Source organism: Amblyomma americanum, chromosome 7 (assembly GCF_052857255.1).
Source record: "Amblyomma americanum isolate KBUSLIRL-KWMA chromosome 7, ASM5285725v1, whole genome shotgun sequence".
Lineage (NCBI taxonomy): Eukaryota > Metazoa > Arthropoda > Arachnida > Ixodida > Ixodidae > Amblyomma > Amblyomma americanum.
Window position 1 is genome coordinate 7,868,634 of NC_135503.1, and position 71,547 is coordinate 7,940,180.

Below are 71,547 nucleotides of genomic sequence, written 5' to 3' on the forward strand. Positions count from 1 at the left end.
AGTCAGCATATAACCGCCGCGGTGACTCAGTGGTTATGGCACTCAGCTACTGACCCAAAGAACGCGGGTTCGATCCCGGCCGCAGCAGTCTCATTTCAATGGAGGCGAAATGCTAGAGCCCCGTGTACTGTGTGATGTGAGTGCAAGTTAAAGAACCCCAGGTGGTCGGAATTTCCGGAGCCCTCCACTACGGCGACCTTCATAGCTTGAGTCGCTTTGGGACGTTGAACCACGTAGGCCATAAACCGTCAGTCGGCAAATAAAATACAGTCATGCCTAGAAAGTAACATTAGAAACGGCGTGTACAAGCAGGGACTATGGGTTAAAGAAAAAAAAATCCCCTTTAAGTTTGTTGCTGTACTGCAATCACCTTCACGCAAAGACCCGTTATTGGGCGTGCAGCAGTGAAGAAAACTACATCGCCGTCGCACACATCATTTCCTTTATACCCTACTGGCCGCACTGGAATAGTAAACTTTTCTCAGTCCTCATCCATTGTACGGCTCAAGAGAATGGCTATGCTCCATCTAGACCCCGCCACCTCTCTGGCTCCTGATACGCTCTGTCGACACACACAACTCCCAGAACGATTTCGGCAGCAAACCTCGGGGGCCTACTATCGCCTCGGCGCTTCTTACCCAGCCAGGGTTTGCATTGAGAGGTCACGCACGCAACTGCTATACCTCGCAAGCACGCTCTGACTCAACAGCAAAAAAATAAGTAAATAAACAAAATAAGAGCAAGAAATAAAATATGAAGAGATGAAAGTATGGGCTGAATTGGAAGAACGAAAGAACAAGGTAAAAGCGAAGCAAGAGGCCGAGGAGCACGCGAGAGGAGAGAACGGGGAGAAGGAACGCATGGTCGCTTCTTCTTACAAAGCGGTTGTCGTGGTGATCTCGTTCCACCCGGTTATTTCTTAACCTTTCATCATCTTTCCATTCTTCACCGCTCGACGTTGTGTTCGCGTAAGCTCCCCGCAGCAACAGCTCGTTTTTTTTCTTCTTGCCCCTTGCGGCTTCGGCCACCGTCGTGGCTCGTATATTTAGAAGGCGCCCGATGCGTTCGTCACGACGGCGCATCAGTGCGGCGGCCGAGTGCGCGGGAGCCGCTGCTACCGTGACCTATTCACCGCGTCGTCCGTGCAGCGCAGTTTGCGACCACCGCGCTGCGCTGGCCACAACGGCGGCACGCTTCGCTCTTCCAAACAAAGCAAAAGCAAACAAAAGGAAACGATGCAGCGTGGGTAGACGGGGCGCACGTCGGTCGTGAGGCCTACATCTCGAGATTGATATTGTTCTACAACGTTCCTATGCTCTTTCAGGCACCGTCACACGCGACCCCCCGGTGTTCGCCCCGAGAGGGCTTATTGTCTCGTGGTTTACCTACTGCAAACAGGCTCAAAAACAACAACGGCGGAAGCCATGCATTATGAGGATGTGGACTTTTTGGCTAGCGCTCTCGTTCGGAAATGCCGCACGGTTGTTTTTGGCTCAGAGACGATGACGTCGTCACGTGTAGCTATATTCTTGTTGTCGAATAGCTTATGTAGGATGGTATACATACGGCGCTGAATATTACCAGGCGTGGCAAGACCAACAATAGTGGCTCGCGAAGCGGACAACTCAGATGGGGCATCGCGCTGTGCACGTTTTATGACCCCCGGGTTACCGGAGCGTCCGGAGCCGCCCCGACGTCTCATTGTCTATTCTGCCTCATCGCGCAGCACGCCTTCGCTGGCCTTCGTGAGCGGCTATTTTTACTCCAACCTTTTTGGTCAGGCCGCCCCTCGCAACGCGGCGCGAAAAACGGGCGCTGTACATCGGCGATGACTACCTACGCTGGACACGCGTCTCTGGACACTCTCGCTGGTTCTTGGTTTCTGACAAATACGGTTCGATGTTTTGCTATAAACGCGTGCGCCTAGAATAGGAAATTTGGCCCTGCACGGTAAGGGCCCTGGAGCCGGTGCGTAGTCGATGACTTTGGCTGTCGCAAATGGGTGGTGTAGTAGTAGTAAGTGGTTTTATTAAAATAATAATAAAAAAGGAAGGAAAAGATTTTTGCTTGCCCCGGCATCTGCCATCGATACTGAAGCACCTGAGCTGGAGCAGCGGAAGCAAAGGATAGCAGGCAGAATGGAGAAATGAAATGAAAGAGGTGAGGGGACAGATAGGGAGGATAGGGGGAGAGGTAATATACACAAGCTATTTGCACAATAAGAAATGTGTACAGGTTGAGCGCGTGATTAGTTCATGATGGAGCAATAAAAACACGCGAACAGCACTATGTTGGCTACAGCTGGAGTGGGGCGTCCAGTTATTAATCGTCCAAAGTAGCACTCACGGAATGTTCGGTCACTGCGTGTAACTACCTGGCGGAGAACAGACGGGCGTCAAGCCCGTCTGTTGAGGAATGCAGAGGCTCACCAAGGTTCGCTCACGGGTGCGCGCACTGCACTGCGGCCACAATAGCGTCTTGGGGGAGTCTGGTAGTATATGTCCAGCGCCCTAGAGGCCGCAAGCATATCGCGACGGGCATCGGCGAACACGGCACAGCGAAGGAGCAGGTGCTCCAGTGTTTCCACTGCACAGCATCCGTCACACACATACTCGTCGCGATTCCATGACGCTCCTGTCGTTCCCCGGGCCACACGCAGCCAATGCGCGCGCGGAGGATCACTGCACGTTGCGACGGCGTAAGAGCGCGACAGCCGGTGATGCTGTCGATGCGCTCACCTCCTGCGATGCGTGGGTCGGGGTGCTGCTTTCGGAGATGGTCGTGGATGGCCGCACGCACGTCCTCCAGCGCAAGGGCAGATCGCTGACAGGCAGTTGATGTGCGGCGGTCGCGAGGACGTCAGCTTCTTCGTTGCCGGCGATGCCGCAGTGACTTCAGCCACTCGGCCATTATCTTTAATTCATACGTCAAGGACAACCTTTAGAACTGCACATAGCCTGCACATAGCCTGCTGCACATAGAACTGCACATAGCGCTGCTCTGTGCAGAATAATTGTTAGTATCCGCCATAATTGCACCATTTTAACCCCTTCGCTCCTACACATGCGCACACAGACGCCATTGGACTGGAAAATATTTATTGTCAGCATTGAGCCCTATGTGGGCGCTATACAAGATGGCCTCGAGCCTGTGGTTCTCGGCGATCTTGTGAGCACACACAGTGGCCCGGACTTGTGTCAACGGGTCTGAGCAGGCCAGTATAGCCTCCCACCACTCTATAGAGAAGGGACTGGTAGTAGGTCCGCCGGTGGCGGCGCCTTTTTGCAGCTCCACTGAATGGGGTCGTATCCGGCTATCTCGCCGCATTCTTTGCAAGTTGCATTGTATTGTGTTGGGTACATGTGAGCTAGTTTTGACGGGCTAAAGAAGGCTCGCGTCTGGAGCCGACGCCACGTTACCTCCTGCCTTTTGTCGAGTTTCTTGTCTGGTGGCGGATATATCCTCCTTTCCAGTCTTAAGTGATTATAGTGTAGTCATGAAAGGATATGAATGCATCTCTCGAGAAATTGGGAGACTCAACCTGGCTCACTGCTCGGCTGGCATAACCTCGAGCTACAAACTCGCTTCCCCTGTTCCCCGAGTGTGCCGGCACCCATATTAGTTCCCCCTCTCTTTGGTTCCAGTCTTTATGCCTTAGGATTCGTTCGGTCTCCTTGGAGATCATACCTTTCGCGAAATTGTTTATAGCGACTTTGGAGTCGCTAATTAGGGTGACTGCTTTGGTGTTGACCATTGCCATGGCGATAGCCACCTACTCCGCTGTCCCCGAGTTCTTTGTTTTTGTGGTCGTGAGCGTGAACGACTCGGGTGAAACACAGACGCCAGCATTGCCGGACTCGGTGCTGCGCTCAGTCAGCGTAAATTCTGGTTTGATAACAAATAGAAAGCCGGGTTGTGGGGCACACCAGCAGGATTTTCGCTGAAGGCCGAGACCTCTGTAACAAAAAATTGAGGGCGCTTAAGCCTGCTGATGTGGAGGAATGCGAAAGCATATGTTTTGAGGAAAGGAAATGGCGCAACAGTAGTAGTAGTAGTAGTAGTAGTAGTAGTAGTAGTAGTAGCAGTAGTAGTAGTAGTAGTAGTAGTAGTAGTAGTGGTAGTGGTAGTGGTAGTGGTGGTGGTGGTGGTAGTAGTAGTAGTGGTTTAATAAAATGATAATTAAAAGGTGTCGCAGCGGAAATAACGGATAGCCGGCAGAATGGAGAAATGAAATGAAAGAGATGAAGGGGCAGGCAGAAAGGATACTGGGGAGAGGTACTATACACAAATAATCTATTTACGCAATATCATCAACTGGACGCCCCTCTCCATCTGTAATGTACAGAGATGTGCGCGCGTGTTTTTCTTTATTTTGGACATAACGCAGTAGCTCTCAGATCTCGACATCTCGGTGGACACCTCCACCTCACCTTAAATCATGTAACTGAAGGTAAATATGTCATTGGTCCAAACCCCTGCCGAAAACTAGCCTCCAACTTGACTAAAATATGTAAGCTATATGCAAAGAGAAATGCTTTGACACGGCCCGGGATCTGTACGACGAACGGTTGCTCAAAATTTTGCTGAATATATTCGGGAATACTGCCACCACATCTGCTCCTCGGTTCAAGGTTATATGAAAACCCACAAGCTAAGGACGGGAGTTTTATAGCATTCGCTCTCGAGTACGCTTGATGACGGCATGGAAATGGTTCAACAAGGCTTCAAACGAGCAAAGCTGAGAAGGCAAGCGCTGATTATATGGCAAATTTATTCGCAGTAATTGCGATGAATATGGGAGAAAAAAAATTTATTGAGGATTATCTCAGCTAATCCACGATATACAAAGCGAAAGACGGCGATGGCTTTGAGCAAAGGAAGGGCGCATAACTGGCCCCCTGGATATGCGGAGGCCTCACTCGTGCTTTGATACATGTGGCGGTGGTGAGAGAGAGATGTGGCCTGAATTCATTAGCGCTGACACCGTTGTGGCTGACATGCGGCTCTGCAGCAATAACGAGGCCGCAGCGTTCAGTTGGTGATCAATCTCTCGAGATCAACCATTAACTGCATGCTACCTTCCAGGGTGGCAGGGAGGGCGCAGCGCCTATCCAGTGGGAACAAGCAGATTTTTGCAGTTGGACACCAACGACACGTACATGAAAGCGATGAGGCCTCCACTGACCCACGGAGCTGGTTGTGAGCTTTTCCTTCCGTGAAAATGAACAGCCTTTGCAAAGTTGTCAACGCCAATGAACTCTATAAACGCCGTCGGCTCACTTGTTCGGTTTTTGAGGAAAGGAAATGGCACAGTAACCGCCTCGCATATCTCGGTGGACACCCGAAGCGCGTCGTAAAGGGAGGGATAAAGGAGGGAGGGAAAGAAGAAAGAGAAAACTGAAAATTGAAAGTTGGATTTTGAGGAAAGGTGCGGTGCTGCGCAGCGCCGGGACACCTGTGGCTCGGTGCTACTAGTGGCGCATGCGCAGTATAGTGACTAGGGAGCGAGAGAGAGAGAGAGAGAGAGAAAGAGGCGACGGAGTCAGCGGCGGCCACCTGCGCCGTGCGTGACGTCACTCGTGCTCCGACAAGACATTCCAAAATGTGCTAGGGAAAAGATCAGAGTAGACCCATTGCCCAAAAATATGCACCCAGAATTCAACAAGGAAAGAAGGGAAAAGAGGGCAGAAGCCATGGCCAGAGGACTGGACAGTCTAGATAAGAAAGCAGTGGCATACACAGATGCAGCAAGTGGGAAGCTAGGAGCAGCCGTGGCCTCAGTGGTCAACGGAAAGGGGGAACCTGAGATAGCAGCATCCATTCGAAGCCGCAACCCGGAAACGGCGGAAGAAGCCGCAATAGCGCTCGCATGCGTAGGAACGCAGGCCAAAATTATAGCTAGTGACAGCAAAACTGCAGTCTACAATTATGGCAGAGGGAGGATTGCCTTAGAAGCAGCACAAATTCTAAAAAAGAAGGAAATTGGGAGGGACGTACGCATCGTGTGGGTACCAGCTCACGCATCCATCCCTGGAAACGAGGCGGCAAACACCCTGGCTCGAGACCTCTACTTCCGAGCCAGGGGAGAGCCGCCCGACTGCAAGGACCTGGATGAGAGACTGATCAGCTATGCAGAAATAATAGAGAGCTATAGAAGTCAAAGGAGGATTTTCCCTCCGCCGGACAAAACACTAGGGAATAAAGAAGCTACAACATGGCGTAGACTACAAGCTGGGAACTTCATAAACCCGGTGTGGGCATCACACGTATTTAGGGAAAAGGAAATAGAGGAAAAATGCAAAAAATGTGAGAATAGGGGGACCCTAGATCACATCATTTGGGAATGTACACACTCCCCAGGGATTAAAGAAGGAATAAATAGCAAGGAAGCCTGGGAAACCCTTCTGCAAAGCGCGGACCCCGCCGTGCAGAAAAAAGTCATTCACCTGGCACTGGAGGCCGCAAGAGACCAAGAACTCTATGCCTGCCTTTAGATGCGAGGCTCCCGGCCCCCACCCCTAGGCCTGCGTGCCAGAGATGGGGAGTAGGGGATCCTCTTCTCTGGTGGAAATAAAGGTTTTTGAATGGAATGGACATACGCCGGCTCGCGCGAAGCGCGGTGTTGACTAGCGTAGTGAAGCTTCTCGCTTCAAAACGCCAGGCTAAAAATTGAATGCAGACAGCATATCTCCTTTGAAATCAGCCATACAGCATGCAGCTCATGTACATTTCACTTGTCTCTGGTTTCACGGGTGTGAATTTTCAAGTGAAGTCGCAATGGGTAATTGGGTGTCGTTTTACAGCTTCGCTGTCCAACCACCTTCACAGCGTGATTAGAGCCATAGTTTTTTATGATTCCTTGCTGAGCATTGCGTTCGATGGCATTTCGTGTTTCCACTTATCTGGCGGAACACATTTCAAGGACTACACAGTTTCTAAAAACACTTTCTTGAGAAACATATTTCAGGTGTCAATACCAGGTGCATACGTCGTTTTCTTTTTTTCTCATTTCCTTGAATTTTCCTGTGAACTCACTTTCGAAGACAATGAAGAAGAAGAAGGACGATGAGCATCGCGAGAGTGGCTGAAGCTCGTGCGTCAGAAGAAGAACGTGCGTCGTACGCGCAGCATCGTCGGGCAGTTTCTATCCCTAACGAAATAAGAGCCCCCTCTGCGACCTTCACTGGAACGTGTGGAGCAGCCTAGGACGGCGATGCGCAAGACTCAAAAGGTGCGGCGCAAGGGCTCTAAGCCGGTCCGGAGGAACTCCGGCTTCCAGACCCCGCCATCGGAGGTGCAGCCGTCATCGCTGACGCGGCATGATACGCCATCTGGTAGCAGCTTTACACGCAGGACGCGGTCATTTCATCGCACATCGTCGCTACCATCAGGGACGCAACTAGCCAGGTCGGGGTCGCTGCAGTCACTGCGGGCACCAGCAGCCCTCGGCGCTACCGCACCGTCGTCTACGCAGTTGACGTTTCGTCCCAGGTCGAGGTCGCTGCAGTCGCTGCAGTCACTGCGGGCACCAGCAACCCTCGGCGCTACCGCACCGTTGGCGACGCAGTTGACGTTTCCTCCAACACCAACGTACCCCTCGGCTATCTCGGCTGCACCAGAACAGTCGGTCACTGCGTTGCCAGCGACTCGCACGTCCCGGACTGCGGTGCATCCAAATCCCACCCGTTCATCGGAGTCCCTCCATTCGTCTCCCCAGCTTCCATCGTCTTCGCGTCAATATTCGCTGCCGGCAAACCCCCGCGGCTCCGAGCGCCCACTGAAGCTGGGCGCGTCCTACCCGACAGCAGTGACGAGAAGCACGTCCCTGGGTGAGCTTATGGCTTTGCGGTCCCTGCGCCAGCGCGCATTTTCTGGCCACTGGGGAGGCAAAGGTCAGGGGCTCTTGTCCCCTCTGCTGACCCGTCTGCGCTCGTCCTCGGCCAGTAGCAACACCAACCAGACACAGCAGCCCGTCCAACAGCGACAAGGCAGTGGGGCCCCTACGTCCACAGCGCCGTCAAGCATGGGGTCCGAGGAGCGCACGAGACCATCGGAGAAGAGGCCATCGCCCGAGCAGCATCAGCGAAGCGAGCAGCGCGACTTTCAGGACAGCATGCAGTCGGTTGTTCAGAGCCGACGCTCGCTATCGCGCACCTCGCTGAGCCTGCAGCAGGACCATCCGGCCACCCTACCACCGATAGCCACAGCTAGCACGGTGCGGCGCGAAGACGCGTCACTGTTAATGGGCAGGCATGGCCCTTTCCAGGCAGCCACGTTCCACTTCGGCATGCTGGCCGCCTTAGTGCTGCCTTTCTACACGCTGCCGCTGCAGATCGCCCAGCACGATGTCGACCACTGGTGTGCCAGGCCCAAGAACGTGCGCAACATCTCGGACGTGCAATGGAAGCGCCATATGATACCGCGCACCGAAGATGGCCGCTTCAGTCGATGTCGCATGTACGCGGAATGGAACTCATCGGACTTACCTACGGCGCCCTGCACAAGCTGGGAATACGCGCCCTCCGCCTACGGTAACTCTGTAGTCCAAGAGTTCGGCCTGGTGTGCGAGCGTGCTTGGATCATGCCGCTGAGTTGCTGTGCGTTTTCGGCAGGTGCCATCTGCGCGCTGCTCGTGACGGGTCCTCTGGCAGACCGATGGGGTCGCAAGCCGGTGGTGCAGTTCTCGGTAGTTGTGATTCAGGCTGCAGGCCTGGTAATCCTGCTATCTGCCATCGTAAACAGCTTTCTCGCCATGCGCTTCCTTCTGGGGGCCGCCGCGAGCACGCTCTTCAACACCAGCTTCGTCCTCGTGGTGGAAGTCATTGCGCCTGAACGACGCACGCTGTATTCAATGGTGGTGATGATGGGCAGGGTTTTCGGCGCTGTCATCGCGGCCGCCTTCATGTGGCTGCAGTTCAGCTGGCACGTCTTGCAGCTGGCCAGCATGGTGCCATGCTTCATGATGCTACGCTTCATTGCAAACTTTGTGGAGTCTCCGCGCTGGCTTCTAGCGCGAGCCCACATGGAAGAGGCCGAAGCAGTCATCCTACACGCAGCCACGCTGAACGGCGAGAACCTGTTCGAAGTGCGCCGCCAGTGGGCGCGTGCGCGCCGCGACCTGGAACGCTGCTGCTCCGAGGTTGCTCCCGAGGCTGCCTGCTGCGAGACAGTGTGCGTGCTGGGCCGCTGGAACAGCATCATCCTGTACTACTTCTGGACAGTGACTGCGTTGACCTCGCAACTCGCATCGCTGAAGATCCACTACCTGAACTTCTATCCTGCCGGCCTGCTGGCCTTGTGCTCAGTGCTGTCAGTCCCCACTGGGTTGGCCGCCATCGTGTCCGCTGCGCACCTGGGTCGCAGGCTCTCGCAGGCTGGCGCGCTTTTCTTTGCTGCCGCGTTCAGCTTAATGGCCAGCTCGATCAGCGACGACCACATCGGTCTGAGTGCAGCCCTGCTGCTTTCGGCGAGCATTAGCGTGGACGCGTCGCAGACCATCGGCACGCTGTACGCAGCAGAAGTTTACCCCACGGTGGTGCGCTGCTCGGGACTGGCGCTCTGCACGGCCTTCTCGGCGGCCGCGAGCATCCCGATGCCCCTGGCTGTGTACTGGGATGTCCTCCCGGTGTCCTCAGTGCCGCTGGGCGTTATGTCTCTGCCGTGCGCCGCGGCGGCCTTCTTTGCGATGCGCCTGCCGGACACCAAGGACCGCACCGTCCTACCGGACAAATTATCAGAAGCACTGTTTGAGGCGTCGCCAGTGGGAACCGTGTCAGCGGTGGTGGACACCAGCCCATTCATGCCGTTGCAGGGACGCCACTTCCCAGAGAATTCCCGGCCGCATAGCATTTCCTGACTGTATCCTTCTGACCCGAAGCTTGATGCCACCTTTCCGGTCTGTTATCCTTACTGGCTTTCTTTTCGAAACATTCATCTTGTGACATTTTGGATACCAATTAGGCGACTTCCTTGGAATCAAATTAAGTCGCAGACAACTGAACTGGACTTTGACTACAGATATGAGCGTGTCGCGCTCTTCTTTCGAGGTTATTTTGCCTGTTAAGAAACTTTGCTCAGTGTGGTATCGTGCACATTTGCACATTTTCTCATCGAACAGCACTTTGACTTGTTGAACGGAAACTTGTTTCTGTGAAATATCGCCTCGAACGCAGATAACTGTTATTAGTCGTTTCTTCTGCACTATAGGATTTTATTACTTCCGTCTCAAAGAGCGAATACTATGTAATTACGGCAGTGGAGGAATGGTGTTGGTTCACTGCGCAATGCTTGCTCGCTGCCACTTAGACTCCTTTTAGATATATCTGAAGTCTGCACGCGCTCAAGCTTTATGAAATGTTGATATGAACGTGAATATGAAGATGTTCTTGTCTGAGCATCGCGAGCGTGGGTGTGGCATGGTCGCTACATGCACGTTGTGTACTGCCATTGTGGACGCTTAAGCCCGCTTAAGCTCAATACAGAGGACTGCAGCGCCTGTGCAAAGTTTTTTTGTGACAGCGTGCTGCGTAGTGGCGAGTACTGCCCTACTAAACAGCTGGGCTATTTTGTTACTGGAAATAGTTGTCTCGTGTGTGTAAACTGTCAACTGATTGCATTATTGCTGAAAACTGTGCAGCGAAAGCATGAACGCATCGCAGACGTGACGAAACGCGCAGTGCCTCGTATTTTCTCATTCTTTAAAAATATATTTTAAAAATAACGTTCGGAAATGCTGACGCCAAGCTGCCTTACACCTTTGCACTGTCATTTTTCGAACAGACAACCGGTAGCACACATTAGTCGAATCTGACGGCGCTTTCTTGATCTTGTACTTTGCCTATTCTTGCTTGCCATCCGCGGGATGGCGTCTCGATTTCTGAATGGAAGCTTAGATGCGGCTTTATACAGGTTGGTGTCATCCGCTGTATAGAGTGAGTGGGCATACTGAGTTCACAGTGTTGGTAAACAATCATTCGTTCAGGAAGTTCGTACAAGTGTCCGCGTGGCCACTTGCGCACGTGCCAGAAACAGTGCCATCGGCTAAATGCGTTAACAGCAGCAATATGTCCGCCTGGTTGAGAGAAGTCTCGTCGTTTATATGAACTCCACTCTTCAAGTACCTGCAGTAAAAGCTCGATTAGAGGGCGTCTTGCACATACATCGCAACCAGTGTCGCTGTATCAGTCGAGCCACCCTATGGGGAACTTGCGCTGAAGTTTGCGGTGCCGATTGCAGCGCCATAACACACTGCCTAGCGAGAAGAGCAAGCAGTTTTGGGTAGTACTCTTAGTACTTTTCCGCGCCACCTTCAGGCGCTTATTGGCGTGAGCCTGCGCGCTCTCTCGAAGGCGCACGTGCCGTGCGTCAGCTATCTGGGCTACGCCGAGAGAAGCTGGACAATGAATGCTGTCAGCCAAACGCAGGTATCTAATCGCGCAGAATGTGTTCTCGCATTTTCAGCGACCCGAGCGGCTGACAAAAGCAGTTTTGAGTCACCGAATGGAACAATTGCAGTGCCACCTTGGCAGCGCAGGTTCCTCATAGTACAGACCACGGAGTAAGGTACAGACGCATTCCCCCAGTTCACTCATTAATTCGTTCCTGAAACATTCGCGTTCATTGGTCATGTTTGAACTTGCGTGCGCCTCGTAACGGGCCTGTGAGAATGGAGATGAAGAATGCAAGTAAGCCCGCCGCGGTGGCTCAGTGGTTATGGCGCTCGGCCACTGATCCGGAGTTGCCGTGTTCGAACCCGATCGCAGCGGCCGCGTTTCGATGGAGTCGAAACGCCAAGGCGCCCGTTGCTGTGCGATGTCAGTGCACGTTAAAGGTCCCCAGGTGGTCGAATCCATTCCGGAGCCCTCCACTACGGCACCTCTTTCTTCCTTTATTATTTCACTCCCTCCTTTATCCATTCCCTTACGGCGCGGTTCACGTGTCCGCCGGTATGTGAGACAGATATTGCGCCATTTCCTTTCCCCAAAAACCAATTTTCAAGAATGCATGTAGGGCGCTTGACAACTGATCCGGAGTTTCCGGGTTCGAACCCGACCGCGGCGGCCGCGTTTCCATGGAGCAAAAACGCTAAGGCGCCTGTGCGCTGTGCGATGCCAGTGCACGCCAAAGACCCCCAGGCGGTCGAAAGCATTCCGGAGCCCTCCACCACGGCACCTCTTCCCTCCCCCCCCCATCCCCCCATCCCCCCTACGACGGGCTCAGGTGTCCAACGACATACGAGACAGACACTGCGCCATTTTCTTTCCCCAAAAACTAATTATTATTATTATTATTAAGAATGCTCGTAAACACTTCCTCTATCGCTTCCGAACTGCACTTGCCACATATTTTTCGCTTAGGATCATTGTCATATTGGACGCCATTTTGGGGGCAAGGTGATTATTGCACCGTTGCCTAATGTGCTTATCACTACCTGCTTTGACCTGCACCGTGGAAATAGGCCCAGTGTTCTATTAAGGTGCCTGTGACGCAAAGTAGCCATTTACACAGTTGAAGGTTAAACAGCACAACGGCGCATGGACAAAGATAAGGTACCGTTGGATTTTTAATAACCGTTCGTGTTAATAATCTATACAGTTGTTGAGGTGAATATGTCTTCCAGCGTATCAGAGGTGTAAAGTTAACAATGTGCTAACCGAACGCATAACCTTCGCAGCTGCTGGACTGCCAGTGCCTACTACGTCCGGACGGCAGCAGCTACACGTCTAATGCAAGCTCAGGATTCTGTTTCAACGAGTGCACCATGTTCGTGCCATTCGTGGCCGTGCTTGGCTTGGCCAGGATGGTCTTCGCCACATCCAAGGCCGGCAGCGCCCTCATTGGCATAAGGTCTGGCCAGATTTCTTTGTTCATTTTGTTTGTATCTTTGATGCCTGCTCACCTTAACACCGCTCAACTTCATGCAGCCCTGCGGTTCATTCTATAGTGTCCAACCTACTAAGTGGGTTTAGTGCATTTTCAAGTTTGATGAAAGCTTGTCTTGTGGGGGACAATTATAACTAAACGAGCATAAGCGAGCCGACCAAAAGTAAAGACAAAGTTTAAAACATCGACGTTTCGACTGCTACACGCCAGCGCTAATCAGATGGGAAGCAGATTTAAGCACGGGCACATGCAAGACGGGTTCAGCGCATGGTGTATGGTGCGTTAATGTACAGGGTGAACATTTTCACAATTTTAATTCAAAATTGCGCTGCTATCTCAGTGTGCGAATTTTCGAGATGAATACACAGTATCTGGTTAGTTTCTTGCCCAAGAATGCCCGCACCCTCAGAGCTCATCCGGTGGCCAGTGCCATCTACGTGTTCAAGTAAGGCGCTAAAGCTTGCGTGGAATTTCATGCTGACCTTCTTTTCCCCTTTTGTCGATGTGATTCAGTTTTCTTTTTCATATCAGTGTTCTTAGCTAGCGCTTCGTCGCATGCGTTTGCGACAGTTAGGACGGAAACCAGTCGGCCTTTGACGTTTATCTTCGCCTTGCTTGACGAGCACATGCAATTCGCCACCTTATACACAGCTTCCAGGACAACGAATACTGGACGCAGGGCGCATAGCAAACTGGACCGCACATACTCCAGGTGCAGCTAAACATGAGATCAGTGCTATGAGGAGCGTGTAAGCGAGGATGTGCGAAGGAGGAGTACACTTTTTAGCACCAGTGCTCGAAGTCTGGCTCGATCGAAGGGGGGTCTGTAGTGATTCGAGCACAAGTGGAGAGAGAAATAAAGAGGGAGAGAGAAAAAGCGGTGGCGGCTTGTTTAACGCATCGTATCATACGAAGGTGAGAAATCATTTTTAAAGGTCGTCGTTTGCTCAGTTTATGTCGCGAACCTGAAACAAGCGATCCCCACGCTCTGCCAGTGTGCTCGTTGTTGTTGTGTAGCCTTGAGGCTGAGTGACCAACTCAAGACCTACTCATGGTGTTAGGGAACGAGTTTTCCTTGTTCTTCCAGCCTTTGTGTATATATGGTTGCCAACTTTTTCTAATTTTTCTGTGTCTCAGGTTTCAGAAAATATATTAATAATTCTTACCAAAAATCACAGTGAAATTTTCGAAACGGCAGAGAATAAACGTTCCGACCGCCACTGACAAGAAGAATAAAAAATGGTTACCAGCTTCGTATTCATGACGTCTCTACATTGTGGCGCAGTGAATCTCAGATCCCTTGTCTATACTGGTTGGGGTTCTGAGGCCCTTCGAGACCTCCTTGAATTTAAGCCCTGTCTAACCCTAATGCATTCTGCCGCAGTGGCTCTAGCGAGGAGCTCGCGCCCAAAGATCCACGGGCAGAAACATTGACCTATGTATCTATTATTCTCCTGCTCTAGACCCAGCTGTATGCACCCGAAAGAAGAAAAAATTGCCATCGCGGTTCTTCTCACCCTTTGTTCCATCTTCGGTTCGTCATGATTTTTTTCCTTTTTTTTCTTATGGTAACATTATTGTCTTTACCAAATTTGTTTAATTTTTGATCAAATCAACAAAAAAGATTAGGTGTTTGAAGAATGAAGTTCTAGACCGGTGAATGACTGCCGCATTTTGTCTTGGATAATTGCCTTTTTGAATGGTAATCGTCTTCAAAACAAGGACTTCGACATCGATACCTGTGCGCGAAATCTTGCTTATGTGGGCTCGACGTCAGTGGGATTTTGTAATATACTGTGGGATGTTTGATTCTGCTTTTTTTACTGTCCAGTAGACTTGCCATCAATATAGAGCTATACAGCGACGGGCTATTTCTCAACTACCATGTCCACACTGCCACGATCATGCTTGTCATCGACCTGATGCCGATGTTATTAAAAAGCAGCATTTCAGCCTGCCTTGTTCTTGAGCTCCGACAGGTTTCATCCCGTACCCGGTCATCTACGGGGCCATCATGAACAGGTCGTGTCTGGTCCGGGAGGTGAACTGCGGCGCGCGCGGCAACTGCTGGGTGTACGACGCGGCCACGTTCCGTTACCTGCTGCACGGCGCCTCGATGGGTTTCATAGTACTCGGGCGCTCTTCAGCCTCAAATGGGTGGTGTGCCGAAACCGATTTCACGAAGGCAAGCTCTTTGTGAACCTCGGGTTGCACTCTGTAATTACTACTTCATTGATTCAATCTTCTGCACCTCTGCTATTAAAAGCTACCAACTGGAACGCCAGAGCTAACAGAAAGCAGTGTCCATCATCGCCTTTATTGTTAAGACGCGGGATTGATTGCAGTGGCCACGGTGGTCGATTCGTCTCTGCACGAAATAACTAGCCCATCTATGCGAGACTGCACGGTAGCAGAGACCGAGGAAGTAGCCATTGCTCTAGCGTTGGCGGAGGACTGTAGAACCGGGCGGTCGCTAACACTCAAGGACTCTCAAACAGCCTGCCGAAATTACACGAATGGCAGGATAGGTCGTCAAATGCTCCGTAAACTCCTCGAAGCGAGCGACATAATAAAAAGCCACGAAGAAAACGACAGGACCAGAAACAAAATTGTGTGGGTACCGGGAAACACGGGGCTGGCAGGGAACCAAGAGGCCGCCAGGATAGCTCGAAGATACACTACTTTCCGAGCATCCGACGAAACCGCGGAACTTGTGCCAGCACCCAAGGAATACTCGGCCATACTACAAAACTACAGAGGCAGAAGAGCCCGACATTCCCCGCCACACACATCTGTCAACAGAGAGGAAGCTGTCACTTGGAGACAATTACAGAGAGGTTCTTACCCAAACCTGCGCATACTAAACAAAATGCACCCTACGATATACGCGGACAAATGTCCCTGGTGCGACGAAAAACCCTCATTATATCACATCACATGGGCCTGTCAAAATATACACGTGGTCCTCAAAATACAAAACCTGAGTGCGGAGGAATGGGAGAGACTGCTGTCCAGCGACCGCTGTGAGGACCAACGAGGACTGGGACGGCGAGCTCTACGGGCGGCAGTGGTCAGTGGAGCCCTAGACTGAGGGCAACCGACCATTGATTAAATGTGGACGAGCTCGACAGAGAAGACTGTTGGAGAGAACATCTCTGAAGATGCGCCAAAACCTCAGAGTACAATAAAGTTTTCTCCTCCTCAGTGCGATCCGTTCTGTGCTAGCAGTGGCAAAACTACCATAACGGACTTCCTCATTCCACCTGGCCGCCTGACTCTCTCCTGTCCCCACTGCCTTTTCTTTCTCATGGGGTCCAGTCTGTTACCCTAACCAACAGCTGGCTACTAGCTGTTCGTCCCATTGCATGTCATATAATCAACTTCACTTCATTTTCTGACAATCGCTATGCCGTGCTCTGGATCATCTTGTTCTTCGCTACCTGGCGGTGAGATCCACGCACGTGGCCGCAGCGATCGTCGGCTCTGAAGGTTTGTCATATACACAATTCCGTCGCTCGAGGGCGCTGCAGTCTGCCTCCGCGGTTGGTTTTGACTGTGTGGCTAAGTCCTTACTTCCTTTTTGATATTCTATTTCCACCTCTTGCCCGCCGCGGTGGCTCAGTGGTTAGGGCGCTCGGCTACTGATCCAGAGTTCCCGGGTTCGAACCCGACCGCGGCGGCTGCGTTTTTATGGAGGAAAAACGCTAAGGCGCCCGTGTGCTGTGCGATGTCAGTGCACGTTAAAGATCCTCAGGTGGTCGAAATTATTCCGGAGCCCTCCACTACGGCACCTCTTCTTCCTTTCTTCTGTCACTCCCTCCCTTATCCCTTCCCTTACGGCGCGGTTCAGGTGTCCAACGATATATGAGACAGATACTGCGCCATTTCCTTTCCCATCCCAAAAACCAATTAAAATTAAAAATTCCACCTCAGCTCTCTTTCTCTCTTTCGCCTTTAATCTCCATTCCTTTCCCCCAGTGCAGAGTAGCAGACCAGTATGTTTTCCTGTAGCGGAGGGACGACTGGCGACGACCTAGACTCCACCGTACTGCCACGAATGCGGTAGCCGCTCGCTTTTCAGCATAGGCGAGGTATAACGCAACATGTTTCCTCTTTCCTAGCTGCTGAAGTTATCGACATATTAGAAACCGCAGCCAGCACGCCCCGCTCTAGTGCACAAAACTACGCAGGACGATAAACAAATGCATCCAGCGTCTTCCGTGGCCCAGATCAGATTACGCACTCGCGGCTAGTGCCAAGAAGCGCTCCGCGGAGGGGCATCTCGGAGGCTGGCGTCATTGAGTGCTAATGATCCCCCTGCGTCCGCGCGGCGGCTTTGTTGCCCGCGGAGGTCGTTCCTGTGGTCAGTGCGACAAGTGTCGCTCTTGCTTCGAGCGTCCAACGCTGGTCCGAGTGGAGGCTTCGCTGCGGAGAAGCTGGCCAAGGCCGGCCTTGGCGGTGTCCAGCCAGAGATAGACCGCGCTGATTTACGCGGGCACGTGCTGAGCGTACTGGGACGATGTGCGCGTGTTCTCTGCATCCGGTGCATATTACGCGCTGTTACCGAAGCTAGCACGCGAAATTCGCGACACATTGGCTCGCTATAATTTAAGCTACGAACGCCTTGACTAATAGCTATGCAGAGGGAGCCTTCGCGGCCTAATAAGCGCAGAATTATTTCCGGCCGCCGCTATTAGCTGCTGACGGTATTTATTCGGTAGTTTGTAGCAGAAGGTGCTGCACCTAAATGATTCGTGTGTGAGCAACTTGGTTGATTGGCAACTAACGAAAACCAATCTACAGGGCACCAAGATGCACACAAACACAGCGAGTGTTTATGCACTCGCACCTGTTGTGCTGTTGAACTGCGACTGAAATGATACCTGCGCAGCTCAGTGACAGTTCATAATGCCTGCGTAAGAAGCCTTTGAGAATAAGGCACAGTTCGACATGCTGGAAGATGAGACATTGAGTGAGAGTATGAATGATGGTGAAATGGTCTCTGCCCCATTATTATCAGTAATTAGGCCAGAGTAACCTTACCGCAGGCCGACCTCTCCACCATTTCTTTCATTAAATTACTCTCTCTCTCCCTCTCTCTCGGAACATGAACTTCTATTTTAGTTCCCTTGGTTGCCACCACGCTGTGCATGACATTGAACATTCGGAAATAGCGCGCTCACATCACCCGTGATTTGAGAAAGAAGCAGAATAAGCAAGTGGCTACAGAACAGAGCGTGACAGGCCACTAAGCTTAGCAGGCACTAGTCGGGTGTGGTCCCAAATTCCTCGTAATGCAGCGCAGAGAACACTACAAATAAGCTTGCGTTCGCTCATTCTTGCCATGGCGTTCACCTGGTTGGCGTTAACAAGACACAGCCTTCGCGATCTTATCAACTTGACTATTCCTAGCTTGAATCAAGTTCACGTGCTATGCATGGTTTTTTAAAAGTCAAAATGGGGGAACATCGCGCCCCTCGTTGCTTAGGCCTAAGTGGAAATTTTATCCAGGGCAATCTCGTCGGGGTCTCTGCTGAGCGCCGGCTTCCTCAGACTAGCATTGATTAAGCCGTACTATTCTGGCTCACCGCGGGGTGGCGTCTGCATAATAGACCTCATGCGAAGCCAGACTGCTACACAGTTACAGACCACTTCAACAATCGTGCCTGCTTCCGCAAAGACCGAGACACGTGCAGACAGAAAGACGCACAGACAGTTCGGTGTGTTCCCTATTTCTCGACAAGAAAGGCGAGACAAATTACCTTTCAGCGTGAACTGTAACACACGCCCACTGCACCTACCACGCAGTTGGTGCACGAGGAAAAACATGGGCCAACAGCGTCGAAAAGGAAACGTGTCATCGGAACGCCACACCTAGTCAAGCGAAGTTTCCAATCTCTAGCGAGCCCACACCCCGCCTATTTCTTATTGGCACTGGCGGAGCGAGTAAAGGAGGTGGCCCCTCGAAGGCGCACCATTTTCAACCCGCCGCAAACTTTGTGCGAAACGGCTGACCACAATAACTTCGAGCTGTCGTTATCCTCCTGCACGCTCAGCTTTTTTTTATCGATATTTTTTTAAGGGCAGCCTTAAACGACGGATTGATGTTATCTTTCGCATGCCTTTATAGCAACGACGAAGCTATATCACATGCTACTTGTTCATGCTAAAATGCAAATCGTTTTCTTTTTTCTTTCACTAGATGAGGCTCTCGGATTATGTGTGTTCTGAAGCGCGAGTCTTGCTCAGACCTCTGTGCTACATGCACTCACCATCCTGATTGGTCTTTTTTAACGGTCCTTCGTCAGCTTGTTGTTTGATTGCTTAGCATGTCCTAGCCCATTCTGCTTACTGATTGGACAGTTTGGTCCGCTTTGGCTGCGTGAAGGGCTAAGGAGCCATGGAAATAAAGAATCGAGATTTCTTGAGGTGAGCGAATGTAAAGAAAGTTTGTTTTAGTAATCTTGGCCCTAACCTAATGACATTGAAGTTAACACGAAAGCTGGGGCCCCTGTTCACATCGACGCCTAACCAAGAAATTTTTCAGGGAACATAATTTAGAAGACGCGGGAGGGTGCGGGCCGTGCGAAACTTTCGTACGGCGAACGCTCGCCCGAATTAAACGTCGTAAAGCGCAATAAGCATATTAACGACGAGAAAGTAAGTTCCGTTGAGACTTCCGCTGTTGCAAATTACAAGACTATGGAAAAAAGCTGGTTATGAGAAGAAAGCTAATCTTCTTTTCTACTAGGATACGGACGTTGTAGCTTACCGATCAATCTCCTGTGCAGCCACACGCGCACAAAAAAGGGTCTAGCATTATTTTCACCCGTAATTCACCGTGACACGTAATTAAAAACTTTTTCCGCCTGAGAAAATGCGCATTCAAGCTGCAGTTAAGATACTCGCTTGAAATTGGTGCCCCTTCAGATGTTATCCTCAAGGAGTTTATCATCACTCACCTTAAAACCGGTATTCCTCGTCGAGCGTGTCTACGCAACACTCAACTGAAAGCACGCGCGATGAAATTTTCGCTGGCTGCTTCAAATCAAGAAGAGTTTTTTCTATCCCTGGTACAAGAACCTGCAATAAACATTCACATAGCGGCAAAAGTATACAGCTATCTTATAGCTGCTTCATTTCCCGGTTGTTAGCACCATTATTCATTTATTCAGTACACATAAAACAAAAACGGTTGGTTGGAGAAATTGCAAACCTGGTCGCGATTCTTCTATGCCCATTCTAATCTTTTTCCTTCTCTGATTGTTACGTTTTTCTTCGTTGAACCATTTATTGCGGTCCAGTCTAGCCTTATGGAAACGAAAAGACGAAATTGCAGCAACTAGACATGCAACTTGCCGAACTGTCTGGGCTATGGAATGTGCGCTGCGATGAAATCTAATGCGCCGCTCCGGTGGAAGTTTTCGCTTCATCCTAATGAAGCAGAAGATTGATGTTTTCTGGTATCAACTTTTTGATTGCTTCCACTCTACACGAAGCCAAGGAGAGGCATTTTTCTACAGAAACAATATTACCCTTTGCTCGAAGAAGAATGAAGTATTGATCCGATAGGCACCTTGCTTTTTTCGAAAGCTGAAATCTGAGAGGTAAGACGGGCCACTTTTTGGAAGAGTAATAATCGCTATCTGAAACTCGTTCGCCGGCGTCTTGGGCGAATCTTACTGCGGAGCTTAAATGGTCACTCCAATATAATCCATCATGTTAGGTTAAAGGAAGGTGGCGCAAGTTTGCAATAGGCGGATAATTTGCACTGGCCTTCTCCTGAGCGCTGCCTCACGCGAGGAAAGAAATGTTATACAGTGTTATCTAGCTTAACCAGCTAAGGTATACGTGTAACCCCGGTGAGCATGAAAAAAAAAAGATTTGATTTGATGGGAAGCAGTTGATGGGACGAGGCTGCTATTTTCTTCATTCGCTTAGTATTTAGAAGTGATCTTTCCGGATAGGCTGTAGTCTTAGGTTCGATCTCCAGAATTTTTCGTCAGACACAAACATCATTAGTAGATCGTAAATGTTTATAATGTCGCTGTGCGGTTCCAATTAACAGTATGGTACTGCTAATTACCCGCTATTTGTTGCCGTGATCTAGAGCAATTGCATGCTCGTTCCTCATGACCGACGACGGTCTCTTTGCACAGACTGGTACTCCAAACATGTGCTGCTTGAGCTCTGTGCTTGTCTAAAGCGCGCGGGCGACTGTAGCTGCAGAACACGAGACGAGGCGAGGAGATCAAGCACATCAGGTATTAGTCAAAGGCCGGAAGGCCGCCTTCTCTCTTCCCATCTGGGAGAGCAGCGGAGGTTGAAGAAAGAGAGCAAGAAAGGTAACGGAGTTCTTCAGTCGAAAGCGGCGCCGAAGCTGTGAGGCACGTGTTGCTGATGGCTCTGCCCACATTTCGACCACAATGGTGGTCCCTGCAGGCTCTTGTCCGAACAGGTCCGAACGCTGGCGTGTTGCCGCTTAGTGGATGATTGCGATGGTAGTCGGGGAACCCTTTTTCATGCTCACATTAATGCCACCATCATCACCATTATCATAATCATCATCATCAGCTTGACTACGTCCACTGCAGGACAAAGCCTCTCCCATACCTCTCCAATTTACTTTGCCTGTGCCAGCTATGGCTACCTTATCCCCGCACACCTACTTATCTCATTCGCCCACCTAACTTTCTGCCACCCCCTGCTACGCTTGCCTTTTTTAAACGTAAACACATTAACATCTCTGCGTTTAAAGGTCATTGTTAGGTGGGTATGTCGCTGCTTTTTTTTATGTTCCTTCGTCCTTGCTTATTTCAACGGTCTTATGTGGTTATTTATTGCTACATTTGTTATGTTCTTTACTGTGTGTTGCATTGTATTTGCATATACAGTGATTATTCTCGCTCATTAATGCTATTTATGCGGACACCTGTACTGTGTTTTCTATGTTGCAATATGGTTTGTGGGCCTTTAACGTCCCAAAGCGACTCGTACTATGAGAGACGCCGTAGTGCAGAGCTCCGGAAATTTCGACCACGTGGGGTTCCTTAACGTGCACTGAGATCACACACGGGCCTCTAGAATTTCGCCTCCATCGAAATTCGACCGCCGCGGCTGGGATCGAGCCCGGTCTTTCGGGTCAGCAGCCGAGTGCCATAACCACTGAGCCACCGCGGCGTTCTATGTTGCTTTATGTGCACGTTATAGTTATGCTGTGTTTCGTCGGGCTGTATATCGTCAGTGCAAGCATTTTTTTTTTAATTTGTAAAAAAGGAGCAATGAAGCAGCTACCAGGCACCCATCTATGCTTTTATATTCATGTAAATAAAGAAGAGAAAAAAATCCGGGATGATTAAACCTCTGATGTGCCAATTATGGAAATGAATTTGGATTTACCCTCGATGATTACCTTGATGCTTCGACTTTGATGGATGGTTTTACTCTAAGCTGAGGCGTCACACATTCAACAGAATTTTGCAGGAGAGTTAAGGTGGGTGAAGATTTGGGTGGGTGGTTGTTGAGAGACGCTTTTGAACGGCACAGGTGGTTGGTGGGTGGCGCTTATGGAAAGCAGTTGGCTTCCCCTCTGTGCCTTTGAACTCGATTTCGCCGTTGCTTATAATGTTATAAGCCGGCTCTACATGCAAGTTCCTGATTTCGGCCGGCATGGCGCAAAACCTGAAAAAGCCAGAATGGAGTTAAGTGGTTGGGTGGTGGCTGGCGCTTCTGGGTCAGGGACTCCACTCTCCGAGGCTACAGACAGGCGCCGGAATTTTCGCATTGTGACACCGGTGCTTGTTTTGCAGCAAAACAGCAAAGAGAGGAAGCGGAACATCCTGAGGCGCCCGGATGAGCGAGCTCCGTGCGTACAAAGAGGGCTGTTGGGCGCCTGAAATCGGGACCAAGCGTCAGCAAGTTCATCACTTCTATGCCACGTTTTTACAGCAGGTTTCTGTTGGATGAAGGAAGGGCTGTATTAGGCACACGGAGCGAAGTTCGGAAAGCCTCCGGGAAGTTCGGGTGTTCTTCGCTTCCTATAGCGGAGCGTAGCTCGACGAGCGACTGCGATCAGGGGCGTCGATGACGTGTTTGCACGCACTCGCACCTCTCCTCTGTTCTAACCGCAGCCGACCGTAATGCTCGTTTATCTCTCCAGCCTCTCCCTCATTGCAGAGTAGCCAGCCAGAGAATTATAGCTCTGGCCCACTTCTTTTCGTTGAGGATAAAGCTCTCTCTCCCTCTTGTTACACAGGCCCTCGTTTGAGTAGAATGCCGCGATTAAGTGTCAGAAGACGCTGATCATCCCTTAATAACCGACATCACAGCCAGAAACGGACGCGCAAGATGATGACTGACCCTTCCACCCGTAACAGGCCAAGGAGAACATGGAAATTTTACTACCGACAAAAATACGGTGCAGTATCTCGTGCGGCCGACAGTATTAAGAAGGCGCTTAGCTTTGAGCGCTTGAAGGAGAAGAAAACACACGGGTGTTTTCCACTGTGGTTGAAACAAGCAGCATACTGAGCGCTACAAATCACCAGCGTGATCTCGGGAGCAACGGCGTTTAGCGGGCCTTGACTTCTAGCCAACGAATAAAAACTCCGGAAAGGATAAGAGCGAGAGGGACACCTCGGAGTCGACAAACAAGGACAGAAACAAGATTACACCGTCGACCGCCTCCGCTCAGCGAGGGAAAGTCAGGTAATCATGGCATGCGATCCACGAGGGCTGTGTGTCACGTGCTAAATAAAGCGATGGAATTCTTCTGAAGCCGGTGCGACTGCAGCGCCACTGAGGTCCCAACTGGATTTAACACAGAAGAGCCGGTGTCGGCGTTGCCGTCGGCGCCGGCGTTCCGGTAGTGTCAGAAAAATCCGGATTGGTCGAAAGGGGGGCTGTTACAAGAGGTTCTCATAGATGGCGCCAGCCACACATGCCAGGCATCGGATCTTCAGCGATCGGATCAGCCGAGAGAAACGCGCCAAACGCACGGGCCGTCAGCCATCGTCTTTCTCATCGTCGTATAAACACGGAGCAGACGACAACTCACGTTACAAGCGTCGCTTCTCAAGATGCCACGCAACAGACCCATCACTGTATTCCTCGTAACCACATCTGGCTTGGTCAGGGTAGTGCTATTTATGTACGGGGAGTGGTCTTTCACATAGAGAGTGGGATTATAAAAGAGGCAACAGTATGCGTGCCTGCATGGACAATAGGAACCGCTGTCACGTCGTGCACTTACGTGTCCTCCAAATTTTTTTTTTAGTGCGAGAGCATTTCTAACCGCACTTTCCGTGTTTCAGCGGTGTGTATCTGTGTGAGGCCTCTGAGTAGCAAGTGTAACTGGCTCAGCAGGCATTTCAATCGTGGGACGAGTAGGCGGTGCCGAGAACAGGATAGGGAGTTGCAGTCAACGTGCAACCGAGATGTGCCGGTAATAGAGTTACGGTGTTGAAAATTCGTGCGCAGATGCAACTGCGCCGGTGGCAACCGACTTTCGAGGGCTTCGAAAACAAAGCAGCAGAAAAGGGCAATGCGGGGCGAACCGATGATCCACTAACGCAGAGTGGTGGCAGGCGGGGAGTGTGGTCAGTGCGGTGGGATAGCCAATCTCGAAGGCAAGCGGCTAAACAGCGAGATGATACAGCAACGAGAGGCCGATTGCTGAACGAAGAGCAGCGCGATGTAGGAAAAGCGAGACTACGAGGATTGCAAACAAAGCCACGACTAAGGCTTGGTTTCAGCGAGTCATGGAGTAGCGGGGACCGGACGGCTGCAAACACTGACCACCGATGACACTTTCTTTCCAAAGAGTTTGGCGTGTGAAATTTTCTATGCCGGATAGTTGCTGGCCAATGCACTCGGGGTGTGAGTCTGCAGTCTGTGTGCAGCCTGTCACCGGTATTCACCTGCAATACACACCGAAATAGCATAATCTTTTTTTCTCCCCGGACATGCATGATGATGGCGAGCAGTGTTAACGAGACAGGCGTCACCCCGTTTATAACGAAATGCTCCTCTGCAAGAGGCCACAGGGCGCCAGCAGGCTGACGGTCTCGAAGCACCTGACCTTATCTGCCGGGGTTTTTGGGCTCTCAGGCTTGTTTACCATCTCGCAATTAATCACCCCTTAGTCACTGCCGCGAGAACGGGTAAAAAGAAAATAGACGGGTGCCTGTGCTAGTACACGACGGAGAAACAGAGCATGTTTAGACTTTTTATTATTATTATTATTATTATTATTATTATTATTATTATTATTATTATTATTATTATTATTATTATTATTATTGTTGTTGTTGTTGTTGTTATCGCGTTCTTCGAGTCGTTTCACGACGTCCAGGGGTTTTTAACGGAGAGCACGAACTTGCACAGGCTTCGAGTGAATTTTTCGATGAGCATTATTCTGCCCTGAACTGACATCTACAGCACTACTTACTATACAGCCTCGCAACAAGGACTATGAAACAAGAAAAAAAAAAGCAGCTTTCTCTAACCGCAACACTTTTACTTTTTATGAGTCGCGCATCATTAGTAAGTATCCTCTTCGGTATCAGCTGAATTTCTATACTCTTCTTTGTAATGTTTCTCAGCTTCATGAACCCTGATTTCAAAGCCAAACAGCTTAAAGCGAAGCTGCCGGAATGTCGTAGTGAGAACTGGTCTATTACGGAACCATTGGTAAACCAATAAGATGCTTAGTCCTATATCATTCCAGGACCACTGCTGCACAGAAAAATATTAATGTGGCATAGCTTTTAGCTGCGTTAAATCTTCAGCGCACTGTGTGATGCAACTGGAAAAACGAATAAAAAGGCAAACGATGAATAAACACAGTAAAGATTGGTCATCGTTTCCAGCTATATTAATGGCCATTGGAAATATTCCCGATGACGAGATAAGTTGCAAAATTACTTTCTTCCGGGAACGAGGGAAGCAAAGAGGCGCCAAGTCTTCCCTGATGTCCGGTCGGTGTGATCGATGGCTGCGGCTGTGTAGCAGCGCCGCATTTCTCGGCCTCGAAAGCAGCGTCACGTACGCGCGCACCGCCGAGAGATCTCTTTCTCTGGCCGGCCGCGTACTTTTCCGATGCGTACATCGTTTGTCTTTGGCGGACGGCGCTTGTAAAAGCCGTATTAATGTGGGCTACGCGGGCCGAACGTCTAACTTCGATCTCTTTTTCAGAATATTTCTTTTTTTTTTGAAGAAAATGGAGGACGTGAAAGCAGGCAGCGTTCTCGAAGACTTTTTTTTTCTTATTTTTCCTTTCGCCTGACGTGAACAGCAAACGCAAAAAAAAACGCTAGTCCTGCTTGGTTGGCTCAGATGACTTCATTAAGAGAGAATGCTGTCGTGCCCCTCTATCGTCGTGCTGTACACCGCGGCAGTAAGGCGACGTGAATATACAAGCGTTAAGGCGCCGGCTTTCTTTCTTTCTTTCTTTCTTTCTTTCTTTCTTTCTTTCTTTCTTTCTTTCTTCTTCTTTCTTTCTTTTCTTTCTTTCTTTGTTTCTTTCTTTCTTCGTTTCTTTCTTTCTTTCTTTCTTTCTTTCTTTCTTTCTTTCTTTCTTTCTTTCTTATAACCTTCTTTTTCCTTCTTTAATTGACTATTTCGTCATCTTTGTTTCTTCTTTGGTTCTTTTTGTTTCATCCTTTCTTTCTGTCCTCTTCCTTTTCTTAAATTGCCTTCTTCAATTCCTTCTGTCCTTGTTTCCTTATTTACTGCTTACCTCCATCCCTCCTCTCTTGTTTTCTTCCTGCCTCTTCTTTCCTTCGCTGCCGGACACAGAAGTTTTACATCGTTACATGTAAAGCTATTCCACCAGGCTTACTGCGAGCCGCTTATAATAACACTACACTTGGACGCGACTTCACAATTTTCGTCCTTTCAAAGGATTAACAGATCGCCAACACCTGCAGTCACACCCTCAGCATTTGTACTTAACCACCAGCATAACGCATATTTCACATCTGCCCCTTCTTCGTTTGTGAGGACAGGGTTTATGGGAAAGCGACTGCCACCCTGTACAGACAAAGAGAAAGCATTGTCTGCCGTGACCAAGAAAAGAAACCGCGTCCTTTTGTTACGTCTCACGCATTGCACGACCGGAGCGTTTGTTTATCCCTCCGCGGCGCAGCGGCAAAAGGTCCCAAGGAAGCGCGAAGCCTCTCGCGGCACCTTTGACTCCTCAGACCATAAATTATGCGCCCGTGCCTGGCACGATCCGGCTGTCCACTCTTGGCAACTATATATACTGCACGTATCTGACAGCCGCGCATGCGCCGACGTCAGTGTGTGCGTACGTGGGCAGCGGTATCCCGGAGAGCCCACGGGGGTGGCTTTGTGCCTGATTCGTATCGTGGTTTATGGTCTGTCCTTATTTTCGGTACCTTTTTGTTCCAGTTGAGGAGCCGGTTGGCATGCGTGGGCGCTGTAAACGAACTTATCGAAGGACTCTGAAACGTTTCGTAGCGGCATGGGTATTGAACTAAACGGTGCTTTTATTTAATCCATAACTGAGAACAAAATGGAGTCAGTGCTAACCGACTTCTGCTTCTCACGTCTGTTCCGATAGTATCCTTGAATCGCCATATGCAGTTCACACTATGCCACGTTTCAGTCACAGCTGCAGTCTTAAGTGGGATTCATTATCTTGGCTTCTACCGGTGGATGAACACTCGCGCCATCGTGCTCGCCATATCTTGATGACTACCATCTGACGGTGGGCAATGCAACAAAACTACTAACGAACGCCGGCACTACCCGCTGCGGTGGCTCAGTGGTTAGGGCGCTCGACTACTGATCCGGAGTTCCCGGTTTCGAACCCGACCGCGGCGGCTGCGTTTTTATGGAGGTAAAGCGCTAAGACGCCCGTGTGCTGTGCGATGTCAGTGCACGTTAAAGATCCCCAGGTGGTCGAAATTATTCCGGAGCCCTCCACTACGGCACCTCTCTCTTCCTTTCTTCGTTCACTCCCTCCTTTATCCCTTCCCTTACGGCGCGGTTCAGGTGTCCAACGATATATGAGACAGGTACTGCGCCATTTCCTTTCCCCCAAAACCAATTATTATTATTATTAACGCCGTCACTCGTGATGCATGCGCTGTCAACCACGAGAATCACTAGAGTCAACTTATCCACTGACTCTATCCACCACCGCCCATATACGCCACCTACGTGTCAGACTGTGTTGATGACGTCACCTCGTCGTGTACATTTCCTTGATATACGAAGTTAGGGGCGTATAGCTAAGGTTCCGAACTTTTCAAACTTAATAAAATATAGAAACAAGCAATTTTTTCATTTGAGCTTAAGAAGAAAGTAGATTTTTTTTTTTTGGCCGTGCCTAGACTGCATGGTTAGTAATGGGGTTTAATGGGTTTACGGGGTTAAACGATCCAAAGCGACTCAGGCTATGGGGGACGCCGTAGTGAAGCGCTCTAGGAATTTCAACCACCAGGGGTTCTGGAGTAGTCCAGAGGTAGTGCGCGCAGCTCGTAACGCGTGGATAGTAATCGTTCGATTCATTCGCGTACTGGCATTGAGGTGAATGCAGATAGGTCGCTCTTGAACACGAGTGATGAAGAAAGCGGCTCATGTTCAAAATTAAAAAGCACCCTACCCCTAATCTGGAGAGAATTTATGGACACAAAACGTTTGATGCGCGCGAAATAGCGTTTAGCGGTGATTAAAAGTGGTCCAGAAAATACGAAAACTGTCCTCCACGAAGGCTGGTCCTATAAGGCGGAGTTAAATCGCCCTTAACGTGGACGACTCTTCCCGAAGAGGCTATTGCCACGCCCCTTCCCTCTTCGCCAAAAATATTAAAAAAGGAGAGCGGATGGAGCTTGCTTTGTACTGGCTTATGGCTCCCGATGACTCCTGTGTAATACAAACAAGGCTAGTATTTGGTAGTATTGCCTTCGAGCACAAAACAAAGTGCCAGTTTTTTTTTTTTACTTATCGAGACCGTTCATTCCAGTTTTCTTAAAATCCCGTACCACTCGACGCATTCGAAGCGCTAGGAAACGGGGCCTTTGCTTGCGTGATATTTACAAAGTTCGCGCCGTCAGTGAGAAATGAAGCGTGAGCGGCTGGTGTATGCAGCTTTACGTGCCCCATAACTTGTCGCTTGAGGCTCGGATGTCGACGGGAAATAAATTGCCTAACGGCCGCATAACTGAAGTCACTCGCAAAAGTGAATTTAAAAACGTGGAAGAATGCTTGCATTATGGTTGGACACTGGTGTGCTGTGGTGTTTCATTTAGGCTGGATGACACCGGGTGTTACATAAGCCGCACACACTGCATAATCATACCCAACTATTCTAGGCAAAAGCATTTCTAAGCGGGAAATTGCTTATGAACGCCCTTTTTTCATGTAACGAAATTTTTCACGATAACAATCAATATATCCGCACGTCACCCGACGGCAGTCTTGTATTTTTTTTATATTAAGGTTTTTGCTACCGTCAAAAGCGTACCCTACCTCATTTGTTTTCTATGTTGATCTTAACTAGTTAAGTTCGAAGCGATCGATGGAAACGCCTTAAAAGAAAGGTTTTGCTGCATATCAGAAAAAAGACCATTACCTTGAAGATTTCCATAACCGTGTCTTACAATTTTCTAATTTTCAAAACTTTTTTCCGAGAATGTTGGACATGTGCGGTATGCTTCTGCATGGCGTCGGTTAGCGGCGTTTTGTGGACACCTACGCAGCAGCGCGTCTTCGATAATGAATTACACAATGGCAGAATAACATTTGGATCAGTACCACATCAGAAATTTCTCTTTTTTGGTGTTAGTTCCGACTTCCTCGCTGCAGCCAAAAAAGACTGCTGTTCGGTAGTATCTAGGCCCGAGACATTTTCTTCTGCAGCTGTACTGCAATTCTTTAACTTTAGTAGCACGTAACGCGCGATACAGACGCCAGCTCCTTGAAAAAAGATACCAGGAAACACTGCCTTTAGAGATGCACTTTTGCAGATAAATCATATTCCAGAAGTCGTTTGCAACACCTGTGGAAAGCAACCTGTACAAAATTACGACGCATATTTTTGTGCTGAAACAGGTAAGGCAGCAGGAAACTTTTTTCTCCCCTCTTTCTGGAACGTCGACGCCCGAAACCATATTCTCCCGGCAAAAATGAAGTGTTCTGTACGTCACAGGCGTGTAGCGTGGCTCCTTGCAGCACAGCTGCCCACAAAACCGGCGTGCACGGCCCGTACGCCGCGTATGCGTGGGAGGATACGGCCGCGCGGCTTTCGAGTCGGGACCCGTTTTTTTCACGGAGTTAGCCGATGGGCGGAGCTTGACGTCGTCCGACGTCACAAAACAAAAATCTAAATAATGTTGTCGCGCTTGCCGCGACCTACCGCGGCCGGAGAACGACCGGCCAGATGTGAGATGAGCCGAGTCACCGAGTTGCGGAAACTAGCCACAGCTAGCCGAGCCATGCCGAGAGGCCAGGCAGGGTATGTCTGAGCGCGCTGTCTGGCGCTGTTCAGCCTTAGTAATAAAAATTAAGGGGTGCACATGAGTCTCCTTACGTGCAGAAATTCGAAAGCCCCAGCACATATCTCGAAGATGTGTTGCCAAGAGAACTTGCATTAACTAGGCGCGCCTTTACTCAGCTTCAAACGTCGAAATACATGATGGAACAGTAAGTGATATGACAGTATTTAGTTGCAGAACTCTTTCAGGTTGCGGGACTTGCATTACTGTGCTCCGGGCACTTGCGACGGGCTGTAGACAATTCACTTGTGCAGGCACTCCTTTCAGCTAGTTCCTGGCTGCCAGGAACACCAAAACATTATCAGAAGGAAGAAAGCTTAGTGAACCACGGTTCAAGACAAGACAAAAGGATGTCAAAAAGTGTTCACAGTCATGTAACTACAAAGCAGCAAGTTCAGTGCTTATACAGCTATATTAAATGTAATATGTGCTTGTTCCCTTTGCTGTTTCCCCGAGAAAACACCCGTCAATAAAAACCAGTGAATCTGGCTGTAAATGGATTTGACTGAACGACTTTCACGTGAGGCAGCCCGAGAGCAATAGGTTAAAATAAAGTTTGTATGCCATTCCTTATGAGCCAAAACTCGGCTATACATGCTGCATACACAGAGTAATTGAAGAGGTACTGATATGAGGTTTACACGAGTTCAGTGCCTGTTTGCTGTCTTCAGATCCCTTTACATAGAGTACATTGGACCTGATCCATTGTCAACAAATAAGATTGGAGTTGTGAACGCAGGACCTCTTCTTCCCTGGAGATTTGTCTGAAGACTGCGGAGAATGAATGCCAGTGCACTGAAATCTGCTTTAGCTTTCTTCTCTCCGATAACTGAACAAGCATTCCACTGCATTTCATGACTCATCGGGGAAGCTATACAAAGCTGCATTTATTTTATTCTATTTTTATTTTATTCAGCACTGCCGGCAACCTTTTGGCAGCTAAGACAGGAACAATTACATAGCATTTCAAGTTATATTTTTTACAAATCATTGTCATACTATAACAAGAAAAATACAAAAACAACAAAATTATACAGCGAAAAATCAACATTTATTAGCAAATTTTGGCACTTCTGAAATAACAAGGAATGCAAAGCAATCACAAGTAAAGAACAACGGCTGCTAAAATAGATTCGGACATTGACAGGCACCTTATTTGGCAACCCGTTCCACTTGCAATAGTCCTTGGGGGGGGAAAAAGGAACTGGTGTCCGCATTGGTCCGGTATTGAGGTACCAAAATCGCCTTGTGTTTCATCTGGGTTGGTCATGACGTGTTAAACTGCATGTATGTCTGGAAATCTAGTTTTATCTGGTTGTAAACGATGTTGAATATCATTTTTAGGCATTGCAACTTTCACCGATTCGAGTGCGCAAAGACCGGACGGTTTTTAAACATCTGATACGGAGACCTGCCCAGGTATATTCAAAGCATGCTGTGCAAGGTGTGAATGATATTTTTTTACTGTGTTACCACGGTGACAGCCTGGGACGACTGCAGGGAGTGGCAGAAAAAGGCCATTGTGGGGAATTATCCAAGTAGCAGGTTAGAGTGTGTGATGAATTGAGAAGCACCCTGTGTGCTTCATTAAATGTGTCCATGACACTGCTATATGAATTAGAGGAGCAGCAACCCAAAGTCTGAAGAAGTACATTAATGCACCCACCAACTAACCCTGGATGCTTCCAGCAAAGATGAGCGTGACAACTCAGCCGCAGGCATGTGGCGTCGTCGCTGTACAAGCTTACATGGCATGATAAGGGGAGCACGTGAACAGAGGAAAAGTTGAATTGGTACAGCTGCCACTTCCTGACACACAGTGTGACTAAATAACAATGAAGCCTGAATCGCGTTAGCAGGTGGCTATGCACTACAGCCTTGCCGAGAGGTCCAGGTGCAGTGCTAGAATGGTCTCGTTTAATAGGAGAGGCCCACAAGCCGAGGTGGACAGATGCAGTAGACTGATTTCTTGACGTAGCAAGGCTCAAGCAGGGAGTAAGCCTTAATAGAGATGCAGGCAAAGCTTTCAAGCTTCCTGTAGTTCTATTGCAGAACACTCTGGTGGTTCACCAAAACTGAGGGCATAGTCAAGATGATAGGATTATTACCATGTCAAAAATTGTCCCATCTGTTGACTCTTAAGCATAAGAAGGTTCAGCCTTGAGGGAGAAAGTATCTCATGATGGTGGTTAAACTGGGCCAAGAATGAATAAGAAATCTTGAATTGCATCCTCCTATCCTCCATCTTCACTATATGAATAATGTGTTCTCCTAATAAGCCACACACCTAAGAAATGCGGTACAGCTGGTCCCATAGCAACCACTTTTACTGGTAAATACCTACTGTAGTGGCTCAGGCACTCCACTGTTCAGCATGGCATTGCAGATTAAATCCCAATTGAGGTGACAACATTTCAGCCAGGACAAGATGCGACGATTCTTCTATTTTGTGCAATGACAGCGCATTCTAGACCCTCTAGTCATGAAAATTTATCCTGAGCCCTGTACTATGGCATCTGTCATGGCCAGGTGCTTTAAGCTCCAGATATCATTGCTCCTTGTTTGTGAAATTTTCCTCTTGCATCATGGTGCCCCACTGAGCGATTCCTTATTCTAAGGGGTTAACATTAATGGTCTTGCGCAGCTCATCTGCCTGTTTCCCAACACGGCCTCTAGTACGCCAGTGCTCCTTGTTCGTCCTTTGTTTGCAAAATCTTAGGTGCTGCTCGTACAGCATCCTTCTGTGAAGCGTGGGATGCTTGGCCTGAACAGCCTTTTGTTGGGGAGTTTCTGATGAACAGACCGCTGGTAGACGGAACTGATTGTGCAAGAAGAGAATAGGCTTCCTCCAGTTTTTCCGCTGCTTTGTCTAGAGCTGAAGAATCGCTGCAGTAAAAAAGGAGACTGCCACACTTCTCCATTATGCTTCGAAAGTTGTTTCGCTTCATCTTCAGCTGATTCGAAGAACATAGAGGTATGCTGAGAGCTGTCACTTCATGTGAACTTGCTCCTCCTCCATGCCCTTCCTGGCTGTCTGGTTCGTTTTTTTGGTCATCAGCAGTAGCACAGGCTGTCACAGCAACATGAGGCCGATTCAGGTAGCTTTCAGGAAGGTCAGAAAATGAACTCTCGGTCAGCCTCAACACTGCACAAAAGTGCTTGCACGGAAACTTTGTTGCTGCAAAATCCATGCACGTGCAGTTCGGCCCTGCAAAATCCACCGTGTGCCAGCTGGATGACGACTGCGACTGTACGAGGTACTGCCCTACCGCAGATTTTCTCTTGATGTCTTCATGCGTGTACTCGCATGCAGTGAACATCCTCTGCATTACATGCTTAATAAAAGCTGGTGGCCGGTTGTGCAAATATTCTGGGATGTTGTTTTTGTATGTCCGGTACGATGATGACAGGCTCATTACCTTCCTTTGGTGCTGATGTTGTCTGTCAGGCAGAAATTGCTTGACAAGTGTAGAGATCAGCATTGCCAAAGACTTTCTGCCATGGCTGTTTTTGATGTAATACTGCTTCAAGATTTTGTTTTGTGCTTCAGTGCCATTATTTGTCGTCAGCACTACATCATAGCCTAACCTATATGCACGCACCCACATTTCTTTCACTCTCAGCCAATGTGTGTCAATGTAACATCTGAATTTTTCATTTTCCCAATGCCGAGATGCTTTGAGATCATTAATACATTGATTCATTTCTTCCTCAGAGGTTGCATTGGCTATTCTTCGCAGCAGAAAGAGGACATCTTTTGCAACAGTGCAATTCTCGGACCTGTTTAGCCACCTTCCCCATGCCTGCTCTCTATGAAAATCACAAATTGTGATTTGGCTTTGGGGGAAGCTGCTCTGAAGTGCATTGATTTCTACCTGACTGTAGTCAATCATCAAATACTGCGGATTGAAGTCGGGGCACCACTGCCTGAACACTTCAAAGGCCTCTGCGACGCAGGCACTCGTTTCAAATTGCGTTATGAAAACACCGGCACACATGTAGCCTTGTGCTGTCTTCACGACAATGAAGAAAAGTGGCAGAGCATAGTCTGTCGTTTTGTTCCTTGCATCCAGGCATGAAACTGATTGTCCATATTTTATGAGCATTTCATTCATAAATTTTGACTGGTAACAAAACAGTAGCGTTTCCTCGCATTCCTGCTCCATTTGCTCCAAAACGTCATCACTTGGAAGGCTATTGATTTGTTCAGTTTTCTTCTGATACTGTCTGTAAAAGAATTTGCTATCAGGCTCCTCTCTCTGATATTTATCAATTAACTGCTTAGCATTTTCTTGATCAAAAGAGCTAAACCTATCTCTGCGAAGAGCAGCCTGTATGTGGTTGTGTATGTCTTCTTGTGTTGGGAAGAATGCTCTGCAGCTTCTTGATGGCTTGTTTTTCCCTCCAAACAGAACGTCTTGTACGTAATAGTCAAGACACTTTTTCACTTCCTGTACCGATGTCACGCCCTCACAAACAAGGTCCTGAATTCGTGCCGACACAGCTTTGTTTACAGTCTGGCTGAAGCCTGCCATTTCACCAAATTGGTGAGCATGGTGGAAACTCATGGGCGAGATTGCCACATAGATGCGCTGTTCGGTTCTGCAGTTTACATGGGCCTTTTGCTCCTCAAGTTCTCTTATTTTTGCCGCCTTCATTTGCAGAGATTTTCCTATCCCTGTGTGTTGAGGGATGTCAACCTGAAATGCAAGCAGAACAATGAACACATAAAAATCTTATCACAATAAGAGTTCAACACAATAAAAGAAGCTCACTCTTTTATGTGGAAAAGATCCTTTCTGACAAATTAAACAGCAAAATAATTAATTTATCAGGGGCCAAGTGAAAGAAATGTGGTTTAGCATGAATTTTCTAAATGCCTTTGTTCATGCCTCCAATGACATTAACTAGGCTTGCTTTTTCCACATAGCAATTCTTGTTAATCGATTAGGATGAACTCGAGGTTACAAGAAGGTTTTATTATTACAAGTAAAAGAAACTGATTTAATTTGTTTTCCTGTTCAACAGGATCACTAAACTTAGCAAACAAATGATTATTACAAAAGGCCTGGCAAGTATAAAGATGAGAATGTGCAAATTGTGTGTTGCAGTGAAAGCAGAGCATAAACTTGATTTTTTGGTATTAATCAACTTACGGTACAATCTGGTGCATGATCATACTATGTGGATACATAAATGGTCATGATAAAATATGCATATTCAATGCCGAAGCTTTATGCTTTAGTGTAGGAAGTATTATAAATTAAAATCTAAGGCAAAGCACATAGCTGAACTTTTAAACACATAAAAAGAAAAGGCTAAGGCCTGACACCTGGTGCAATATCCAGCGAGAGCTACTGCTTCTTCCGCATCTAATTATTATAACTGGTGCTTCAGTGAGGTGCTATGAGGAGCTTCGCATAAACAGCTCTTGCTGTAAAAGAGAAGCGTAAAACCATAGGCCATAGTTTCAGCAAAAGAGCTGTACACTGAAATTTTGAAAAGTCTATTGGTCAAAGTATTGGTCTGAAATGTGTCTGAAAATGCTGTGCAGTATGTTCTGTGTACCTAATTATAAATTTATTCTTCTTGTTTTTCCAACTCGGAGATAAGACTTGTGCTTCACTGCATTGTTCAATAAAATGCGTGAATAGTGGCCAACCTTGAATTCTGGGTACATGCTGATCCACTTTAGATGCATGCTTGCAGTGCACCCCTTCTTCTTGGTTCCTTGCAGCTTGATCTTTTTTTTTTTTGCAAAAGACTTCGCTGGACCAGTCAGTTGGATCTTGTGCCTAAAAGCATAGCCACACATGAAAATTACCACTGTCTGTGCACGTTATTGCAATGAAATCAGTACCTTACTGCAGATTTTATGTAGTTCATATGCACAGGGTCTGTATGTTTAGCTAGAGGATTTTAAAAATTTTCTGCCTCCAAAACACTACCCTATTTGTAACCAGAAAGTTGCAAAACGTTATGGTCTGTTTTGCTTAAGAAATGCTTTGATATAGACAGCTGCCTGCGCTGCCCTATATAATTCAGAAACTGCTGTTAACTGACTCCCGTTTGTAGGCAAACAAGGAAATTAGACGGGCAGCGTCAGCTGCTGACATCATTCATAGAACTCGCCCATCTTTCGGGTTGGTGCTCTTTGCCCAGGCTGCCCTTCGACCCTGGATGGTCCTCCATACAATCTCCAATGGCTTCATAACGCGACTATGCATATAAGATGAATTACTGTCGAAACATGGGATTCAGCCCATGAATGCAGGACTTGGGCTGAAGCTAAACTTTAATCACTAAACCGAGACTCATTTTTATAAATACTTAATATAATCATTTGCTTAACGAAAACATATGCCAAATGTGTCATCAGCCTGCACACAATTAAATAAAAAATAACTGCACCAATGATTGTTATTTTCATTATTACTCTACAATATTGTTTGGATCACAAGGTGCTTACAGTGCTAGTGCTTTCCCATTTGTCCTTATGGTGACCAATTCCAAGCACACAGTCCTTGTCCACTTGTCGGACGACTTGAAACGGCATGTCCAGAGAAACAGGCACTGTACCCCGGTTTGAAGAGAACATCAGTTGAGCTGGGTAAAGGGAAAAAGTACACTCTGAGAGACACCAGTTAGACTTAGGGGCCCTAGGGGTCCGTTTGGGCGCGACACGTTGCAGGAGGAAGATGAGGCGTAGGCAAACTTCTCGGCAGAAATGTACAGCTTGGTTTATCTATTAAACCATTTACATATTTTACACATCGACCAGTGTGGTCGCTGCCATCAAGAACGATCAGGAGCGTCAGGCCAAAGCTCGCCCCTACGAAACTGTCCTGCCTGACCGACTTGACTCGTGCTACACATAGGGGCTCCTCGTTCTTCGGAACGTGGCCAGCGCAAAGTTTGGCCCTGTCCGTACTCTCACGACTCCGACTCTCCACCAAAAGCCCCTGCCCAAGTCACCCCCTTTTGGTGCCAAAACGCCTCTTTAAATCCGTTTCCCCAGCATCCTGGGGACCATTTTAGCGACCAATCAGGAATGAGCTTCTTAAAGCCAATCGGAGCATTTTCTCTTAAATTGAAGGGACCAATGACACACCGGTGCCCACGAGCTTGTTTGCTCGCGAGGACCGCGAGCATTCCAAGAAGTCGATCGAACTTTTCCACAAACTCCAAAAGCAACATCAACATGACAACAAAATACACACAAGCGCAACTTCCACCAGCCGGTGCTCTAAAAACAGATACAGGGTGGCATCTGAGCCCCGCTGGCCAGAAGCAGAGCAAACACAGCTCATTAACCGACATCCAGCTGCACGACCGTCGCACGTGCACCCAGAGGATGGCCCGCCAGTAGCCTTCCAAGAGAGCTTCATTCTTCAAGCTACGTCCTCAAAGCTTTCTTTGACACTGCGCTCGAAAAGCCATAAAACGGACCTAAACAATGCGCCGGGGCGCAAGACACGCAGGCACTGCGCAGGCATGGAGCGGGTCCCATTCAGGCACCCCTCGCTGCCGTTACTGCTTTTATTTTTTAGCTCGGCAGCCCTCTGCCAGCAGCATTTGCTCTGTTTGTTTTAGAACGGCCGGGCGACCGTCGCCGGACTGTGGGCCACGCGGCGAGCTGCTTAAAAAAAAAAAAAATCTGCATACAAAGACCAAGTCAGCGGCGCCCGGGGCGAAATGTGGATAACCCATTGCCCCACGGCCCGCAAACCCAACTACATCTACCCAAGAATCTATCTAGCACATAAAACAGGCTAATCACAGCAGCTTGACACTTGCAAAAAAACAAACAAACCAGTGTTCCGCATCTTGCAAATTTTAGGTTCCAAAGATCTTTCTCTGAATTAAGTGACTTGCGGTTTTAGGCAGAGTGAATTGTGCTATGCAACATGACGAAAAAGGTTTTACAACTATAAATTACGACTTCTAACTTTCTGGTGAGAAGTTTTAAGCGTGGATCAACTTGTTTAGATGGCTTGTGCTATATACATATCCTGCTATTATATACGAGAACGATCTCTACTCCCCCCCCCCCCCCCCCTTTCTTCACCCCCAGAAAAAAAAAAGCAAGAGTGGTTCAGATCTTGTGTATCATTGAAATCCCATTTGCAAGCTGTAAATATTTTGCTGCGTTAATTACTATAACAAGACCGTGACAATAAGATGGCTGATCGAACACACAGCGAGTATAATATTCGGCCAGTTAACGAAGGCGACTCAGGCTATGAGAGGGACATCGTAGCGAAGGGCTCCGGAAATTTCGACCACCTGGGGCTCTTTAACGTGCACCGAGATCGTAAGGCAAACGTGCTTCTAGAATTGCGCCTCCATCGAAATTCGATCGCCGCATCAGGATCGAACCCGCGTCTTTCGGGTCAGCAGCCGAGCCTCATAACCATTAGGCCACCGTGGTGGCTGCATTATACTATATATAAAATGCGTACATATATGTACTCGTGAACATCGCTAGTTCGTCACGTTACATTAGTAGAGCATATATACTTCATACTTCAAGAGTACTCACATGCCCCACACTTGTGATTCGTTGACGACGTCGTAGAAAACTGGACATGAACGGCTGCTAACTTCTTCTCGAACGCTTGCAGCTCTTCATCGGACTGCAAATAGCCAGTCCACTTGTCACCAGTTTTCTTGAGATCTCGGAGGCATTCCTTCATAATCACGTCTTGTGGGTCGTCCGCCGAATCAGGGTCCATCATCTCAAACTTTTACTCAACTCGAAGAGCCGCGCAGGACACTGTGAGCGCGTTTAAAGTTCCGTTTTCAACGCGCGAGAAGCCGCGCAGGACCCACTGTGAGCGCGTTTCAAAGTTCCGTTTTCAACGCGCGCAACACAGGCGCAAGCGCAGAAACAGCCTTTTTATTTTTTTTTTTAACAAATAACCACGTGACCACAACCACGTTTTCTATTCCTTCTTTTTTTTTTATCTTGGAGTGCCCACGTGACTTTTTGAGGTGACGTCAAGCTCCGCCCATCGGCTAACTCCGTGAAAAAAACGGGTCCCTTTCGAGTCACGCCACGGGGGGCGCAGCGGGCGGGACCCGTGTAGACCCGGCCATGCAACAGCGCGCCACGCGCCTCACCCCTCCATTTTACGAGTGCGTTTTTACGGGCGACGCTACAACAGCCGCGGAGGTCCTCCCCGCCCCTCGACCCGCTAGCGTTTTATTCTTGCGTCTTTATTCCAATCCGCACAGTTACTGCCAGAAGGCTTGCGGAATAGCAGCGTCGTAAACGAAAAGAGAGAAAAAAGAAAAAGCCTCTCTTTATCGTCGCGGCTTATCGCGAGGCGCTGTCGGCGTCGTTTCCAGAGGTTGCGGCGTCCTGGGTGCTGAAGCGAAACGCATTTCATTAACACCTATCCGCCACCTCGCGCATGTGTGTTGTATGTGGAAGCCCAGCAACACGGCAGGACTTGCGTGCATGGAAAACCTGTGCGTACAAAACCTGACCGCGGTGCGGAAATGAATGAACAGCGAGAAAAGACCTGGATGTTTCTTCCCTTAACCGTCTTAGTCACGCACTGCTCGGCCGAAGCGCTTCCCCTCGTTAGGGGTCGTGTCTCCTCGCACAGGAGCGTGAAAACACGTATGCACTTACTGCTTAACGTTAGTAGAAAGAAAGAATCAATGGGCGATTTAGCGTGGTTAGGCCAAGTGCGAATGAGATCCCCTTGCACTTCGGTTTTCGCTTCGGTTTTTGTTAGGGTTCTAAGGTCGGTCTTCAAGGTCAAGCAGGCTTCAGACAGATCGGCCAAATTAGTGAAGGAGGGCCGTGGTGCTAGCGCACTAAACGAAAATTGTATGTTGCTACAGAAATTTATACCCGTAGCACACTACTGGGGCAGAAGCGTGAATTGCCGATCGAGATGGTGATTCATGCTCTAGGTAAAAACCAGCGAACACCAGCGAAAACAGAGACACAGGACCACAAGAAGGCACTGCGTTTGCGCCTTCTTCTGGCCCTGTGTCTCGTTTTTCGCTGTATTTTTGCTATAACGACCACTCATTACCATCGATGCTCTACGGTCATTAGTCCAACCTGCGAAGAACTGGAGCTGTCGTTTTTACGTTATTTATTAGTGAATAATAAGCACCGAATAATTACGTGGCTTAGAACTCCTTGGTGTTTCTTTGTTTGCTGCGTCAGCAATATAGTCCTCGTTTTGCGAAGAAGCAGTGTCTTGTGCGTATATGTGAGGCCGTCATCCTTCGGAACCGCCCTCAGAAGCAAGCGCCCTCCAGTTGGCGCACCTTCCGGCAGCGCGGGTAAAAATGCATCTCCCACCTATAAGCCTCAACCCACCTCTCATGCACCCACCTTCAACTTCGAGAAGCTCCATCCGCCACCACCCGTCCACCCACTCCACCCTCCACCAACACCGCAGCGGAACCAAAAAGCAACGGCGAAATCAAATTCATAGAAACGGTGGCAAGGCGATCAATCTGAAAGAGAAATGAACAGCCAATACTAACAAAGCAGATTTGCCGCACCACATCGTATGATCGTCTGTGCATGCTTGTTTGGCTTCAGTATTGTGCAGCAAGTGCGGGTCGGACACCTCGCAGAGGTTACCCAACTGTGGCGGAGGTTGATGCATGTCCGAAAGAGGTTCTTTGTTCGGAAGGTTTTCAGGGAGTCGTTGAAAACATAAGCGTGGGAGGCAGCTTTTTATAGTTATCACCATGAGGAACACTTTTCATATTGAAGCTAGGTTGAAGTGCGAATCGAGGAAAAAAAAGATATGGGGTGATGAAATCTACTTAGGTGCGGCGGGGATGGCGACAGGCATGGAGGAAAATTTTCAGTGGGGAGGAGAAACCGGCTCTGAGGTGCACCGTCCGACTGAAAGGCATGAAAAGGATGAAGAGATTCCTATAAGGCAAGGAAATGAAATGAAGAGGGCACCTATAATAAAACACATTTCAAATATAGTTAACAAAGCACTGGCGAAGAAGTTAATAAAATACTATTTAATTTTTGTTATTTTGAGGGTTTTCCATGGGGCATAAGATGGGACAGTCAATGTACTACAGAAAGTTGTGGAGGCTGTTTGCATTCAGAAACCTGTGTAGGATCTGGCTCTGAGTGTTGTCCGTAAAATGTACTTGTATTCAAATTAATCACGTTAATGAACAAAACCATAATCTATGGACAGCGTGCTGTACATTCCCTGGTGCTATTGAATTAGCGGTAATTTGTGTTGTGTAGCTTCGTGATCGTAAGTAGTCTTCCAACTCACAACCAGCAGGATAAATATTTCAGCGCCTTTACAGCCTTAAAATACGTCTACGTCGACGTCCATGTCAATGACCTTTTCCTCCAGGCCTACGATATTGCCTTGTGGACGTTTACTGTGGTTCTACCAATCAATAAAGAGCGGGTTTCGGCAAACAGCGCTTATATCCCAGAATAAAACCCTTTCTGAAAAATGAAATTTTATCATGTTTCACATGCATGCACATCGTAAGATTGCAATCAGAATTACTCCAGAAATTTATTGGCATCACTTTCAAGCCATTTCGACCCCTGGTTTTGTAGAAAAAAGTGCTACAGATTTGTACCAATTATTTCGTAAAAAGACCAAAAATGTGGTACGCATGCGCAACTAAGTGCTCCAGACGGATAATAATGTTTGCTTTATAACACAAAAATTGCTTCAAGAAGCATTAGTCAAAAAGAAAGAACAACACTCCCCTCCAGATTGAGCCTCGCCGAAAGCGCTTCTAAAACCATACAGAACATGAAAAACGCCAGTGAGCCAGAGATAAAAACACGCTTACTGGTTTGTTGGATAGTTCGGTAGTTTTCATCACGCAAGAAAATGGTACATGCACCGTTGTCCATCTGCCGGCACTTGAAGCAAGCGGGACACATCTGTACCACTATCGCACGGAAGTTTAAGCCAGAACATATTGAATTTATTGTCTTTCGCGCCCGGAGTCTCTTGTTTCTCCTCATTTTGTATCGAAGAATTTGCAGGCAACAACTGTTTGGGGCATTCATTCCTTTACAGAATCAGTGTAGTCAAATAATACTGTAGTGAGACGTACAGTGTTTGCAAAAATCTTCGCATAGTGCCAGTAACTCCTATGCCCTAAAGCCTCCTATAGCAATGAGAGGATGGTCAGCAGCAGAACAAGCACGGCTTACTTTCACAGGAGCGCGCTAGTGGTTGTATTGTGCGAACCACAATCATCGTTGTACGTACGTGAACGTAAAACTAAGCCCACAGCGGGAATTTCGGCATGCGCAATATATATATATATATATATATATATATATATATATATATATATATATATATATATATATATATATATATATATATATATATATATATATATATATATATATATATATATATATATATATATATATAAAGTTGGCACAGTCAAAACGCACTGAATCTGAGCTCAGCACTAAAGAAACAGCTTTCACAGTGGAATCCTTTGTTGCGACCAAGTGACATTTATTTCCACAAGCTAAACTGCACGGTCGCGGGACGACATTTGAAATCTGGGCTACCGGGAACAATGGAGGTTCAGAATGGAATGCCCGCTTGAGGGCAACGACATAGCAGCCACCGCTGCTAGCTCGACAAAGTCGATGAAAAGCGCGCGCGTTCTGAATGAACGTGTTCCAGTACGAAACACTCGTTAAGCGCCTCCGAAGGCCGCGCCTTGTCCTTCGCTCAGGGCGCAAGCCCGAACTGAGAAGGGAGGTGGAGAGGAGGAGGGTGGCTGTTGATGAACGCCGCACAGCGTCCGGTGGGCCAACTCTCCGCTCCTTTCTACGCTCCCTAGCGCCACTCTTTAATTGCGACAAATGGGTCCAGCATTGTCCGCGCGGAACGCGAAGCTGACACCGCATTTATCACCAGGCGAGAAACAAAAGAGGGGGGGGGGGGGGGGGGGGCTTCTTCCGGGGGTGACGATGGCACCATTGCACACAGCGAGGGACACGCTTCCGGAGCTGCTGCCGCGGCATCCGTTTCGCTGGCCCACAGAAAGTACCTCTGTACGGCTGTCCCTGCCCCAGCGACCATTCCTGTCGTCATTGTCATTACTCGTATTTGCTTCTCTTTTTTCTTTGTTTGTCTCTTTGTTCTTATACTCTGGCACTTATTCATCCGGTAGTTGGCATTCAGCGTGCCCTGGACTATGGACGGGTAATTTAGGGGCCCGCTCCAAGCATTTCGGGGGGTCTCACAAAGTGCCACGTGCGACTGTATACAAAGAACGAGGATCCACGTACGTGACCCTTTGTTGCTGGCTCATGCTTATGGCTGGTGTTTTCGGCCAAGAAGCGTACCACAGCAGGATGTCTTGCGCTTATTCCTCACATTGCGCGTCGTGTGATCCTTTTTGATTTTTCCTTGGGCGGGCTAGTACATCAGGCCTCAAGGCGGAGCTTCGAGCGGCCTCTTCATATTGTCCTTGGGAATTCCACGTCGTTGTCAACTGGGTTTCTCACGCGTGTCCATGACACCTCTTTTTTCAACGCCCTCTCGTGGTGAATGGTGTAGCGTTTAATGGGACTTCAACTCGACAAAAGTGAAGGAAAAGAAGACTCAAGCATGTAGGTGTCAAGAAATGAAAAAATAAGCAAACAGGGAGGACAGATATGTAATGTGAAATTCCTAGCAGCAAGCCTTTCTTAGCCATCCATCCCTCACCTACGCATGCGTTTTAACACTGCGCGAACAGCGGCAACATTGTAGAAACTGGGATGAGTACACTTTGTATGTTTCACACTGCGTGTAGCCTTTTTCTGTCGTTTATGCAGTACGGCAGAGGTACTGTACTGCTCGAGTGCTGGTTATTTGGGTGTTTCGGGGCTAAAAATGCCTTCGCCCGTACGCTAGAGCGACGCATGTGACATGAAAAATAACTGAACATTAAGCATTTACATTTCGGAACATTACCTGAAGTTATTATCTGAGCTGCTAAATCGCGGCTTATCAAAAATAAGGAGATGCAAACGCATCCTGGCAGCCGCGCTAGGGTGTTTTACGGTAAGGAATAAAAATGAATTCTATAACAACCACTACGGCTCATAGGGTGCGTGTTGTTTTTGGGACATACAACGCAGCTCATTTCCCCCTGCCGGCGTTCCAAATCTCTCAAGGGTGAGAGAATCTCGAGCCCTTACCCTTCCCAACATTAGGACTGGCATGGGTGCTACAAGAGCTCCATTGCAGGGCTTAGGAGCGGAGCCCCGCGACCGTGTATTTCCGACCAAACCTGTACACATGTATGCTGTGCCGAACGTCAGATGGCCCACAAGTAAGAAAACGTTACATTCCCTAAGTTTGTTCATTCATTCATTCATTCATTCATTCATTCAACATCTGTCTTGCTTTTCCTGCTTCTTTTCGGTTTTTTCAAATACGGACAGCTGTGGACAGCTGCAGGTGCCTTTTTGCAACTGCTGTTCTTTAGAAAACGGTGAATTCTTGCTGCAGTTTAGTACGTGAACAATTACTGATTACGATATTCACTTGTTGATATTCGTGCGCCGTCTTCTCGCCTACCTCAACAATCTTGATTATTGTTTACGATAGAAGATCAAGCAAAGGAATCCTTACTAGAGGGCTGAATATACTGTTCGATTCTGAATGTGGGTCATCATAGCCTGTGAATGCTTTATCTCCTTGGCAAGGACAAGCTACCGGCGGCAAAAACTCGACAGAGAAGACATCCTCGGTTTCTAATCTCGGCCAAGCTATCCTGATCGTAGCTGCAATAATCACGCGGGCAATTAAATGCATGACGCTAGTGCCTGTGCCCTCTAATTGGCTGGCCTGTCTTCTCTAACAGCACGTTCTGGAAATAAATCGCGTTCAGCCGAACAACGCACCCAACATTTGAACTCTCAAGGGAGAGAGGCGTCGACCGTTGCTCTATTTTTAAACGGCGCCGCACGCCCTGTGAACGACACGCAGACTTGTTTCGTTCGCGTTTCTATCAAGTCTTTATTTATTATTCAAGCGAGGAACCAGCGAGAGCGTCCCTCGCGCCGAATAGAACACGGGCAGAGGCTCTCAGCCTTCTTTTATTCTCGTCTGCTAGAGGTACCGTGCAGGTGCCTACGCCGGCGTTTTCAGCGAAGAAAGATGCTGCTATGCCGGCTCGGCCTCGTGTATATATGAGATATATTCATGAGATGCATGAATAGCCGACCTCCCGGCCACTCGATAAGTCGCGGCGAATAAGCGCGACCCGAAATTTAGCCTCTCTCGTTAGCTTTCCTCTGTGCGTCTTTAAACCGGACCAGGCACGCGAGGTTTAGTTGTCCAAAAACCAGGGCGCGTTTTGTTTTCTATCCGATCACCTGCGTGATAAAGAAATTAAGGCGTATAGTTCCACTGCGTGGTTTTTGTTCTCTTTTCGCGTTCTCTTTTCAGTACGCTTGCCTCTCGCACACGCTGTTGCAATCGAACCAAGGGTTAACGTGCCGAAAAGGGAACTGGGAAATACGTTTCAGCTCGCTATAATACAGTGCACCCTACAATAATGGTTTGCAACCGCTTTACGCAAGGACAAGTTCTAGCGCTATATGTTGCTAGAACCCAAGTTCTTTCGCACAAAGCCGTGAAGCAGGAATTTTTATTCTCAATACAAGACTACCTCGTCAGTTGTTATCTTGCTTTGATTTCTCTTTTAATGTTTCTGTTCTTCTCTATGTAGCGTGTTCTGAATCCAATATAGAAAGGTGAGTTGATTGGTTGGCCATTTCTATTCAAACCAACTACTGCTGCGGGTCTTTAATTTTTTTTAAGCACACGAGGTGTATTCATAGTCTGACTGATCCAGAATCTATTGTTAGTCACAACGTTCCAACCTATTTCTTTCCTTAACAAGGACGAGAAAAGAGGCAAGCGAATGTCGGTAATAGAACACGTTTCGTATTTCTGACTCAGATATGATCCCATTATTTATTTCTGTGTGCGATACGTGTGAAGTTTACTTCGGCCAATTCCATGTTGTTGTTGTTGTCGCCCTCGTGACATGGCACGTACCCACGACGGGATTTGTTGTTGTTGCCTTGGTGAGACGGGAGTTCGCTCATTTCAGACTACTTCGTCCTCGTTTACCGCTATTTTGCTGACACCAGCCTAACTGTAGCAGGATACGACTTAAGGAAAAAAATAACACTTCTTAGCAATGGCATATAGTCTGGAGCGTCCTCTATTACGCCGCTCACCATCAAAACAGTAAACGAAAACAAGTTTTTGATCTTTTACTAAACCAAACAAGTTAAAAGCATCAAAATTCTTAACCTTATAATTTCATCTCGTCATTCGCTTCTTTTTAGACAACAAGAAAAAGCTTTAAAAACTGATTACCTTTTTCTCGCGGAGGAATTATGCGTGGCGGTCGTAAATGTGGGCGGAGCTTCATTGCATCCGACCATGGTGGCCTTCAATGAAAGATCCATTATTTATTTCTGTGTGCGATACGTGTGAAGTTTACTTCGGCCAATTCCATGTTGTTGTTGTTGTCGCCCTCGTGACATGGCACGTACCCACGACGGGATTTGTTGTTGTTGCCTTGGTGAGACGGGAGTTCGCTCATTTCAGACTACTTCGTCCTCGTTTACCGCTATTTTGCTGACACCAGCCTAACTGTAGCAGGATACGACTTAAGGAAAAAAATAACACTTCTTAGCAATGGCATATAGTCTGGAGCGTCCTCTATTACGCCGCTCACCATCAAAACAGTAAACGAAAACAAGTTTTTGATCTTTTACTAAACCAAACAAGCCAAAAGCATCAAAATTCTTAACCTTATAATTTCATCTCGTCATTCGCTTCTTTTTAGACAACAAGAAAAAGCTTTAAAAACTGATTACCTTTTTCTCGCGGAGGAATTATGCGTGGCGGTCGTAAATGTGGGCGGAGCTTCATTGCATCCGACCATGGTGGCCTTCAATGAAGGGAAACACGTTCTGTGGGCCTGCTTCCTATGTGTTCGGTTTTGATGCCCGCCAGCGAACCTAACAAACTACTTTGTTCAGCTCTTGCTCGGGTTTATGAAATACCGGGAAAATATGGCAACTTTACGGAAACAGCATTAATTCTAACCTCTTCCATGTTCGGCGTATGAAGTGCAAGTCTTGTTTTCTTCTACCGCGAACGGTGCGCGTAAACGGCGTTAACATTGCTGCAACGGCCTTTACATTGCTTGTGGGACTTGTTTGAAAAATAGTGGACATGTGCATTAAATGTACTCCTGTCTAGAACAACTTCTCTTGGTTATCAAATGTTTAGCACACCCATTGAAAAGGTCATTGCCGGACGACTGCACAATAAATCCTCATTTGCCAAAATAAAAACTCGCAAATAAAAGAAACGGGAGGAGACAACAATAAACAAAACTACTAAGGAAAAGAAAACACAATAGAGAATTCCAGCACAGACGGAAGTTTCATTGCATGCAAACGCAAAGTTTGTGTTTCTTGGTTTTGCTTTCCTCATCTGCAAAGCTCCTTGGAGTATGCAGGACTATGTTTCACGTATACTAGCCTGGATATAACGCGGACGTTTCAATTCAAACGTGAATACCTAAGTTAATCGTTCCGTGAAATGCAGTTCTTTTGGGGCATGTTATCGCTTATAAAGCGCGATCGCTACTCCCTTTCTAAAAACGTCACTTGAAAGCGTTTATTTTCGATATTTCCATTCATGGCTTCATGTTTTATTTGCATCGTTAAGAGTTCATTTTTACTAGTAGTATGTATAGCCACAAGCCTCGGTGGCTCACTAGCTTTCGCGCTCGGTTGCCCAAGGTTGCGGGATCGAATTACAGCCGCAGTGGCCACATTTCGATGGAGACACAACGAAGAAACGGCCTTGGTATGTTCGATGCCATTGTAGGTTACATAACTCTAGCTGGTCGAAATTAACCCGCAGCCCTCCGCTACGGCGTCTCTCTTAGCTCACTTGCTGTTCCGGGACTGTAAACCGCGCATACCACACCCCATAACAAGTTGGGTGTCGCCATGGCTGCTTATAGTCTGCTCGATTAGAAGAGCCTGGAGCTAACAATGACGGTTGCCAAGAATGCTACGCATTTGAGGCAATGAGGGCAGCCTCCACACGACTGTTAGTCACACAACTCGTAGGCTGCTGACGTTAGAGCCCAACGTGTCCCGCGTTTAACGTGCCAGCATCGTTAAAGGCACGTAATATGCACCGGATGCAGGGAGCGTGCGGCTGCCTCGCACATCGCCGCGCGGCGCGTGCCCGCGAAGATCAGCGCTGGCTATCTCTGGCTAGCCAAGGCCGGCCTTGGCCCCGCCACTCGCGCTGGCGTTGGACACTCGGGGCAAGCGCGACACTTGTCGCGCTGACCGCAGTGGCGACCTCCGCGAGGTCGACAATGCCTCCGCGTCGACGCTTGGAGATCATTAGCGCTCAATGACGCGAGCCTCCGAGATGCTTGCGCGGCCTCTATGCGGCGCTTCTTGGCAGTGGCCTCGAGGTGTAATCTGTTGCGGGCCGTGGAAGACGTTTAAAGCGGGTGTTATCGTTAGGGCAGTTTTGTACACCATGGAGGTCGCTTCTGGTGGACGTTTTTAACGAAGATGTAGATGCCTTGCGCAATTAGCCCGTTAATTTAACGGTTATGCGATAGTTGAGACTGGCTATGACTAGGTATATATGCATAGAGGTGGCGGCAGAAAGTTAGGTGGGCTGATGAGATGGCATACGGTGGGCGCAGCTGTCAAATGACAGGGTTAATTGAAGAGACACGGGAGAAGCCTTTGCCTAAGGCCTCACGCCCGCGGGCCAAGTGGGGCCAAGGAGAGGAGTCTACATCATTAAGGCATAAAAAAAAAAAAACATGGGAGAGGCCTTTGCCCTGCAGTGGGCGTAGTCAGGTTGATGATGATGATAGATCCGACCTACATCAAGAGTAAAGCAGCTATTCTTTGCGTGGCGCTCAAGGCGTCGCTAATGTGCGCCCTAAGTGGCTGGGAGATGCTTTCCCAAGGTTGAAAAATGTAAACTTTGGCGACATTAAGGAATTGAAAGGTAGTCAAAAATTAACCTGATGGCTTCCTTCATAGTTTTACAGCGTGCAATGATGGCATGCGAGAAGTAAAAATATATTTAAATTGCTTGGCAGGGCCCAAGAATTCAGGTTATTTCACCGAAAACTGATCAGAAAGTGATATTCATTTATACTTGTCAGTTACCGTGATAAAATCAGAGGGTGACGAAATCTCTACGTCACTTCAGAACTAATGACTTAATAGTTTAGCAAAGTTTCATCAGTCACACAATGTCAGTGCCAACGTTTTCAATCCGGACCTCTGTGCCAACGAAAATACTGCACATTGCCCGAACTGTCATGCCTAATCAATTTGGGACATGTTCGACTGAGTGCAAAGCCCGAGAAAATTATTACAAGTGACTACTTAATCGAAACAGCTTCAAAAGCGCTGCATAAAACTAGGCACGCTAATGGACGCCGCGTCCCAACATCGCGTGTCATTATGCGATGCCTCGCGTGCCGAGCGGTGGGCGTGCGTTTTAACGCCTTTTGCAAGCCCTAAGTGCGAACGATTAACCTCCCTGTCATTATAGCTGTGAGCCTTGTCAGGTGCCCTATCAGACATTCTTTTCCTGTACTGCATAACAGTGCAGAAAGGCAGTAAACAAAGACTAAAATGAGTCCTTTTGCCAAAGCACTGCCGGTATCTTTACTATGGTAGGGCTGATTGCAGCGTGCCTCGCATCGACCACGCCGCTTTTACTTATAGTTAGCTTAGGACGGTGGGTGGGTGCGTGCCAGCTTCAAAACGCTCTTTCCGTTGCCAAATTGGTTTGGTCAGAGAACGCAGATGGACAGCTTAGAATTTTCTGAAGTGCGCGCAGGTAACCCGCTCTAATAATTACCCTCTAAGTAATAACTGTACTTCTGCTGTTGCGCAACCTTTACCCGTGGGATTTACGGAAATTCTTGTTTCGAGCATTTAGGCAGTACCGTAGCCTGTAACCGACATAGCTCAGAGAATGAGTTCCAACTCAACAATGCCTGTAACCTCGTCTTATATCAAGGAGTCAACAATTTTCAAACTAGCAAAAGCGCATCATCAGTTGCTTAAATATAGAAGGAAAGGGCTCTTGTAGTGACATTTGAGCCTCAGGCCATGTGCCATGGCGCTCTTTGGCCACGGATGCCCTTGAGCCATAAAAATCCATCGCCATCATCCATCATCATCAGCTTTTCGGCATTGGTCGGGAGGGGGGGGGGCACAGAAATTTAGATGACGTCGCAATGCCATGGCGGCACTATTTTACATGTGACCCAGTGGGGACAAGAAGTACTGCGCATAAGCGGCACGACGTTGCGTCCATCTGCAGCCAAATGAGGGAACATTTGCGGGGCTTTGACGTAATTAGAGAACACCAATCACACACTCACATGAAAACATTGCGCCAGCATCGCGCAATAATAAGCTGTTGTGGTTAGTTCTTTACGCACCGAACACGGAAAGGCGTAGGAGTTTGGTCTTGTCTTCAATGTTACCCGCAAGTGGAGAGAAAATATAAAGACAGTAACACACGTTGTTGGGCTAGTTGGTGCAATGTATAGAAACACAGACCAGACTACATAGGTAGACAAGGAGCCTACGACCCCTGCTTGCTGCGCATGGCGATTTATGAAGTGCGCTACGGCTATGGCTCCTTTCCGTTCTGCTTTCTTGCTGCTTCATAGCACGAATGCACCACAGCCCGCAGAACACTGATGCTCGAGCGCGTGGCTTGACGTCACATTAGCGCCGCTTCACGCTGGCAGCTGGTGTCCGACACCATTCTGAACGGGGTGTTTGCGGCAGCGGATGATAGCTGGTGGCCTGCTGCAGCCCTAGAATGGTCTCGGACCTACCGATCAATGCTGAGAAACGCTACTCTCCGCGTCACGCTCTCCAGCGCTCGTGTTGTAAGCGGGCGACGTTACAAGGTATATGCGTTTGGGTTGACAAGTGTGCTTCCTGCCCATGAGGATGGATGTGGTCTGTCAGACCACAGGTTCTAGGGTTGATTGGCAGCTTGGGTTAGGTAACTAGGGTTGATTGGGAAGCCACACGAAAGAGACAAAATAAGCTTCTAGCCGTTCAGTATCAGCTAACAACCAACTATCTGATTGCTACCTTACGTCGTGTACATATAGAAAGAGTAGAAAGTCTGGGACAATCGCTCTGCGGTTAACTGAAAAGAATAGGGAAGATATGGTATCCATTGCGAGTGAAAAATTCATGCATCGTGCCTCAAGTTCTGTTTTTCTTTTTCAGTTAGTAGTGCTCTTTATCGCTGCCTGGCGCGCCTCATTATCACTGCTTCGCTCCATGAAGCGATTTTCCTTACGTATGTTCAGGGCACTAATGGCTGGTATAGGTCTCCATCGAGGCAATGAACATTGTTAATATGCTGCTGAGAATGGGATCTTCCAGCTCAAAACATCATACAGAAATAGCAGAATAGCCAATGCTGGTCTATAGGGTGAAAGTGTGCACCTTCAGCGAATAGATTATGGACAACATTCAGAGAGCGTCCAAACGAGCAACTAGCTATAAGGCTGGAATCGAATGCACTGTCAGCGTCGAGTGAAACGCGAACAAGCATTTGAAATGGAAACAGCCAAGCGCAGTAAGACAAGAAGATTTCACTTGAGGCAGACTTACCAATAGTGCATTAGATTTTCACTCTGATTGCGCGAAGAATGCTGCATGGACGTGTTAATAGATACTGCGTATGTTTCTTATCCACCAGCTAATATTTCCGTGTTCTTGTTTTGGTGGTTGCGTTCTTATTTTCGAGTCTTGCGTTGACCCTTATCAAAGAAAAAAAATGGCGATGGCATTAGCAACTTGCGTAACAGTTTTAAGCTATCAGAGCTCTTCTGAACCTCATATTCTGTGACAATGGCGAAAACAACCAAGTAGAAGTTTGTTTTATTGTAAATATTGGCGACAGCGGAAATGGAAATCGCACGTTGCAGTTGAACAATAAGTCGGAGAACGCAAAAGATCCGTATGAAGCCGATGTTACTGTTGATGTCCTGAGCCCGCCGAACATACATGAGGCCTTGCTCCATACAACGGGCTTGGCTGATGGACACGCTTCAGACTTAGCCCGGATTAAAATAAGATCGGCAGACTTAACAGGTTGATATACTTCCATATTTACAACCAGCGCTACAAGAGACCAGACAGAAAAGAAGCGCTTTGTTTGTCCACTTCTTCCCTGTTTTGTTTCTCGTAGCTCTTGTTGCACATATGTTAGCCGCCATGATGAGGAGATACCCCCATCACCAAAAGGCTTTTCTAGATAAAGCCGAAGTGACGAATGTGGCCCATAGACGTCGCTGAGATCGGTTCTCGTGCTCGATCAGAACGAACGTTGCGCTCAAAATAGCCACACACGAAGGCCGCAGAGCAGTACCAGGCGGTAAAGCGAAAGAGACAACGAGACGCCGAATGATTGCAGACGATCCGAGAGCGCCGCCTCACGAAACGCACACAGCTCGGAGCATGCAGGCTATCCGTTCTGTCGGGAACGATTGTTGGCGTATCCGCGTCTTCAAACACGCATCTGCGTACTCGTATCGCCATCATCATCATCATCATCATCATCATCATCATCATCATCTTCTTCTTCTTCTTCTTCTTCTTCTTCTTCTTCTTCTTCTTCTTCTTCTTCTTCTTCTTCTTCTTCTTCTTCTTCATCATCATCATCATCATCATCTTCTTCTTCTTCTTCTTCTTCTTCTTCTTCTTCTTCATCATCATCATCATCATCATCATCATCATCATCATCATCATCATCATCAACAACAACAACAACAACAACAACAACAACAACAACAACAATAGAAACAAAGGCATACAGAACGATAGAAGTATGCAATAGATAAGCCAATGCCAAATTCTGCATCGCTTCACTGTGTCCGCGGCTTTACTATATGGCTTTTGTTTCTGCCCGCGGAAAACCACGAGGCAGTAAGGCGTCGCGTGATAAACAACGGGCATCGCGTGCAATGGACGCTGAGAGGACACACACTATCAATCATTAAATGGAGGCCCCGAGGATAGACGTAGACGCTGTACTCCTTTGATCTGTTTTTTATTTGTTTTTCTGTGTTTCGGAGACCAAAAGCTTGCTTTCGCCGTGGTCTGCGTGCTATGCAACGCGCGCTGGTTCCCACTGGCGGCGTGCGACGTTGTGCGGGTCACGGTAGCAGCGGCCCCGTGATCGTGACGGGCGCCTTCTAAATATACGAGGCACGATGGTGACTGAAGCCGACAGAGGCCAGAGCAAAGAAGACGGGGGGGGGGGGGGGGGGGGGGGAAGAGCTGGCTGTGCAGGCAAACAAAACGGGGAAGTGGGGGGGATGAAAAGAGAAACGGTTAAGGAATAAAGGGTTCGAATGGGATCAACACAAAAGAGCGGCGGGTCATTTTTCTCCTGTTCCTCCGGCGTGCTACCCTGCTTCTTGCTGCTTCCTTTTCTTTAGCTGTTTGTGTTTTTCCTCCAGCATTCGGGCTGCTGCGTGCGTCCGAGGTATACGTAGCAGGTTCGTGCGTGACCTCTTAATGCAAACCCGCGCTGCGTACAGTGCACTGCAGTGATTGCAGTTCCTCGAAGACCACTGCGTAGGGCATTTTGCAAGCCCAGTGCGTGTAGCTTGAAAGGTTGGTTGGGGGCAGTGTGGAGGAGGAGGAGGAGGGGGGGGGGGGGCTATGAACATGTGGACAATAAGCGAAGTATAAACTGTGGAGTGGGCACTACAGTATAAGCAACCTGCTCCAGGGCACTGTGTGGCGGCGCTGCTGTCTTCCGTGCAATGCAGTCTTTCGTGTGAGGCTGACTGTATAACAACAGGAATTTCGTCAGCGGGTAGCAGTTCTTGCAGTCGGCCTCTGGCCGGGGTGCACTTGCCCACGTTGTTTCAATCGACATGCTTGGATCAGATGGGGAATTTCATTTGGTTAGTGCCCGAATAGCTTCTTAGCCATTTTCTAGCAGGAAGATCACGGAGAGAAGTAAACATCAGCGTCTGTGCTAAGAGAACCTCAGTGAAAGCAGTTCGGGCAGAGTTTCGAAGCAGGGGACTCAGGTACATGCCTTGACTGATGCCTTGCAGGTAAGAATTAATCATAAGAAGTCCCAGTACCGCCCGGTACCCTCCGTTTTTTCAACGGGGACAAGCTTTCCTCTCGTTTAGTGCTCGGCTTCTTTGGGGTGGTACTCCTAAGAACATGGGTCTTTGAACCATCCTCGTTCAGACCGAACACATTAAGTATGACGCTCCTTGTTTAAGTTGCCTTCGTGCTGTTAAAATCAAATCATTATCACCACAATCGCCATACGAAGGCCTCTGAAATGAACACGAATGAAAGCTCTTTTGCAACGTCATAGTTATCCTCCGCCGCGCCACGCCCGACGAGCGGAAAGAGCGCATTCGACTGACAACACCGGCGAGGAAGGCGACCAGCAACACTGGTGAGGAAGAGGAAGCCGGTAAACGCAGGATAGACTCCGGACTGTACGGTCGCAAATAGTCACTCGCAAATTAAACCTTTTTAAAAACAGTTGCTTCAAAAAGTAAAAAGGCATCCTCCCGTTAATTCGGGCCCCAACAGAAATTTCCCCGACAAACGTTTGGATGAACGAATGCATGACATTGTACGTCTCTATGCATTGGTTCGTGCGCGTACTCTTGGTGAAAACCCTTCTGGCCACACTGTCAGTTTTGAGCCGCATAGCAGAGCATTCAGTGCGCCTTTAAAAACCAAAGGACATTGAAAACCGAATACAAGGAAATCACTAAGCGTACACAGCTGGGCTGGTTGGTTTTTAACACTATGAACCATCTTTCCAGCACGCAAAAACACACATGACCGAGGGAGTGTAGACACCACGGACGCTTCAATTCGACTGAAGCGCTTGAATTCCAGCGTCCGTAGTGTATAGTCTCCCTTTGCCCGTGTGTTTATAGTGCGCTGGAAAGATGAGTCATAATGCTAGTACAAGGGTTCTCCTCGCCTTACAGAAGCTTACAGCCTGGCGGTTGTCTTAAATGCCCTGCTACACCGCTGAAAACTAAACCCTGTGACTTGAAGACTTTTTCGCGGCGGTGTTCCTGTACATACTGACACTGACTGAACGACAGACCTTTACTAGCCGAAGCAATTCTGCGAGCTATAAGGCACACCTTTCGCAGCGTGGGGGTTAGTGGTATTCTCCACTCCGATCTGCTACGCTTTCCCCCAATTTCCGAACCAGTTTAAGGCGGCGACGGAAGCGGGGTCTGCGCGTCGTTTGTCATGCAAACGAAGGTAATCACATCACCAAAGCTGGAGGCTGGGTCCCGCGGCAAAGAGCAATCATTTACGGGCTGATGGCACCAACGGCGTCGCCGAGGATTGGGAGCTAATTCACTTTTGCTGCCGAACGTGCCTTTCCGGAGCTCCGGCGGACTGGCGCAGTGTTTGTGCCCGGCGATCGTGCGCTTGCACACTTGCCGCGCTAACTGCCGCAACGGCTGAATTAACGCCCGAACAGTAGGAATACAGAAGAAGAATAACGAGAGCTGGCACTTTCAATTTCAGTTCCCACAGTGCAGTTCTCTCTTCGATCTTGATTTCAACTGGGGAACGGAAGGGCAAAAAAAAAAGAAGAAAGAAGTAAAACCAATGCGCCAATCGGCGAGCGAGAAACTGGCACGGTCGTTTTTAACGCTGGCGATCAGTTAGCCTGGAAATACAGACTCGCGCTGAGTGGAAATACAGACACGCGCTAAACGCAGCCATTTTATGCTGTTTTTTTGTTTCTTACTTGCTGGGTTGAGTCTTTCTTTCATTATTGTTTTGTGTTTTCGCATACTGCGTTGTCTTTCCACCGACGCAGGCGCGCAAACGTCGCAGGTGCCAGTCTGCCTGGAGGTTTAACCACGAGGCGAGCTCCACCTGGAGGTAGTTGAAAGGTAGAGCAGATAAAGGCAGTTTGTGAGCTATTTGAATGCGTTTCTTTGGAGTTGCTTACCGCCTCCCACTTTGGAAGCCGTATCATCAAACATTGCTTTGCATAACAGTATATATTATTGTAGTACACAGTATCTCTAATACTCTGCTCGGTAATAATGTCAAAGAAGGCAAGGGGTCAGATTGATTCGCAGCCCCCTACTACGACGGCTGCCTCTCTCCCTCCTTTTAACCCTTTGTCTTCACCCTTCACCGTCGTAATATCATCCATTCTGGCCAAAAACTTCAGCGCGTCCTCTCTCAAGGCTTGCGGACTGAAACATAACGATGACGATGATGATGATAATTTTTAATGGCGCAAAGGAAGCTTTGCACTAAGGGCGCTATGTCAAAAGGTATTTTCCTTTGCACAATGTGGGGCCTCAGGCCCATTTTCCAAGCATTTCAGCCCAGAGAAGCCAAACATCAGCTGAGGTGCTCGGAAACGAATGACATTCTGAAGCCGCACTAAGCTGCTTTTAGAAGCTGATATTCAGTGCCAATGAAGAGTGGCGGTATTGTCAATTATCCTCCTGGCTTGCCTTTAATTGTTCTTTTTGCCCATTTTCACAATCAAAGCACTCAGTATGGAATAGAGGGATCTCACCTAGAAGTTAGATAAACCGTCCGCTTCAGCAGCCCGAGCGGGGAATGCGTAGTGATACGAACGGTGCCACACACAAAAAAATAAAGCAAATTTTCTAGCGAAAAGGCGCGAGCGCATAAGCTCTCTAAGGTGTGTGTGTGTTTTGTTTGCGTTTGTATGTGCAGCGGTGGTGCGTGCGTCCGCACGTCGCCACACGTTTCGTCCATCCGGTAAAGCCAGCCTTAAAAGCCATCGCAGTCGCCATTAAGCTCTAAATCTCTCTGTTTGGAAAGCGTCACGGCTGATGAAAACGAAAAGACCGCCTTATAAGCTCCGCAGATTATACAAACATTTGCCGTGCATGACGGCACCATGAAGGCTGGGCGCGTCGAAGGATCGCGTGCTGAATGAGACAGTGTTCACGCTAACGATGCACGCCTGGAGGGCCCCGTCTCTGAAATGCACCACATTTGTGACTCCCAGCTTGAAGGCTGCTTCACATGCAAGCGACTGAGCGATTGTGCCGCTCGCTGTAGCAAACAACTGGTGGGAACCTGGCCGCTCATCGCCGCGACGACTCAAAACGGGTTTTTCGCCGCGGCGGCACGATTCGCTAGCATTATTGCGTGCATGTGAAGCAGGCTCGATGCGCAGTGCGCGGTATGCTCCGTCGAGAGAGCGCAAACATTATACGATGTGGTAGCGTAGGGTACATGCCATTGGTTGCGGGCTGTAGCTTCTGCATGACAAGCTACAGCGTGGCGGACACTTGTCTCTCCCACTTTTTTCTCGTTTTGAAGCTACAGCTGTTAAGAGCAGGCTTCCCGGTTCTGTGGCATTGGTGTAACTACGTAGGAGTATATATATATATATATATATATATATATATATATATATATATATATATATATATATATATATATATATATATATATATATATATATATATATATATATATATATATATATATATATATATATATATATATATATATATATATATATATATATATATATATATAGGAAGCCAACAGTCACCGAAGCCAAGGTGCAGAGGGGAATAATTCTATTGTTTTCTTTTTAATTTGCTATATAAGTAATTTTCTTTAAGCGACAACTTAATCGAAGTAATAAAAAATATTAAAAAGAAAACAATTGAATTATTCCCCTGTGCACCTTGGCTTCGGTGACTGTTGGCTTCCTTCATACCTTCATATGTTTGTCAAACGAGCCCCTCATTTCGTTTTCCTTGAATGCTAATATATATATATATATATATATATATATATATATATATATATATATATATATATATATATATATATATATATATTGGAACTATAGGCTTGTTCTTTGTTTGCAAGAACATAGGTGGGCGCGGCGCATTTCCCACTTTGTCAGTGTCAGTGCATTCTCTACAGTGCTTGGCCTCCAAACGAGACTAGACAGGTAGCGGAGAACGAAAAGCGAGAATATCAGCCACAATAATTTGCTGGTTTGACACCCTACACTGGGGGAAAAGAAAGGGCGCTAAAGAATGCCATTTTTAATTGGTTGCTGCATCGCCCTACAACAACATCTATCCACCATCAAGTAAAACCTCCATAGGTGCACTTCTTTAACCGTCGCGCGGTGAATTCGGCTTGTGTAGCAATACGGTGTATTACGTCTGCACCAGCTGTAAAATAATCAGCATAAAAGAAATAAAAACTCTTTCAAGAACTGAGGTATTTTATTTTTGGTGGGAACTCCAATTTCGCAATCCTGCAACTTGCGTCTCATTTTATCACTGCGACTTAAACTATAAGAATATAACTGCAGCTCAAGCTATGAAGAGGAAAATGAGCTAGCAAAATAATATTGTACAATGACGTTCTGCGTATCCTCTAAGAAAAAAAAAAAAAGACCCGCTTCCCCTCAAGCTCAAATTCCGACCGTTTCTAGATCTTGCTAGTCAGTGTATATTCACTTGTTCAAGCGTCCAAGGCCTGAATTTCCGAACGTCTCCGAATGCGAACTCTAAATATTGCTGCTGCATTTTGTAGAGAAATGCGAGTGGTGTATGCGGCTGTGAAATCTGTTATTAGAATTCAATTGAGCCCGTTGCCTAAGAAAAAGCAAATAAAACTAAAGGACTCGAGGCATGCACCGGCTGCCTTCCTCCCGAGGGAACACCCACGCACTTGGCTGTGCCGATAAAGAACCCCTTGCGTGGGAGGAGTAAGGAGGCAGACGCAGCTGCGCAAACGATTCATCGCATCGCATGACAATGAGGTTCGTTCTGGGCATGGCGCGAGATCCAGTTTCACCGAAGCCTTTTCACCGAAACCATGAGCTGGAAAGAACCTATCAATATCGTTCGCGCAAATGAATAAGTATGAGTCAGGAGATCTTGACGTGCAGAGAACATCGCTGTGTTGACCACGTTCTGATTTGTGTTACGCAACGTTAGAGTGCTCACTCTGACTTCTTATTCTCTTCTGAAACCGTTAATAAGAAGTGTGTTAGCTCAAATTATCTGATGATAGGGAATTTTTGTGGCGCAAGGGCATCTGCGGCCAAAGAGCGCCATGGCACAAGATATTTTCGTTTGCTCAAGGTAGGGTCAAAGACCTATTTCTCAAGAATTTCACCCTGAATAAGCCGAGAACCAGGCTAGGAGAAGCTTGTGCCCATTGTATTACCTGTGAGTACCCGGCTGCACTAGGGATCGAACCCCGTACCTTCCGCATGCGGGGCGGATGCTCAACCACTAGGCCAGCACTGTGGTCAGATTATCTGTAAACTAATACGAGCAGAGGTAGGAAGCCTAAAGAGAGCTCAATTGTGGCAAGTACAACAACAACAACAAAAGGACAGTGAAACGCCCAGCGCAGTTGAGTTAAGCTGCGCAGTGCGGCATATTATGCGCATTCTCTATATCGCATCGGGTGGCATTTTTAAATGTTGTGCTTTGATAGAAGATTGATGTGACTTGCGGCTCTTTTATTCGGTCTCTATGTAAAAAATATTGACGTTTTCCTCTTCTGCCCATGTGTCGTTAGCGCAGCTACGGAAAGATCCATGCGTGAATATTTTCTCATGTGGCAACGAAAAACTGTGTGACAAGATAATTTGTGTTGGAGACGGAAAAAGCCTTGATCTAACGCCGAAGTGCGCCGAATATGCCAACCCGACGTGGCTTCAGTTGAGTCTTTAGTTCTGTGTTATGACTGCGAGTGCGAGACCAGATCAGAACCGTGGCTCGCAGTACGCGTAACATAATTATCCTTGGACAGCGCCCGCAGAACGGGAAGTCAGCCACATCGGCGTGACGACTCTTTGATGGTGCCCTGTTTTCCAGTGCTCGCCAGGTCGCCATAAGTGTTTTTGCTCACTTCATTTCGCAGACAATGGGGTATACCATTTTTTTTTTTAAGAATCCAGCGCTCAGACTCCCACAAGCCTTTCAGCTACCCTCAAATAATCTTTGTTTGCGTTCATACCTGCGGCTACTGCACCTCAATGAATAATGGATATTGCTATTGATGAAATAGAGATTTTAACGAAATTCCGCCTCATCAGAAAAAAATAAAGGCGAGAGTAAAGAAAGAGCCGTCCGAACCAACGAAAAGACAAGGCCAATAGATCTAAACACGCGTTCCCGTAATGTGACACCAGTTTTAACACAGGTTTGAACAAAATACGTCCGTGAATTCTGAGCGCAAGAAAGACAAGGACCGCAGCACATATGTACATGCGCGGACATTACCAACTACCCTAAATTTCCTTTTACTAAAGTACTTTCAGTTGCCAATTCGTGAAGCATTTTAAGGAAGAAAACTGCGCTACAGGGCAGGATGGAGGAAAGGAGCACACGGGAGCCACGCGCAATTACAGCTCATCTTTACTGAAAGGAATATTTCCTGTACTAGCACCAAAGAGCATGCGCACTTCTTGAAGATGACAGAAAAGAAACATAAAGCCCATCTTAAGGACCTATGGTTCGAAAGGCCCACTGGCCATCTTCCAATGAGAACGGCTCATGTGACCTTTCTTGGCGGTGATACAATTTCATGCGATGTGGCTAAACAGCGGATGCTATTTCGGTGTGACTGCTATTTGTGTGCCGTGCGGGATTGGCCCTATGAGTAAAACAAGTGGGAGATACGCGTACAGACAGACCCGAGACAAAATCTGATTCGCATTGCTTTGCATTTTGATCACTTTCCTTGTGTCTCCCTCCGCTAAGCCTGCCGCGTAGACTGCAGTGAGGCACATCGGCTGTCAGAGGTATTCTTGACCCCCTTCGTAAAGCTCCTCTTCTGGAGGGAAATCGCTGGCTCCATCGGCCTCGGAGCGGAATCATGGGTCCCATTTTTTCTCGCCCTCTGTCCCTCCCGGTTGCGACGGTGCCAAGAGCCGAGTGGAGACAGCGAGTCTGGGTCGGCCGCTTTCGACACAGCGGAATGCTCCGAGGCGGCCTCCGCGTAATGGGCGACCGGTGCTCTGTTGTCGTCCTTGTTGTTCGGAAGCGCGCCTTGCGAAGCCTGGCACGCCGGGAAGTATGTGTGACCGTGGAGTCCGGTGGCATTGGAGCCGCGTGGCCATGCATCGGTAATCGCCAATGCCTTGCGTGTGCGTGCAAAGGTTTCGTTCTGTGCACTTAAGTGTGTGTTTGAGCGGGGGCGGGTGCCACGCTCGCGTTGAGGCTTAGACACAGCCAAAACAACTTTGTTTTACGTGCCTCCTCTCCTGTTGGCATCTCTCAGCCCGCACTCGTGCGCCTGCAAAGTGCTGCTGCGAGTGATGAATCTCGAGATCACGCCGGTGGCCCAGTCGCAAAACAGACCTTGTTCTTTCGAAATTCTAGTGATAGCGAATTAATTGCGCATGACTGGGGTTTTTCTTGGCATCGATTGCGAAGTGATATCAGAGAGATACAAACAAAGCTGTTTTGAAGAAAGTGCAAATATTTTTTCCATCGTGCATAACACCACTGATTTGCTCTGTTCCTTGTAGAAGGTGTTTCACGAAAGGCACAAATATTCGTTGACGAAACTCAAAACGAGAAACGCAGATAGGTTTGGACTTAGATATTCAAAAATGAACCTGCATTTTTCTCAATTATTTTTTCCTCAGATAACAGTTCTCACGTGCTCGCGAAGCAACCTCGCAGGCCAGGAAGGCGTCGCCTCGCGCACGTAGCGAGATGGAGTGCAGGACGCGTTGAGACGTGTATAGTTTGACTGCGGCTGCGAAGTGATGTGTGCTTTCTGTGGGCGATAAACTCATAGCCAAGAAATGCACAAAGATAGTAACCCGAGCGGCACCTTTGTTATTTTGTCGCTGTGTTTGCAAAAACGGAAACAAGGGACGCCATGCAGAGACGCAGTGAAGGATACGGTTCTGCCGAGAGCATTAAATTTTTGCGCCGCTCCTTTTATGCGGTTTGCTGCGCTCCACAGCGCTGTACGCGGTGCTCTTTTGTCCAGCTCCGTGCCTTCCGGGAAGCCGGTAATGAAGGACTGCTGACCACGGCTTTAGAAGCGCACTAGCGCGGCAAGTCTGGGCGATTCAGAGCGGCAGAGTGCGGCACCTTTAACGATGCGCCACTTTGTGCGCGACCACGGAGACGTAGTTCCAGGTTTTATTGCTGTCACAACAGTCCGTTTTCTTGCAGCCATCTGCGCCAGGATGCATGGGGTAGGGCAGAAAACTATGAACACCGCCCGTCTTTTTCGAACACCGGTCACTAAAGGAAAACCATTTTCTAAGACAGCCGGGCCTGTATATCAGGTCGCACATGGTGCGTGTGATTTAAGAGAACTGCTTCCTGTGCCACCGTTAGGCCTACTGCTTGTCGTTTACTACGTGTTGCCACTGTGGAGGCTGCACCTGTTCTCTTCGAGCAAAAACGCGTTTAGACCGAAGATCCTCCCCGCAGCTGTTATAAAGAGAAGTGCTTTGCGTCCTGCAATCGCTACGCACCGAAGTAGCCGTTCTGCGGGAGAACTGCAGTTTCGAAGCGCCTAGCTTTACCCCTACCAGGCCAAACTATAACCGCCACACGTACGCTCTTAATTCAGGTTGCCGCTGCCGTGACAGCGTACAGCCAGCCACGAGAACAACGGCAGCAACCAGAAAAGGGGGAATTAGACGAGAAAAAAGAAAACGGCCGTTCATTGTCCTCGTTGCGTGAAGACCGTCGCGGGAAACTCATTCGGCCGCGACTGCGCTTCACGCAGATACGGGCCTTATCTTTGATGGCACGCCCGAGCGCCCGCATTTTGTCTCCTCCGACACACACAGAGAGCGCGTGCTTTGCTTTGACGGCAACGCGCGGAATTAGTCCACAAAGGAGCGCTGCGACCGTTGCAAGAAGCCAGTCGGGAGGCGACACACCACTAGTACAGCCGGTGCACGAACCAACAAACATGAACTAGACCGGCAAATAAAGAAACGAGCGAACAGGAGCGCCATCGCGCGGTGGAGAGCGGAGAGGGAAGCGAAACCGCGTGTTTACAAGGGCGTCCACGCGCACCGGAGCGAGCCACGCTTTTGTACGACGTGCACCGTAGCTCCGTGCCACGGCTTCCTCGGCCGTGCCGGTGGCACGCCTGCTGGTGCTACAACCCGTCTGGCTTTAAGCACGCAGTGCCGTAGAAGCCACAGCTTACGATAACTAATCAAGAGGGTCAAGCCTCGAAGCTGGCTGCCCGTATTAATGATTCGTACACACAGGGCGACCGGCGCCTTTGCTCTCGCATATCTCGCTGCCGCGACTCGGCAGCAGAGGGCGCAGTCAAGTCATTAGCGGGGCTTACGAGCACACAGCTCCGAGAATTCGAAATACCGATTAGCTGGCATTAAGCGCTAACTTTTCACTGCGCTGCACAGTTTTAAGGAGACAGGAATCGCACTCCATGCCCCTGCAATCAGCTCGTGTCGTGATTCGGCGGCGAGGTTTCCGTGGAAGGGTTCCTGGACCATCGTAAAATCTTTAAAAGTGCATTAGCCCGCCCTGAAGAACGGTGTTGGACGTGCGTTCTTCGGGGATAGTGAGGCACTCGTGTAACACAGAGTTGCTGCTTCAGGAGGCGAAAATGGCGGCTTTTGTTGGTGTTGCCGCGTGGGCAGATAGTCGCAGCTGAAGAATTAACCGTCTTGGTCGTTTCCCCGTTCCTCGACTCGGCCGAAAAGGTTGGCTCCATGTTCTTGCTGTGACAAGGTGGCTGGCACAGATGCCACCGTACCTGACAGCTCTGATATCGTATAGTGGGTCCCATGGTAATGAAACAACGTCGCCTGCCCGTCAGCACAGTTGTGGTTACAGTCAGGAATAGAGTTTGTGCAGACACTTAGGAAAACTGTTTACCGCCCTTTTCATCCTAGCCATTTCCCTTCTGGAGCATTATTGCTCGTTACTGGGCGTTTATTTTTTTGTTTTGTTGCTAAACCAAAGCATGAAATAATTTCACGTATCTCCCTAGTAAGAATCTGCCGCTGCAAGCTGGATGACAGAAGCACAATGAAATGTTTTTTTTTTATCTCTCACAACCTGTAAAATAGAGAACAATGCATAGTGTTGTCGGAAACGGCTCTTGTGTATTCTTATTATTTCCAAGCTTGTTTGAACGATAAAGCTGAAAACAGCAATATTATATAGTTCCGCCTAAATAACAAACAAACATACAACGTTTCTGTTTATTACTGTATCCGTTTGTGTTTATTGCCTAGCTAGGGAATACTGGACCAAAAATTGATAAAGGCCTGGGCAGTCAGCCTAGCGAACGCCAGCGGTGTGCCTGTTTTATTCTTACACGCTTAATGTTCCGAAAAGAGCACTAACTAGAACGAGTTCCATATTTAATTAAGGAGAGAAGGGCAGTGCGGTTAGCCTTCGCTTGCGCTGTCTGGTCCGCCATTTTATGCAAGAGTAGACGTTCAGTACGAATAAACAGAAGAAAAAAGAGGAAAGCGAAGTTTCGTGGTGTGCGTGCGTGCGTGCGTGCGTGTGTGTGCGTGCGTGCGTGCGTGCGTGCGTGTGCGTGTGTGTGTGTGTGTGTGTGTGTGTGTGTGTGTGTGTGTGTGTGTGTGTGTGTGTGTGTGTGTGTGTGTGTGTGTGTGTGTGTGTGTGTGTGTGTGTGTGTGTGTGTGTGTGTGTGTGTGTGTGTGTGTGTGTGTGTGTGTGTGTGTGTGTGTGTGTGTGTGTGTGTGTGTGTGTGTGTGTGTGTGTGTGTGTGTGTGTGTGTGTGTGTGTGTGTGTGTGTGTGTGTGTGTGTGTGTGTGTGTGTGTGTGTGTGTGTGTGTGTGTGTGTGTGTGTGTGTGTGTGTGTGTGTGTGTGTGTGTGTGTGTGTGTGTGTGTGTGTGTGTGTGTGTGTGTGTGTGTGTGTGTGTGTGTGTGTGTGTGTGTGTGTGTGTGTGTGTGTGTGTGTGTGTGTGTGTGTGTGTGTGTGTGTGTGTGTGTGTGTGTGTGTGTGTGTGTGTGTGTGTGTGTGTGTGTGTGTGTGTGTGTGTGTGTGTGTGTGTGTGTGTGTGTGTGTGTGTGTGTGTGTGTGTGTGTGTGTGTGTGTGTGTGTGTGTGTGTGTGTGTGTGTGTGTGTGTGTGTGTGTGTGTGTGTGTGTGTGTGTGTGTGTGTGTGTGTGTGTGTGTGTGTGTGTGTGTGTGTGTGTGTGTGTGTGTGTGTGTGTGTGTGTGTGTGTGTGTGTGTGTGTGTGTGTGTGTGTGTGTGTGTGTGTGTGTGTGTGTGTGTGTGTGTGTGTGTGTGTGTGTGTGTGTGTGTGTGTGTGTGTGTGTGTGTGTGTGTGTGTGTGTGTGTGTGTGTGTGTGTGTGTGTGTGTGTGTGTGTGTGTGTGTGTGTGTGTGTGTGTGTGTGTGTGTGTGTGTGTGTGTGTGTGTGTGTGTGTGTGTGTGTGTGTGTGTGTGTGTGTGTGTGTGTGTGTGTGTGTGTGTGTGTGTGTGTGTGTGTGTGTGTGTGTGTGTGTGTGTGTGTGTGTGTGTGTGTGTGTGTGTGTGTGTGTGTGTGTGTGTGTGTTTGCGCGCGCGAGTAGCCAATCGATCGTTCAGTTCCCTCACCACGTGCTGGTGCTCTGGGAAAGAAGCACAAAATATCAAATATGGGAGGACGCAACTGGTTGCATCTGGTTGCATATGGCGTTGAAGCAGTGAAGTTCTTTTCGACGTATTTTGCTGCAAAATGCAGGCGTGCTAAGGGGCATGCTTGAATGACATGGTACAAAAAGTAAGAAGTGCCATTTACATTTTTTTTACTTTTTACTAAAAATGCACAACAGCCAAGGTCACTGTAATGGATGACCAAAATCGCTTGTAATATTCTGATGCTCGTTATTCAGGCAGGAGCGCAGACGGGACGGGAGGGAGAAATAAAAACTGCAGACCATCAAAGCAATTGATACTGCGGAGTATGCGTAAGCATTAGTGCTCCCCCCGGACGGAGCAGCCGCTGTCACTGGCGGGTTCAGACCATGCGAGCCGGTGGCACGATCCAGTCCATCAGTCACCACATGACAGGCCGTATTCCCTCTCCATCCTCCCCTTTCAGCCACCCGTCTCCTCCCACGCTTTATTCCTCTTCCTTCTCCCACTTTTCCTTTCATTGTTTGTTCTGAAAGTGGAGAGGAGGCAAAGCTCTACTTCACGAATTAAATCTGCAAAATCCGGTCCATTGTTGAAGCCTTAGCTTAAAACTTGAATAAATAAATAAATATTGCTGCGACAGGGATACCCGCGGCGGTGCGAACAGATCAGCTAGTGCAACAGAGGATTCATGACGGACGGACAAAGGAACAGAATTTTCTCACATGGCGGTTCTAATGCTAACGCATTAAAATGCACCTTTGTCGGAACTGCACTGATTTGGCTTATTCACTGACTGAATGTCCATGCCTGATTATTAAACGGTTTTACTCCGTCTCTATAAGCTCTGTTTACAGTCATCCCTTGAGAAGCAATTTCTTGGTTATTTCACTGATTTTTGCTGAGGTGGTCCGGCTTATTTACAGGCCGAAATTGTAAATGCCTTTCTACTAGGCTGCTTAAATTCTCAAGAAATCAGAGCACAAGAACCCTAGCCAGCTTCAAGCTAGCCTAAAAATAAATGCAAGAGTTTTAACGCTGTTAAGCCGAGTAGACTTGCGAAAGCATGTTCTTAGCCTGATTGGCTCATGGTGTTGCTTTGCTAGGTCGTCGCCACGTGTGGCGACGATATTAGACTCAGGCTAAGCTCTGATTGACGTTAAGCTTACCTGATCTGTTCGCACAGCAGATGGAAGCTGATGAAGCCGACGACGTGCAATGCGCACAGCGAGTGTGGGTTGCAGTTTAACGCGAGGCGTGATCGGCTGCGGCGGTAGCATAGTGCTCTCGTGCAACGGCCAGCGAAGCTGATCTGTTCGCGCCACAGAGGGTATCCCTGTCGCGGCAATATTTATTTATTTATTCAAGGTTTAAGCTAAGGCTTCGACAATGGCCCGGATTTTGCAGATTTGGTTCGTGAAGTAGAGCTTTCTACGGAACAGATTAGCACAGCGCAACGGAACGAAGACAATATAGAAGAAACACACAACACAGGACGGGCGCTGGTACTGTGTTCGTGTTTCTTCTTCCCCCCTCGCTCCGTTCCGCTGTGTTAATCAGTTTCGTAGAAATAATGAACCAACTAGCCCTCACCAGAATCCTCTCAGAAGTACAGCTCTCGCTCCAAAAGCGACAAAGCTTTGAGTGGATAAATCCTCTATCTCTTGAACAAAAGAAGCCTCCTGGTATTGTGCGATCATGTTGTTGCCGAAAGTAAAGAGCAGATGGCGGCACTGGCATATGCCGCTGAAGGTTGTGCTGGCACTGAGCGGTGGCTGCTTCTTTATATCACCAGTGCTCTAGGGCTTTCCCAAGCGCCGTCTTTGCATTACACTCGACGAAGGCGCCTCAGTTTGTTGTCCTAAAAACAGCCCTCCTCAACACTCCGTGTGAACTGTTTATTGCCCACGTGTGCGCGCGTCTCACTTCATACATCGCTAGTATCACCTGTAGTTGCCTGCCATGCGTAAGGCAAAGTAAACTGCTGCTGTATATATTCAACTGCCTTATTTTTTGAGATGGCAGCTGAAAAAGGATAGACGTATTTTGTTTGGCCTTCTTAACTTGTCGAAGGTTTTTGCTGGATAGAGGATGTTGTATAAACTAGAAAACATTAACATATGTTCGCATGTGAATAATATCTGCGTGTCCGCAGTTCGCAAACTATTTTTTTATGGAATAAACTTTCGAAAGCCCCTACAACGTTAAACTACTCGCCTATAATTCACTAATCCGGCCTAAAGCTCGAGTAATCTCGCCATGTGGAACCAGCGACACGGCGGTGGTCCTTATCAACCTTGCTCTGCTCACGCAGGTTACGCTGCTGAACAGTACTTCGCCGCCAGTGCTTTTATCAGCTCCTTTCGTCTATGGCGTGTGCCTGGCTCTAGACTACAACAGGACAGGGGTGCCCCTGCCTGCCGCGGATTCTGAAATGTGTTCGTCCTATGCCGAATCTGGACTTTCTTGCGTATTCAGTTGCTCACACTGTGCCTTTGGCCCGGTTGATTGTCGGCTACACTTTCCCAGCACCGACACATCGACAGTGGGGCATGGAACCGCAGAAATGGTGGTTGCCCATATCAACCTTGTTCTGCGCACACAGGTTGGTCCCTTCCACCGTATTGCCGGTTCCACCACAAACACTTTTCGCTGTGCGCTCTCAGTGGCGGCTGCATTTTGTGCTGGCACAAAATGTCCGTGCGAGGCGTTACTTTCGCCTTTTACACAATTCCGCATTTTCTGTTGCCACTGTTGTGCGGCGGGAACGTTGCATTGAATCCAGGTCTTTGTTCCGCCGACATCAAGGAACACCTCAGTAGTCAAGCTCTGATATCGGCAAACTTCACATCTTTTGAAAAAAAAAAAACAGTCAGCTCACTTTAGGTGTTTAAAAGAACGTCTTGCTGGGCAAGTTGGTAACTGCACATCTTTTTGGTTACAGGCGCGAAAACAGACACAACACAAGGTAGAAAGAAGGGACGGAGCGCCTCCGTCCCGTCTTTCTACCTTGTGTTGTGTCTGTTTTCGCTCCTGTAACCAAAAAGATGTTCACTTTAGGTGTGACTGATTTGAAATCCCGCCTTTTGTCACATGAAAGTGAGTTTGAAAACACAGACTCTGTGCGTGCTTGTCCGAATAGCACTGCAGTCCAGCAACGCCAGGACCGCCCCGCGTTGAAAACTATTTTAAACAAGACTGATGATCTGGAAAAAAAGGAACATACAAAACAATCTTGTTTTTACGGCTTGACCGACTTTGACAGTAGCGATACGGCAGCGAAAACTGAGGAATTGATTGCGTACCTGAGCAATGAACACCTTAGTTTGTCTTCTGTAGGTATCGAACGCACGCAGCGTATAGGCATCATCGGCTCCGAAATGAAACGCCCTATGCGTGTCCAGCTTTCTTCATTCAAGGAGCGCCAATCAGTTAATACTAGGGTACGCATGCTGAAAGAGACAGGATCCGGCATATCCGAAGATTTCATACGCACCATCCGTGAAAAGCGCAAAACTTTGTTGGCATACGCTAAGCAAAATGCCCAAAGAAAGCACAAAAGTCAAACTGAAATATGACCCACTACATTTGGGGCAAATGAGGCTGCATTGGTATATCGCAACTGAAAACGTCAGCGATGCACCTACTGTCAAATGCCCGATAAGAGTTTTGCTGATTAACTTCCGGAGCATGAAAAATAAAATTAAGGACTTCCACTTTCTGCTTTCATTGCTTGAGCCGAAAATCGTGTTGAGTACGAAATCATGGCTTGAAGCAAGTATCTCGAACGCTGAAATAATACCTGAAGGCTACCAGAGCTTTCGACATGGTCGTAGTGCTCGGCGGGATTGTGTGCTTACACTTTATTATTTCCGTTACACCACATATGTCACCAGAATTTTTGATACCGAATGCGAGGCAGTTTTTTGTAGATTACGCTTGGCGCTTAGAAGGGGGCTTGGAATTGGCTTATTTTATCGTCCGCCTGCTGCGTTGTCTCAGCCGCTTGTGCATTGGTCTGATTATCGTTAAATCCATACGAGTGACCATGTTACACAAGGATGCGATTTTAATCTACCCGAGATTTACTGGCAATCCTTGCAACCGTAGAGATTAGGCTCATGCGAGCATCTACTCTACATTTTTTGTTATTTTGGACCATTTCATATTTGAACGCATGTTCGCGATGCCTCACGCGGTGACGGGACATCCCATATTCTCTATTGTTGCTACGCAATGCACCGAATGTTGGGCGAAATGTGCGTGTTTTAACCATAATTAGCGACCATAACATTGTGGTAGCTGATGTTTCCATCGAAAATGTGGTTGTCTCAAAATATCGTCAAAATTGATTTATGTTTACAGTAAAGCGAACTACAAGACAGTCACGTAGATGTTAGAAACTCACTTTCCAACATTTGATACGCTTGGTGAAGAAATGCGCATTGATGAAGTATGAAACTAACTGAAAGGAAAGATGTGTCGTCTGCGCGAAATGTTTGTGCAATATTGGGTCCTCACAGCTAAGTGCGCCAGGGATAAACCGTGGTTCAACGCTGAGATAAGCTCTCTGGTTGGCGCTCAAGAAAAATAACTTGCCCGCTCATTTTGCTCTGCTCAGTGAAATAAATGTAATCTTTAACATCTTATGGACTTGCCAAAAGGGCTTACTTTTTCAACCTCATGCAAGAATTAACAAGTAAGAGAGAGTTCGGAAGTATGTCTGCCGAATTGGTAGAGATGACTGCTCCATTTCTGCCTTACGATACATAGGAACCATTTTTTGCAGTCGTGAGTCTAAAGCAGAGAGTTTTACGCATTACTTTTCGTTCATTTTTTCCCCCACTTATACAGAAGATATTGAAGTTTTATATCCCATTTAAGTGGATCGCATGCGCGCAGTGTCCTTTTCTACACTTGGTGTTCATCGGTTGCTAAATGCTATAAAAGAGAGCAAAGCCTGTGGCCCTGATCATATCCCGGCTGCAATTCTCAAGAACTATTCAGGGGGTTTAATTTTGTATCTTTCTCAGTTATTTCGACATTATTTAAACCATCCTGCTTTACCACGCGACTGGAAGTTCTAACCTGTTCACTCATGCCGGTTGGCCAGTCGGGCTGATACTTGGCACCCTTTTCACGCATTTAACCTCCTTCCCGCTTCAAGTAATGTTCGCAGGTAACTTAAATTGAAAAAAGTGTTCACACCTTGTCAAAACGAGCAAAAGTTTTCAAAGCTGGAGTGCCTTTCACAGGACTGCCTGGGTTGCCTCGGTGTAATTCCGTGTTCTAATACCATCCAGCCGAATATCGGCTAGCGGCGGGCGCACACTCGTCACCAGCTCTAGCGGACAGAGAGATGTGTCACGATTGATTATGGCATGGCTGTTACGGTCT

The 71,547-nt window shown here is 48.1% G+C and overlaps 2 protein-coding genes and 1 long non-coding RNA gene across 3 annotated transcripts; 2 read left to right on the forward strand and 1 right to left on the reverse strand.

Moving 5' to 3' along the window:
• Positions 1–7,820: 7,820 nt before the first annotated feature.
• LOC144096921 (solute carrier family 22 member 7-like) lies at positions 7,821–9,882 on the forward strand. Its single transcript, XM_077629735.1, has one exon. The coding sequence runs from the start codon at positions 7,838–7,840 to the stop codon at positions 9,854–9,856; it is 2,019 nt and encodes a 672-aa protein (XP_077485861.1). The 5' UTR covers positions 7,821–7,837; the 3' UTR covers positions 9,857–9,882.
• Positions 9,883–30,283: 20,401 nt separating this feature from the next.
• LOC144098372 (uncharacterized) lies at positions 30,284–36,614 on the forward strand. Its single transcript, XR_013307179.1, has 3 exons — positions 30,284–30,552; positions 34,817–34,951; positions 36,567–36,614. It is a non-coding gene; the product is annotated as an uncharacterized LOC144098372 (long non-coding RNA).
• On the reverse strand, positions 34,966–39,308 carry LOC144098371 (uncharacterized). The gene is made up of 4 exons (XM_077630961.1): positions 38,947–39,308; positions 36,874–37,010; positions 36,067–36,199; positions 34,966–35,104 (listed from the first exon to the last, which is right to left on the reverse strand). Exons 1-4 carry the CDS (start codon positions 39,140–39,142, stop codon positions 35,100–35,102), a joined length of 471 nt encoding a protein of 156 aa, XP_077487087.1. The 5' UTR covers positions 39,143–39,308; the 3' UTR covers positions 34,966–35,099.
• Between the last annotated feature and the right edge of the window lie 32,239 nt (positions 39,309–71,547).

What these genes read in the sequence shown, in the direction of transcription:
- LOC144098371 (XM_077630961.1), bottom strand. Translation starts at nt 39,142, where the DNA reads ATGATGGACCCTGATTCGGCGGACGACCCACAAGACGTGATTATGAAG. An exon ending in GAATCACAAGTGTGGGGCAT is followed by an intron (nt 37,011 to 38,946) that starts GTGAGTACTCTT and finishes CCCTTTACCCAG; the next exon opens with CTCAACTGATGTTCTCTTCA. An exon ending in AATGGGAAAGCACTAGCACT is followed by an intron (nt 36,200 to 36,873) that starts GTAAGCACCTTG and finishes CTATGCTTTTAG; the next exon opens with GCACAAGATCCAACTGACTG.
- LOC144096921 (XM_077629735.1), top strand. Translation starts at nt 7,838, where the DNA reads ATGGCTTTGCGGTCCCTGCGCCAGCGCGCATTTTCTGGCCACTGGGGA.